This window comes from Mirounga leonina, unplaced genomic scaffold (assembly GCF_011800145.1).
Source record: "Mirounga leonina isolate KUSES-001 unplaced genomic scaffold, KU_Mleo_1.0 Mir_170, whole genome shotgun sequence".
Taxonomy (NCBI): Eukaryota; Metazoa; Chordata; class Mammalia; order Carnivora; family Phocidae; genus Mirounga; species Mirounga leonina.
The window spans coordinates 8,420,945-8,481,892 of record NW_023270433.1 but is presented as its reverse complement, the minus strand read 5'-3'; the positions used below and the strand labels follow the sequence as shown (position 1 = coordinate 8,481,892).

The 60,948-nt window shown below is 46.1% G+C and overlaps 2 protein-coding genes across 4 annotated transcripts in view; both read left to right on the top strand.

Annotated features, from left to right (window-relative positions):
• Positions 1 to 6,327: 6,327 nt before the first annotated feature.
• Positions 6,328 to 30,937, top strand: ZBTB34 (zinc finger and BTB domain containing 34). 3 transcript variants are annotated; one of them, XM_035015777.1, is made up of 3 exons: positions 6,347 to 6,396; positions 9,314 to 9,431; positions 24,376 to 30,937. In XM_035015777.1, exon 3 carries the CDS (start codon positions 24,386 to 24,388, stop codon positions 25,898 to 25,900), a length of 1,515 nt encoding a protein of 504 aa, XP_034871668.1. In that variant the 5' UTR covers positions 6,347 to 6,396; positions 9,314 to 9,431; positions 24,376 to 24,385; the 3' UTR covers positions 25,901 to 30,937. The 3 variants fall into 3 exon arrangements, with proteins under 3 accessions (XP_034871670.1, XP_034871668.1, XP_034871669.1); XM_035015778.1 differs by lacking the exon at positions 6,347 to 6,396 and adding an exon at positions 9,028 to 9,201; XM_035015779.1 differs by lacking the exon at positions 9,314 to 9,431 and having other exon boundaries at positions 6,328 to 6,396.
• Positions 30,938 to 48,326: 17,389 nt separating this feature from the next.
• The window catches only part of RALGPS1 (Ral GEF with PH domain and SH3 binding motif 1), a 273,380-nt gene continuing 260,758 nt past the window's right edge, over positions 48,327 to 60,948 (top strand). The window contains exon 1 of the mRNA XM_035015774.1: positions 48,327 to 48,511. The gene's annotated coding sequence lies outside the window, so the exon portion shown is untranslated. The remainder of the gene's footprint in view (positions 48,512 to 60,948) is intronic.

The following is a 60,948-nucleotide window of genomic DNA, read 5'->3' as shown; positions in this document are numbered from 1 at the left end:
TAGAGTCTGATTATCCTTGCCCAGGGTTCATGGTTCTTTACCATGGGACCAATCTTGGAAATATGAGGAAAGAAGCACTGAATCTGAAGACAAAGTCAGCCCAGTTCAGGGGATGAACAGGGATGGACAGAGCTGAGACCAGCGGACAGAAGAAACATAGGAGCTAGTGAGGAGCAGATCCCGGAGGAGCCCAGCAAAAGAGGACTGATCAGAGCAGGGCAGGTACACGGGGTTCAAGCAAGCCCCAGCTCAGTATCAGCAGAGAGGAAGAAGATTAAGTTCAGGAAGGCAGGTGAGGGTGCCACGCAGGATGCTGCCCACCCTGCACCTGGGAGCACCCTTTTGTTTGATATAGAGGATGAGAACTTCAAACTAGTACCAAACTCTCTCACTGGGTGATGTATGGTCTTCTCCCCTTTTCCCTTCCCTATTCGTTTCTTCCGTAGCCCTTCTCTCCATCTAACATGCTATACATTTTGTTGGTTTATGCCTCTCTTTCCCTGGCCGTTCCTGAGAGGTAAGGATTGCTTCCCCCTGTCCACTGCTATATCCCCAGCATCTAGGGCCATGTTTGGCACTCAGCACTCAATAAGTATTTGTTGAATGAGTAAATATGCAACAGTGATATCATGCCAGTGTCCCTCAGGCATTGTGTGCCTCCACTGCCCAGCTGATCTGCTTCGAGCATGGTGATCTTACCTCCCACTGATTCCTGGAGTTGCACAAGCAAGGCCAGGATGCATGGGGGCTCTGGGAGGCAGGATCAAAAACCAGATGCTGAGCACCTTGCTCATGCTCAGCAAAAGCCAAAAAAGCAAAGGTCGGGGTGGCAGTTAACGAATGTCTACATTGGCCAATCCTCATCATACCTCATTAAAGTTGATTAAAAGAAAAAGAAAGATGGACTGTCCTCCCTCCACAATGCCTGGGACCATCCCACAGACCCACAGTCTGGGGACTCTGTTCCCAAAGGGCTCTCCTTCATTCTGATTCTATTGTAAGGAGAAAAGGACAAAGGACTGGCAGAAGGGAAAAAGAGAGCGAGAGATGAAAGAGACACCCCCTCTCCAGATCCTCATATTTGAAATCGTTAGTGAGGCCTTCAAACAATCAGATGCCATGACTTTTATTTTTAAATAGCTCTCAACTCAGGAAAGCACTGAAGTCATGTCTAAGGTCAATGGAACTATTTGCTCTAGGGAAATTTACTTAGGGAGAAAAGGTCCGCCTCCCTCGGTATATTTTAAAGAGTCTTGGTCATCAAAGTCATCCCGCAAAGCCCTCTGACTTCTGAGCGACGGCAAGCAATGTTTCTAGTCTCGTGTTTGATGGACAGGATGTTGGCTTTACATTAAACACAGGTGATGGCGTGAATATTCTTCACGTGCGGTTTTCTCCTTTCATTGAAATCTAAGGCGTGCCCAGCGGGTTTGTGCCCGGTTTCTAACACTGAGAGCACAAAGTCACCTTTTAAACCAGGCTAGATCTTTGCAGATGTCTCCACTTTACTGACTTTAGTCAGACATGTGCCTGTGAGTTACAACAGGGCTGTGTCTTGAGAGACATAGCTCTCAAGAATGCTGATTCTGAGATATACTCTGGATTTGTTGATTTGCGTTTGGAACAACAACAACAACAAAAACACAACCCAATTAAATATACTCATTGATTGTAAGATGTCTTCTGATTCCAAGAATGTTTAAATGTGAACAAGAACGCATCCTTGATTAAAAGAGGAGATTCGGTAATATTAGGTCCCATTTTCAGAGAAATAAGAAAAAGCAAAAAGTCAAAAGATTAAGTGATTCACCCAAAGCAACTCTAAAGACTCCCCCATTCTTGGGGCATTTGGCTGGCTCAGTCAGTAGAGCACACGACTCTTGAGCTCAGGTCGTGAGTTCAAGCTCCACCTTGGCTCTAGAGCTTACTTTAAAAAAAAAAGACTCCCGCATTCTCTTAACCAGAATCCAGCACTGCCTACCATAGCATGTATGAGTGTGAGTATGAAACTTTGCAGTTAATGGCTTTGATGATAAGTGGGAGGCAAATGCTCTGGGCCAAAGGTGGTCCTGTATGTATTTGTGTACCCTCTCTTGAGTACCCTCTCTTTTGACCAGGTAGGTGTGTCCTCCACAAGAAGCAGGGCACGGAGAGGACCCATGCAGATTTCCCGAAAACTCTGTTTTTCAAATGAGAATTCCCTACAAATGTGGAAGGTCTTTCTCACCTACCTTCACCATGGGTCAAGGGAAGCTGCAAAATAGAGGCTGGTTAGGACCAAGGACTATTTACACAGATGGGAAGACTTGGTTGTAAGGTGTGTTGCAGGTAAAAGGGGAGGAGAAAGAGGGGTTCAGTCTTCATTCGTTCATTCATTCATTCATTCATTCATTCTTTGTCTCACTCAGCAAATATTTGTTACTGCTCATTCAGGTTCTCCGCAGGATGCAGAGGAAATGGGTCAGTTAAATAGTCCCTGTCCTCAAGGAACATAGACTTAGAAATCAAAACAGGTAACCAGTCATTATCTATTAATGCAGCAGATACCTATGGAGTACCAAGAACTAGAGAAACAGCAGGGAAGAAGTCAGACAAGGTCTCACCCTCATGGAGTTTATAGGCTAGTGGTGGGGGACACAGATATTAAGCTCATAATTGTACAGATAATTAATTAATTACCATTGTGGTTACTACAAAGGAGAAGTACAGAGTGCCAGCAGAGTCGGTTAAAGGCGCAGTGTTGGAAAATCAGCAGGAAACTGAGAGGGCAGGAAGAAAAGACAGTGAGGAAGGACTCCAGAGGGAGCACCTGTGCCCAGTGGGTGTCAGCAGGGCTCAGGTCCAAAGGAAGGCAGGCCCACTCGGCAGCGGGACAGCTGAGACAGGAGAGCAGACAGCAAGCCATCTCTCCAGGAAGTAAGAAAAGGCCTCATGGAAATGGGCAGGGGCTCTCGCAGCCAGACTTTCTCCCTCGCTTTCTTTTTTTTTTTTTTTTAAAGATTTTATTTACTTTTATTTGAGACAGAGAGCACGAGAGGGAGGAGGGTCAGAGGGAGAAGCAGACTCCCTGCCGAGCAGGGAGCCCGATGCGGGACTCGATCCCGGGACTCCAGGATCATGACCTGAGCCGAAGGCAGTCGCTTAACCAACTGAGCCACCCAGGCGCCCCATCTCCCTCGCTTTCTTGTTGATCAAGAATAATTCTTGAGTGTGCCATGCTGGAAGCATTGTATTGTTATCTTATTTACCCGTGGAGGTAGGTACTATCACCCAGTACGCAGATGCAGAGGCCAGCGCTCAGCGAGATGAGTGCCTTGCCCTGGATCAGATCATGGAGCTCCGTGGCTGAGCAGGAACGGAGACCCGGATCTGCCTCACTGCTTAGCCACAGCACTCTACTGCCCAGTCTTGGCGGTGGGAAGTGACACTACATTTCACACCTCACCGTCCAATCACCACTGAACAGATGAAGAAGAGAGGCTCAGAGGCGTGAACCAACTACCTGGTCCCTGTTACACAGGCAAGGGGGATGAGAGGGGTCTCCAAGGAAGAGGGCTCTTCCTGGCCCAGTGGAACACTGACGCTACCCTGCAGAGGTGGTCAGGTGGAAGGAACCCTGACCGTCTGGGATGTTCTAGAAGTCAGTGGACATCGTGGGACTATTTGGAGAGACAGACGCCCCCTGCTGGCCCAGAACTAGTAGGTAGTGAGGCAGGTGGAAGGGGCATACACCCACATCCTGGTGAGGGGAGTGGTTATGAGGAAACCCCCAATACTTCATACAATCTTTGTGTTTAAGGGATACTCAGACTCTTGTGTGTCCTGTAAAGACCCTAACAGGTGCCAACACAGATTTTGCCGAACTCTGGGGATTTTATGTTTTATTTATTAATTTTGTTTTTAAAGATTTTATTATTAAGTAATCTCTACACCCAGTATGGGGCTCAAACTCAGAATCCCGAAAGCTCCACTGACTGAGCCAGCCAGGCACCTCCAAACTCTGGGGATTTTTAAGTGGGCCAGAGCCACATAGCATAGCCTGACTTCTGGCAGAAAGGGTCTCCTTGTGGGAACCGGAAGAGGGAGAGGCTGGGATCAGATAACCTGGCTATCAGTGCTCAGGAATCTGAAACAGGTGAGAACTGCAGATTCAGTGCCATCTGTCCTAGGAAGGGAGAGGAAGAAAGACAGGGAAGGGAATTCACTTACAAGCACTTCACACACTATTTCCACTGACACGTGACGTGGAGGGCAGGCAGGGAGATGTGTTTTAGCCACGTGCCTCAGAAGAGAAGGAGGAACACAGATATCAGCCAACACCAGCTGTCACTGTCACAAATGCTGACTCCCATAATGGCAAAACCACTCCTTGACTGGATTGAAGGTTAAGCCCAGACTTTGATGAGATGTGAATTTGACCATTTCATAAACACTGCTGGCAAGGCTGGATAACTGTGGAATAAATTAAAATGAGGCCCATACATCACCCTCTAGCCTCTTTTTGATTTCAAATGGGCTAAAAAATCACTTTGAAAATGCTACCAAGATTATGGGAAAACAAACACATACACTCCAATTGTGGAGAAGCGACGATTTTCTAACTACAACAAATTAGTAAAGATTATGACACATAATCAGCCAAATGACAAAAATAAAAGCAGGAGACTGGAAAAACATATGAGTTTAGTGGCCCAAGTAGGTGGGCAAATAAAAATATATCTGTGAGGGAAATACCCAGTGTCCAATGGCCAGTAACTTTGAGACACGTGACAACAAGGTGAAACACTTAGGAACATGTTAGTCTTTATAGTCCTTAATGCCATGCAAATACTGTATTACAGCCAAGAAGACCCTAACTCTTACCAACAAATTTAGCAACAATCAGTTAAAATGATAGGCCCACAGCTGCTCTGAAGGGAAACAGGAACTCACTCATGTGGGCTTGTGAGTCAGCCCAGTGGTCCCGAGGAAACCTGGAGTGACAAGAAGATGCATTCCTGTGCCCTTGAGTTCACTGATCTCACTCTTGGGGACAGATCTCAAGGAAGCAGCTCAAGAGGAAGAGTAATTAGAGAGTGACACTGCCCAGATGCCTGCAGTTAGAAACTGGTTACCTAAAATTCTGTGTTTGGAATATTCTATTGCCATAAGAAGTTCCTGTCTGGAGTCAGAGAGATCCCAGGTCTGCCATTCAGCTGTGTGACTTTAGATATGTCACTTAACCTCTCTGAGCCTCAGTTCCCTCCTGGATAAAACGGAGATAACTGATGGCTACCCCCTGGGGTTGCGTATTAAAGGGGGTCAGGTCTATAAAGTGTCTGCACAGTGCCCCTGCACAGACTGTTTAACAAAGGGTAGCTGTTGTTATTGGAAGATGACTATTTGATAGAACCCAGAGAAAGAGTTCCTGATTGCAAAGGATGAAGTAGCATCAGGAAGTATCAGCTTTGTATCTTGAAGAAGAGCGGGTATCTTGACTCCTGGTTTATTTTTATTACAAATTCAGAAAAGAGTAAATGAACCTCTGCCACTACTGTGGAGGAATCCGCCAAAATGCAAAGGGGGTAAACCTCTTCAAAGGGGGTTAAATTCGCCTAAAGCCGAGAGGAAAATGCTGGCCAAGCTCACACTTGCAGCCGAGTATCAACACTGGGGTGTCTCCAAGGATCTGGAAATGCACATTTTTTGAGGCCTGCTCTGCGACAGGGGTTTTATAACCGCAAGTTCGGAATTTTCATCTCCCGCTTTAGGGGGGGGAGGTAATCTTCCCAAGGTCATACGTTAAGTGACGCGATATGGCAGGTCCCCAGGCCCGTGCTTGTCACCACTGCACCTTACTGCCTTCAGCTGTCCCGCCGGGCGCGGTTCGGGTGAGGGGTAGGCGCCCGAAGGGCTGTGGGATCGAGGGTCTCGGAAGGGGAGGGCTGGGCCAGCGGTGGTCGCAGGCTCCCAGGGGGTGGCGGGTCGAGGGTCCTGGCCTACCCGTGCCTCTCCGGGAGACCCGCGGCGCGCCCCGCTGCGGAGCCCTCCTCCCGCCAGCAGGGGGCGCCGAGGAGAAGGCGGGCGGAAGGCCGTGGGGCGCAAAGCCGCCGCCGCTCCCTCCCGCAGTCGGGACCAGGGCCGCCGCTCGCCCACGCGTCCGCCACGAGGCTCCTAGACGCGGCCGAGGCGGGATCTGGGACCCCGAGGCCCGGCGAGAGGTTCATCCCGCAGCGCCACCGCCCCCGTCCGCGCCTGCCCGGAAGCGCTGGCGCCGAGGGGGCGGGGCCGGGAAGCGCTTCCGGGGGCGGGGGGCGCGGGCTGGGGCGGCAGCCGGAGCGGCGGGGACGGGCCTGGCGCCGGCGGCGGCGGAGGGGGCGCCGCGAGCGGGCGATGTGAGCGCGGCGCTCTCGGCAGGTGAGGTGCGCCGGCTGGGGGCGGCGGGCGGCGGGCGAGGAGCCGGCGGAGCGGGCGGGGCCGGGGGCAGCCCTCGGCTGCTGTCCGGCTCCCTCTGGGCGCGGCGGGGCGGGCGCCTCCGCGCCTGGTCAGTCCGGCGGGCCGGCGGGTGGGCGGGCGGCGCGGGCTGCAGCCGAGGCCGGGCGGGGTCGGGAGGCCCGGCACCTGCTCTGGCCAGGCGCTCGCCCCGGAGGGGCCAACAGTGTTCGGCCCCGGAGTCCGGACGCCGCTGGCGGGGCCGAGGGTCGCGCGCGGCCAGCTGCCCCGGGCTCCCCAGCCTCCACCCCGGGCGTCTCGGGATCCCATGCTTCCGGGCGCCTTGCCCCCAGGGGCGCTCCCCCTTTGTACGGGGAGGCCGGATGGTTGAGTGCCCTGGAGAGCCTGGCCGGGCCGCGGGGTCGGCGCTGCCGGTGGCTGCAACGGACCCCCTGCCCCACGCCACCGCCTTTCTCCAGGTAAACAGGCGGCGGCGCGTCCTGCTTGGCTCTAGACGTCTCCATGGTCACTCTCGCCCTCAGTCGGTCCTGCCATTACGGAGGGCCGGGCTGGGGTTAGCCTCGGGGTGTAAACAGTGTCGTTCTAGCCTGGGCGGCTGTGCTTTAGGGCGGCACTAGTCTGGGAGTTGTCTTGAGGCTTTCAGCAAGCCTCTACCATGCTGGGCCTCAGTTTCCCCATCTGATCAGTGAGGGTTTTAGATTAGCTCTCTAATAACAAACTATAGATTAGCTCTCTAAAGACCCTTGTGGGTCTGCCAGTCTGTATGTGTCTGAAATTGGAAGGGCTGTCCCTGGGTCAAGACACTGGGCAGTTTCACTGAAGACTTTTTGCAAATGTGGACTTTTTAGCCACTTAATACACTTGGTTTCAGACAGGCTTTAAAATGATTCCCAGAAGTGTTTCTAAACCTTACCTTAATCATATTTCATCCCTTGTTTTTGCCCCTAGTAGTAGTCAATCACATCCCGCTGAGTTTTTGCATGCAAAATGTTTTTGTTGTTTATATTTGCCCATTTTCTCTTTGTTCCTTAGTCCAGGCCCTCTTTGCTTCACATCTGGATTATTGCAACAGCTTCTTAGTTGGTCTGTGACTTCAGAAGTCCCCCACTTCCCCCCTCCTTCCTTTATGCTAATGCCAAACTTAATATAGGAAGTCAAAAAAAGAGTTGAGTGCTTGCTTGATTATTAAATGTCAAGATGCTGTTCCATGTGGTGGGGGAAAGTACTGGAAGACCCATAGCCTCCAAGCAGCTTTACACTGGGTGCTGAGGCTTTACCTGTGAAAAGGTAACTGAGTGATGAGACAGGGCTGTGTGCTGTAGAATTAAGAAGAAGGAGAGATGGAGGTCATTGGAGGCTGAGTGGTCAGGGAAGGCTTAGCGAGGAGGCAGGATTTGAGCTGGCTGTTAAAGGATGAGTAGGATTCAGATAGGAAAAGAGAAATCAGGCCCAGTGATCCAATGGAGTTGGGGAATAGACCAGTCTCCTTGTAGGGAAGTGTTCATATAGGAAAGGGAATAGGAAGAAAGATTGGTTGGGCCTTGTTCCTGAAAGAACTTGAACACTAGGCCAAAGTTAAAACTATTCTAAGGGCAGTGGTGAGCGGCAGGAGACTAGGGGTGGTTTGTGATAATTTGCAGGAGGGGAAAGGAGAGGCTTGGGGCCAGGAGATCAGCTAACAGGCCATGGCACTGAGTAGTGTCCTCTTGTCTGCCCCATTGTGTCCAGCCATTGCCCACCCTATTTTTTTAAGACTGTCCTTGGTTTGGCCCCTCCCCACCTACCTGAACCTATTCCCTGCTGCTCCTTCTCCCGTCTGTCCTCAGCAGAAGCAAGTTTATGACTGCCTCTAGGGCTTTGCTCCTGTTCTTCCCCCTTCTGAAGTGCTGGCCTCCTTTTTCTTCTCTATGTAAATTCTCCATTTCACTTCCTTCAAGCCCCTGCTGAAGATATACTTCCTCCAGAGGGTGTTCCCTGACTGCCCTACCCCCATGCCTTTGTGGCACTCACAATCTAAAGCTCAGGATTCAGCATTTGTTCCTTGGTTATTGAACTTGTTCTTGTCCCAGCTGGAGTGGGAGCTTTTTGAGGGCATTGTGTCTTAATACTTCTTGTGGAGCCCTGGTGGTATCTAATACGGTAGCCGGACTTTTATAAGAGATACTCAAATACTTCCTGATTCTTGTTGGTAAACAACTTAAAAAAATTTTTTTTTATTTCCCTCCTTTTTAAAGGGGAATCTGTTATTAGTTACCAGCTTTCTCTGTTATATATCACTTATGTCTAATGCCATTCAAAGTGGATGTTTTCCGCTTTCATTCTTAGAGTACACAGAGCATAAGACGAATCTTTGAAAGATTAAAAAGTTTACTTTTGATTATGGGAAAGAAAAAAAAAGTCATGTAATTCTTCTGTTGGAGACTGTGGGGAAAGAATCTCAGCTTTGGAATCAGATAGGCCTGGGTTTGAATCCCAGCAAGGCTACTTACTAGCCTGTGAACTTGGGCAAATTGTGTAATGTCTCTGAGCCTGTCTTCTCATCTATAGTGTGGGGATAATAAAATCCATCTCATAGGGTTGCTAAGAGTTAAAAAAAAAAAAAAAATATATATATATATATATGAAGGAGGTAGCAGAGTTTGTAGCTCCTATTAACTGCTCAGTACATTTTCATCATCATCATCAGGTATACATTTATCAAGGTGGAGAAATGAGTTGTGGATTTCTACATGTCTCTGGATCCTTTCAGTTGAAGCACTTGTTGAAAATGTCAGTATCCTGAATCTAGAATGTTTTCTTCCCATTCATTTTCATGTTACTTTAGTTGAAATTCTGCTTCATGTTTTTTCAAACTTAATTGTGTCCATTTAATGTTTTATAGCTGACTGCTGAATTTAGCTTAGTGAAGGTCATCAACTGAATGCAGTTTTAATATCTAATGGTTATTTTCTGGTTGATATTGATGGCACGGAAAACCTCACGGAAGAAAGCAATTCAAGGTGAGCTTTTCTAATCCTTCTGTCCTAAGAGGGGGGACTTGTGTTTCCCAGGCCCAGTGTCCCTGGAAATGCCAGCAGTAAGCAGATGAGATGCCACTTATTGACATTTTTGAGTTCTTGGCCTTAAGAAAGCTTACTCATTCCTTTACCTGAAACCTACCTTTCTCAGTTGGGATGAATTCATGAAACATCTATTTACCTGCTTCATAGACAGAGGTAAAGAGATGTTTTTGGACAGAAAGGACATCATGCAGAAAAATGGCTGCAAACTACTCAAAGTACAACACAGTGTAAACCCTTAATTATCATTGTGTTGGTGTAATGATACATCCTTAAATGAGAATTCTCTTCCCAAAGATCAGTAAGAGTCTGGCACCAGTAAAAACCCTGCATCTCACCAGTGTGCCTGAATTAAAGTCTTACCGGAGATAAGAAATCCCACTCGGGGTATTGACAAATCCAGGTTCAAATCCTGGGCAGTGACCTTGGTTTGGGAAAGGTTCTTCGTTTCCGTGAGTTTGTTTCCTCATCTGTAGAATGGGGATAGTTGCGCTGTCTGTGTCAGAGTGTTGTCATGAAGTTTCAGTGAATAGGTGAAGAGCTTCCTTAGCATATGGTACACAGTAGGAGTATAACTATTAGTCGTTCACATTGCAGGTGAGGTTAAAGAGGCCATCCCTACCCATCAGGACAGCTCAGAAGAAGCTTCTGATGTTCTGCATTGACTGAAAGACAAACCCCACTGTCAAACCAAACCATACTCTCAGAATTAGTGTAACTGAGCAGACTTGGAGAATGTTAACGCCTTGGTAGGAAATCTTAACAGTTTGGATAAAAATGTTCTTTCAGGCTCACATGAATTAATGCAGTAAGAACTCTAGACTTGTTTTCTTTTAAATTAGGATGAGTGCTTCATGAATATCCATCACGGAATGCCATTTTATTTATTTTTTTCGTGCATTGGGTTTCAGCAGCACCAGAATGTTTTATGCAGCCCTGGTGTTATTCGGCTGCTGCTTTCTAAAGGATTAGATTGTAATTCATGACAGCTCAAGTTTAGTTTTGATCTAGACCCAGGCAGAAATACCTAGAAAAGTTATTTTTATATAGTTGTTACTGCTGTTACCATGCCTGCTGTCCCTAGTGCTTCCATCTGTGGTCTTTTTCATGACTTTTTGTATGGAATGGAAATTAGAGATTTGAGGTCTTCCGTGCCTGATAGAGGAAGCCGAGGTTGAGTTGTGGCTCTGGTGTCCGCAAGTGACTGAGTCCGGCAGGTGCAGATCTGGGTTTGGAATCGTGAGCATCTTGATTGAGAATAATGGGTACCGCTGGTGCCTTAAACCACTACCAGATTTGTAACCTTGCTTTCTTAAAAGTGTCACTGGATATTTTTAAATGAAGCGGAGCAAATTAGAGTGTTTATGGGTTACATGGGGATGAGCCACGTTGCTAGATTTTGGCCGCTGGAAGGGATGGTCTTGGGTCTTCAGCAGGAAGAATTGAGAGCTGGGGGTGTAGCGATGGTGGCAGCCGGGGATTTTGAGCCCCCAGCTTGGTTCGGGTTGAGTCAGCTGACGTGTGCCAAGAGCCCCTCTCTCTGCCAGACACAGTGCTGGGCTCTGGGCGCACGGTCCCTGCCCTCAGCCCATGGCTGAGAGTGTGTGCTCAGCAGCACGTTGCCAGTTGCTTGGATGTTATGCTTGTGCTTTTGTTCCAGTTGTTGTTACGGGGAAACACTTCCAGGGTTTTCCCCAAGAATGTTGTAGAGGGGACTGCAAAGCCCATGTGGGTGTTTGCCCAGATGGCATTTAAGTGTCCCCTCTCTCATCTTCAGGCTCTCTTCAGAATGGGTTAGCAGCGCGGGAAGTTATCACTAGTCTACATTCTGGTTTTCATTGTTCGGTTCCCTTACAGCTTTAAAAGAAGGCCCGATGCAGAACCTTATTAATGACATGTTGTGTTGAGGAGAGGGCTAAGTGTGGGTGTTACCTTGTTCTTGTGACCATGTTCGAGCACCTCTCATAGAAGCAAAGAGCAAAACTTTTCTGCTCTCAGCTAAACTTCTTTCTGTTTCCTCTCTCATCTTACCAGATCAGTTTTCAGTACAATTTTTGGTTACTTCCAAATCAGCATCTGATGTTTCCGTACAGCTCCCCCCGCCCCGCCCGCCTGCCCCTTCCCACTACCTGTCAGACAGCTCTACACAGATACCCAGTGGGCAACCCAGACTCCTCTTGTCTGAGACTGAACTCACTTGCCTCCTAGAATGGATAGCATCCTGCAGTCTCCCAAGTCCTGTTGAGTCCTCCTTTGGACTCGTATTCAAGTTGGCAGCTGCCAGTATTGAGTTAGGGTTTTCTAATCTTGTGTTCAAGGCCCTCCACGTCCCGACGGTGGTTCTCCTCTTTGCCCTGTCACCCCTGGAACCTGGGCCCCAGCCACTACTCCAGACACCTTTCACTCCTTTATTCCCTGCGCCTGCCATCCCTTCTGTTTGAAGTGTTCTTTCTGTTCCATTTGAAATGCAAAGCCCTGTTCACATATTACTAACACCAGGAAGCTTTCCTTTGTTCTATTTTGATTTTTTTAAGAAAGTCTTTTTGGTCAAAAGTAATCAGTCTTGTCATTGCTCCTCATAGTTCTTTGTTTCTGCCTCTATAATTGTCTGCTTGATACACTAATTATCCACTTGCAGCTTATCTTTCTCTAGATTCTTTGGTTTACAAAATTATATATTTTTAGGTAGACTCTTACACATGTCTTAAAAAAACTTTTGGTGAGAATAATACAGCTATGTGATAAAACATTCAAAGTATAAAATGAAGCCTGTTTCCCTTCCCTCTCCCCAGTCCTTAATCCTCATTCCCAAAGTCACTGTCATTAATAGTTTCATGTGATTCTTTCCAGAGTGGATACAGCACTGTATATTTATTCTTTTAAGAAAAGTACAAGAAAAGAATCCCACATATGCATACATAATTGTTCTTTATCATGCTGGTTTGGGCTAAGTAATAGAATGCTTTTTATATTGAAGCATACTGATCTCTCTATCCGTATTAATGGCTGTGTAGTGTTTCACTGTTGATTTTTTGTTTCTGTTGTTGTTGTTTTGAGCCAGTCTCCTCTTGATGGATTTTGAAGTTCTCCTTCTCTCTCTTTTTTTTGTTATAGCAAATAAAAATGCTTAGTGGGCATCCTTGTTACATATATCCTAACATACTTTTGTAAGGACTGTATATTTGTAGGATCGATTCTTAGCAGTTAATGGTGGACCAAATGGTGAATGCCTTCTGCATTTAATCGATCTGACCAGGTTATCCCTTAGGATTACAGTTGCCAATTCTTTTTAAATATGTGCAAATCTGATGGGTCACAACTGGTATCTCATTTTTTCTTTCTCTAGTTCACATGTGTTTAGTCATGAAGAAAGCTAAACATCTTTTCATGTGTTTTTGGTTATTTGTCTTTTCTTTTTCTGTGAAATGTTAATTCCTTTGCACCTTCTTCCATAGGATTTTCTGTGTCATCCCAGTCTGATTGGTTTATAATATAAGTTAAGGAATTTGGAACGTAGCCCATTGTCAAATGCGCATGTATTTCTCCTCAATATGTCATTCACTTTTGGGTTTTGCAAAGGGTATTTTTTTGTCCTATTTGTCAGATGTATTGGTCTCTGCCTTTGTGGCTTCTGGGATTTCTGTCATGCTTGGAAAGACCTTTATGTCATTATTATAAATAAATTCATCCATGCTTTTTTTCAGCTAATTTTGGTGAAAGTCAAGTCTTAAAAAATATTGTCATAAGAACATACTCGCATTAAATGGAAAATAATAGGACCCTCTTTCCCTTCCCTGGTGCTAAGAAATCGGTAAACAGGCAACACCTTTGAAGACTCATGTTGCTTCCCTTAACTGTGTTTTCTTTCCTTTGAGCATCTAGCATTGTCATGTGGGAGGGCAGTCATTACCTGTTCAACCTTTTGCTCAAACTCAGTGGGAGGAGCAGGGTGAAAGGAAGAGCAGAGTATTGATTAACTGGTATATCTCTTCGCCCCTGTCAGGATCAGTCCTGTCTGCTAGACTGTGGCTTTGCTGTCTTTGCGAAGTAGCTTTTTTATTCTAAAGCTCCTTCAGGTAAAATGCATTTGTTCTCAGTGAGCTTTGGAACCCAGATTAGGGGTAAGATTCCCGTGTTGGATTTCAGAACGGGGTCTTGTCCTGACGCATGGGTGTGGTGAGATGTTCTGTAGCTTTTTTGGGTGGGATCTTGTGGAGATTTCAAGCAGCTTTACTAACTAAGCCTCGTTGTCATGTGCTCTTGCATCGGATCTTAGTTTTCTTTTCAGAGCACACATGCATGTTTATCTCTAGGACCCCTCTCCTGATCTCAGGTCTGTGGGAGGAGCATCCCAGGCTGACCTGTACACAGGTCATCCACTGTGGCTCTCCCCTGTGGCTTGTGGCCACAGTGCCTCGCTGTGGAAACGTCCTCCCTTCTCTGGTTGCCCAGTGGCCTTCACTTCCCAGCGTGCATCCGTTTTCTTCCCGAACCTGCTCCTTCTGCACTCCTCATGGTTCTGGCCTACCCCTGGCCTGCTGCTGGCCTTGCTGCTGGCCTTGGTGCGTGGTCAGTCCTGGATGGCCCCTCCCAGTCTGCTCTGGCTTTTTGAACACCAGTCTCAACGCTGCTTAGAATTCTGTTGAACTTGGGCTGAACCTGTGTCTTGGCAGCATCTGCTCTGTGACTTCCACCTTTAAACACCAAAAGGACCAGTTACTTGAGCCTCAGGCCAGTGGTTTCTAATTAATTGAGGCTGTAGCATGAAGATGGCTGTTTATTTAAAGGGGGTAAGGGTGCCTGGGTGGCCCAGTCGGTTAAGTGTCTGCCTTCGGCTCAGGTCATGATCTTGGGGTCCTGGGATCGAGCCCCACTTCGGGTTCCCTGCTCTGTGGGGAGCCTGCTTCTCCCTCTCTCACTCTGCCTGCCACTCCCCCTGCTTTTGCATGCGCGCTGCCAGGTTAAGGGGCTCTGATGGGGAAAAGCTGTGCAGGTGGAAGGCATACTATTCCTCAGCTGCAGAGCCACCTGGGACCTCTCCCCACCCCCCAAAAGCCCTTCTCTTGGAGGTTTTGATCTAGGAAGAAGGTGCTGTAGTAAATTCCTAGAGCTGAAATTGTTCAGTCACTGGGGACATGCATTTGTAATTTTGATGGCTATTAATAAAACACCCCCTGCTCACCCTTCTCCATCCCCTTCCTCCTCACAGAAGCGGTAGGAGCCCTTGGCAGCATTAGGGGGACGTTTACCACTTGTCCCTGTCCCTTTCCCTGGCCACCACACTAGGACAGGAATGTATCCTAGGGCAAGCTTTCTTCTCATCCTGCCTTTTCCTCAGCTCTTCCTGACTTCTGCTGGTCCTGCTGTTCCCCGACGGTAAATTAGACAAGGATCAGGAGTTACTGTGTAGGAAGTGTAGATGGGCAGACTTTGCAACAGTCCTGGGAAAGTTAGCCTCTTGGGAGTCTCCGTTTCCTCATTTCTAAAATAGGGGTAAAAGTACCTCCCTCGGGGGAGGGCAAGAGGATTCAGGGAAGTAATGCCTATAAGTCCTTTATGACATGCCTCGCCTGTATCAAGCATTCAGTCGGTGTTGGTCATTGATGATGATGATGATGGGCTTTCCCAAGGAAGGGAGAAGGCTGAAGGGTGTGGGAGGTGGCAGTGACCTCCTTTTATAGTTGTTGAGGCTTGTGTGGGGGTGGCTGGCCACAGGAAGGGGATGAAGGAGACCAGTGTCAGGACTGCTCCCGTCAGATGTGGTCCTTCCCAGTGTGGGCAGAGTCTCACCAGATGACCTTGGCAGACACTGTGTGTGGGGTGAAAGCTGCTTCCAGGGGTTGAAAGTATTCTCCCATTAAAGACATTAGCAGAGCAGGAAGTGTGTGTGTCCATTGGTTGAGTGAGCAGAAGAGGACTATGAACAGGTTGAGGAGCTGACAACTAGCAGCCCCCTGCAACTAAGTCCTTACCACGTGTGCTTTTTTTAAAGAGGTATTTCACCTTCTTATCCAGAGTGTAGTCTTTACAAACAAACAAGCGGAAAAAGTGTTGTTAAAATAAGTATTAATGAAAGAAAAAAGTATTAATGGTATCGAAGAAAAACGTCTAGCTGATATATGCTTGTTTTTTAAATTCGAAAATAACAATGGAAATGTCTAGTTTGGGGATGGCTTCTTGCTTAATATAATGTGACAGACCTGTGATTAATCTGCTGAGTTAAAGAATACTGATTCTGATGTATTTAGTGAGAGGAATAATTAAATTCGTTAGTCTTCTGAAGCAGCTGCAAACTTAGTCGAGATGAAAAACTAATATATAAATCACTTCTCTGCATTATCAAAAATGATTTTCATTCCCACATCTGAGTTGGGAGGAATCTGTGGTAAGCCTATATCAAACTGCAAGACTGGGAGCCTTATTTGTCTTTGAATTCCCTTTGTTTGTGCATGCAGAAGATTGAAATTGAATATTTCCTATACATGTAGAAAAATAATTTAAATTCCCAGCCAGTATGCCATTTAGTGATTGCAATTAAATGTAATATTTGCAGTATATAAGACAAAAGGCTAATTTCCTTAATTTGCAAAGAGCTCTAACAATTCAATAAAAAATGCAAATACAGGCAAAGGATATGAACAGACAGTTCCAAGACAAGTTTAGACAAATTGCCGTTAAACATGAGAAAAGATGATCAGCCTCACTTATAATTAAATGAAAGCATTTCAAAACCATGAGATGCTACTTAAACTGATCAGTCTGGCAAAAGTGAAAAGGTGTAATGCTCATTATGGGCAGTTATGGGGGGACAGGGACTTCATGTGCTATTGGTGAGGATAGCTGCCACTGCCTTTGGGCCACAGTTGGTATCAGTAGAAATGAGCCCATGATCCCAGCAAAGTCTTCTGCTTGGAAGAAAAAGCATGGCTATTTAAATTTTTTTCCTGTTTAGGGTATTAACTGGGGCCTGGTTAAGTACATTGTAACACAGCCTTCCGTGGAGTACTCTGAAGTTGGAAAAGATAATGAGGTAGATGAGTTTGTGCTGATGTGGGAAGATTTGAAGGTGTATTAAATACATTACCAAAAAAACCAGAATATAGAACAATTTATGCTGATACGTATTTATAATTTTCTCTGAAAGAACACTGAAAACTTATCAGTGATTACCTTTGGGAAGAGGAACTGGGGAAGAGCTTTGCTATTCATTTTATATCTTCTGTACTAGGATTTGAAGTTTGTGTGCATATATTTTATTTTAAAGATAGAACTAATGAAACGTTGACCTAAGTTAAGTGTAGGCCCACTGACATTCTGTGCAGGGGAGGAATCAAGATCTACAAGAAACCAGTGAGGAGCCCATGTTGGGAAACTGCTGATCTAGAGGAGTGGGTGATCATATGTGAACTTGATTGTCTCTTGAAGAGGTTCTGACTTACTTTACCCCCGGACCATTAGACCTGACAAATCAGGTTGTTGGGTGTAGAACTTGTGATTCATTATGCCTTTTGCTCCTTTAAGCTTGGTAACGTGCCTAGGGCTGAAGTTACCTGCAGATTCCCTCTGTGTTAGACTTTTAGAAGCCTCTTACTCTGGAGTGTTGCTTGTTAGCAGCTCTAGGCAGAGGGCTTTGAATCTCATTGTCACAGCCAGAAGGAGGTGTTAATGTAAAGGAGAGGAAAGTGAAGCACTTCCTTTCTCATTTGCAGAAAACTGGAATCCCTCTCTTAGGTGTTAATCATGGTCTTTGGTTTTTCTCTCCAGTGATTTTCTTTCACGTGTAGTTCTCTGCTTTTCTTCTGAGAAGATAAAAAGCCACGCAGAGAAGGAGGAGGCCTCACCAGGAAGCTAGATTCAGTTGTAGACTATTTCAGAAATGCTTCCTTGTTTGCTCTTTTCTGCTGGTTTTTGCCCAGGACTGTGCATCTTTCAAAAGCCTAAGCCCACCTTCCTTTTGCCCCTTAATTCCCAGAGTCACTGTTTACACACCCTTGTGTCATGCCAGGCAGTATCTGTGTTTCTAGAAGGCAGTCTGGTGTAGTTAGGGCCACAACCTCCCGAGTCAGACTAAGTTCGTCTTTTAACTGTGGGGCAGTTTGGCAGTATCTGAACTGCTTTTCCACAGTTCCTTCATCTATAAAATAGGAACAATCATAGTATTTCCTTCACAGAGTTGATAAAAGGGTCAAATGAATATATATAAGGTGTTTAGCACGAGGTAAGTACTCATTATATGTCAGCTTTTATACACATTCAGTGCATGAATTTCCCTCATTTAATCATGACTGCGATTGTGTTGGGCAGTAGTTCTTCTGAGACCTTTTCTAGGTAGGAAATCAAAGTTAACTGACTTGTCTAAGATCATATGGCTGTTTAAATGTTCATTGTTATTATTTTTATCAGAAAGTGGCAGAGCTAGGATTCATAGCCAAGTCTACCTTCAAAGCCACCATCCTGTCCCCTAAAAAAAAAGTCTCTTATAGCTAACCGTGTTGCTATGGGCCTAGCAGCCATTGTGCTGAGTGCTTCCTACCTTTTTTTTTTTTTTTTTTAAAGATTTACTTATTTATTTCTTTGAGGGAGAGAGTGAGCATGCATGCGCGCATGTTTGAGCACAGGGGGAAGGACAGAGGGAGAGGGAGAGGGTCCTAAGCAGACTCCATGTTGAGCCTGAGGTGGGGCTGTGATCTCACAACCCGAAACCAAGAGTCCGGCTTAACCGACTGTGCCCCCCAGGCACCCCAGTGCTTCCTACTTCTGCATACTTGTATTCCTCATAACAAGCCACGGGGGCAAGGACTGTTATTCCCATTTTCAAGATAAGAAAACTGAGACTTGGGGCGCCTGGGTGGCTCAGTTGGTTAAGCGACTGCCTTCAGCTCAGGTCATGATCCTGGAGTCCCTGGATCGAATCCCGCATCGGGCCCCCTGCTTGGCAGGGAGTCTGCTTCTCCCTCTGACCCTCCCCCCTCTCATGTGCTTGCTCTCTCTCATTCTCTCTCTCTCAAATAAATAAATAAATAAATCTTTAAAAAAAGAAAACTGAGACTTGGAAAGTTTATGAAGTACCTCACCCACGTTTTACAAGTGGAAAGCAGGTATCATTTGAACCCAGATCTGACTCCAAATTCATGACAATTTTTATATGATCTTTTCCTATCTTTTAAAAACTGGATGAGGGGACACCTGGGTGGCTCAGTTGGTTAAGCAGCTGACTTCAGCTCAAGTCATGATCTCAGGGTCCTGGGATTTCAAGTCCCACTGTGGGCTCCTTGCTCTGTGGGGAGTCTTGTTTCTCCCTCTCCTTTTCATGTTCTCTCTCTCTCTTTAATAAATAAAATCTTAAAAAATAAAATAAAAACTGGATGAGGTATCCTAAATTTTTTTTAAATGTTATTTTTTTTTTTTAAGATTTTATTTATTTGACAGAGAGAGACACAGCGAGAGAGGGAACACAAGCAGGGGGAGTGGGAGAGGGAGAAGCAGGCTTCCCGCCGAGCAGGGAGCCCGATGCGGGGCTCGATCCCAGGACCCTGGGATCATGAGCTGAGCCGAAGGCAGATGCCCAACGACTGAGCCACCCAGGCGCTCCTAAATGTTACTTATTTTTAATGATATATTCAGATAGTTTAGAAATATGTCTAAAAAGATTCATTGAAAGCTAATAGGGCTTCCAGCTACCCTGGAGGCAGTAGAGGTTATCTGTTTTTGTGCATCATTCCAGAAATAGTCTGCGCATATCCATGACGTGTATATATTGACACAGCAGTGTGTGTGTGTGTTTCACGGTGCTTTATACAAACACCTATATACCCTTCTGCACCTCACCCTTTTCCTTCAGCAATATACCATGGTGATTATTTCATCAGTATGAAAAGAGCTTCCTTGTTTGTTTTTTCTGGTTGTACAGTAGTCTTAAATATGGATGTCCCGCAAGTTATTAACCACGCTCCTCTTGATGGGCATGTAGTCTACTCCGAATCTTTTGTCGTTTCGTCCAGTGCTGTAGTAAATTCCTAGGGCTAAACTTCCTCGGTCATGGAGCATGTGCATTTGTAATTTCAATGGACATCACTAAAATGCCCTCCAAAGTATTGGCTCATTTTACACCCCACCAGCAGCGTCTGTCAAATTATCATCGGCAGGGATTTTAAGACATTTTTTGTTTTACTTTTTTTTGTCATTCCCAAGTAATAAATGTTCACTGTTAGAAGTACAGAAAATACAGGAAAGTACGAAGAAGAAAGTAAAAACATTTTTAATCTTACATAATGTAACCATTCTGTATATATCTCAGTATTATTTGTATGTATATTTAATATCTGTATATACATACATAATTTTAGAAATATCCTACTTTTGTTGTTACCTGATTTTTTTAAACAGCCTTACTGAGGTATAGCTTACATATCATAGAATTTGGTCATCTTAAGTGTACAGTTCAATGATCTTTAGTAAATTTATGACATTATACAGCTATTACCATAACCCACTTTTAGACCATTTCCCTCACCCATAAAGATCCCTTGTGCTCATCTGTAGTTGATTTGTTACCTGATTTTTTGCCATGTTATTACATATTCATTCAGCAAATATTTACTGAGTGTCTACTCTGTGCCAGGCAGTAATCTGGATGATAGTTTATAAAACAGATAAAAATCCTTGCCCTCTTGGGGCTTGCATTTTATAGAGCTAACTTTGTATTCTTCCTTAACATCAGTTTAAATAATGACATAGTATTCAGTATATGGGTGTGCTATGCTTTAATAATTTCCAAGAAGGTGGACATTTCGGTTGTTTTCATTGTTTTGCTGTTGTAATTGAATATACTTAGGGATAAATTCTTGAGCCTGTATCCGTGATAGAGAAGAGTGCAGTCAAGAGAAATGCCTGTCGTGAGGCTCTTGTCATACTTGCGTACCAGGAATACAGGAGAGCGCCGCAGTCCCTATAGCGCTACCAGCTGGGTTTAAATCTTGCCAATTTGAGAAAGAATTGTGTCTCATGTTAATTTTTATTTGTTTGTTTATTGATGTTGTTAAGCACTTTATCTGTGTTTCAAGACTATTTTAATTTCTTTTTTTGAAGCATCTGTTCATAGTCTTTTGCCCATTTTTCAATTGTTAAATTTGCTTTTATTGATTTATAAGAGTTTTATACTTCACCATATGTGTCGTATTTTTCATAATTTGTCTTGTTCATTTGTTTTTGGTCAAAAGCCATTTTTTAGATGTGTAAAAGGTCTTCTGTAGTTAAATCTCTGTTTTTCCCTCTGGTATCTGTCTTTGTGTGCTTAGTAAGACCTTCTCTAGAAGTTTTTTTGGGGGGTATGTGGTGGAGAAGGGCTCTAACTTTATATATTCGTATTATCCAAGCAGCCTCTCTTTCAAAAATTCTTACTTTTTCACTGATTGGAAATGGCCCACAGGGCCCATCTGGTCTGACTTCCACCTACCTTGACAGCCTCATGAGGCCTCTGTCCTTCCCCTTGCTCCTTCCCCCAGCTGTACCACAATTCTCTAACACCTCTTTCCTTCCTGCTCAGGCTCTCCTCTCTTTGTGTCATTCCTTTTGTCTGCAGCACCTCCCCACTCCCCATTACAAAAGATCTCATAGCCCTTGTCATAGTTTATAACAAGAGAATTTGAGCTCACCTGGACCCCTTGTGCCTGGTGCGGGGAAGAAGACAGTATATACTCACAGTGAATGAATTCTAGCGTGATCATACATTTTGACATCTGTATGTTTGGCTGTTTTTTTGTGGTGTTTTTTTTTTTCTAAAATGTCTTCAGTATTTATTCTTCTAGATCTACACTGTCCACAGTGTGGTAGCCACTGGCCACATGTGGCTGTTGAACACTTAAGTGTGGTTACTTCAAATTGAGATGTGCTGTAAGTGTAAAAGACACATCAGATTCCAAGAGTTAGTATGAAAAAAAATGTGAAAGGTCCCATTAACTTTCTAATAACCTAGTTATTATAATGAGTTATTAGAGTACTTAACTAGGTTAAGTAAAAATGTATAAAATTTTAATATTTTTATTGTTAATGGAACTGCTAGAAAACACTACACAGGTGGCTGGCATTATATTTCTGTTGGACAGCAGTGTTCTAAGATGAATTTTAAAATCATTTTGTGAAGTCACTAAGGAAGTACTTCATTGGACTGCATTATAGTCATAAATTAATTTTGGGGGAAAGTGTCTATAGCATGGAATCTTTCTGAAGCGTGATATGTATCTTCATTTATACATGTTTTTGTCCTTATTAAAGTGTTACAGTTTTCTTCTTGTAGATCCTATTTTTTGTTTCTCACCTAGGTATTTTATAGTTTCTGTTACTATTGTTGGTTGTGACTTGTCATTATCTTACCTAACTGGTTTTTTATGTAGAATAATTTTTGAAACGCTTCATTTGCTAGTTCCTGCTTCTAAACAGATTTGTTCCAGTGATTCCCTTGTGTTTTCTGTGTAAATAGTCCTGTCTGCCTTGAATAGTAATTTTACCTCTTCTTTTTTAATGGCTCTGTGCCTTAATTTTCTCTTGTCTGTGGCTTTGGCTAGAACTTCCAGAACAATGTTAAGTAAGAGAAGTGATGGGCAGACAACCTTGTGTCCTCCTAGGGACTAACGGGAATGCCTCTACGAAAGTGTTTACTGGAGTGTGCACCAGGGAACACTAATTCTTGGGAATATTTACATGTGTACCTTGAGAGAAGAGTTACACGCTTAAATGAGTGTGCAAACTGCTGAGTTAAATAGAATTCTTGTCTGCAGGTGGGTTATTATGCTAATATATTGTATAATCCCTAGGAGGTAGGGATATTGAGTCTAGCGCATGGGCTTGTGTGCTACTAAATACATTTTGGGAAATGCAGATATGATGTTTCCTTTCTAAGGATGATGTTGCCATTGGCTTTGCAGTAGGTACTGTTTATTACATTAGGAAAATATTCTCTTCCTATTTTTTCCTTACTTTGAAAAGGCATTTAACTTTCTAAAATCCACTTTTGGCATAGTTTTGATTTGGCCATATGGTTTTTCTCCTTTGACTTACTGATGTGGCAGATTATATTTATACACTTCCTAACATGTAGCCATCCTTACATTTGGTCACAATATATTATTCTTTTAATAGGTTATGTTTCCGAGTATTTCCTTGAGGACTTTAAAATCTCTTTACTTAGGTAAAGTTGACAGTCGTCGTCTTTATCCTATTCACCATCTTCTGGTATCAGATTTATGCCATATAAATTGAGATGCTTTAATTCTTTTTTTTTTTTGAGATGCCTTAAATGTTTCAGCATGCATCTAAAACAGTGTGAACGGCCTGAAGATCATTTATGCTTTGGCACTTCTGTTTCTTTTTATTTAATTCTGCCAATTTATGTTATTCTAAAAATATGTCCGTTCCGTACAGATTTCAAATTGATTTCAATCATAAATCTAGGATAAATAAGGGCACAGTATTCCTCCTTAACTGAAATGTTTTAACTCAGATTCTGACATGATAAAAAAAATTCTGGTGTGATCTAGTCACACTAACTGGTTGATCCTTTCCTGCGGGCGTCAGATTTAATTGCACATTGTTGTGTCTTATCATTTTAAATTTTCTCTGCAATTATATGCTGTTCTGTATTCATTACTTTTTTGCTTTCTTTGGGTCTAATTGGTTGTTTTCTGACCTCTTTGATTTCATTTATTTTTCTTCTTTGTTGTTTAATGATAAAAACTTTTAAGGCACTGACTTTCCCTGTTAAAATTTATGGTTTCAAAATCCTCAACATTTCATTTTGAAAAATTTCAAATATACAGAAAAGGTGGATTTTACAGAAAACACCTGTATACACCCACCATCTACGCTCTACACATTCCTGTGTTTGCTTTATCACCTATATATCCATCTCTTTTTGGGGATGCATTCTCAAGTAAGATGAAGACCTACTTAAACTTTACTCCTGAATCTTTCTTGCTGCAGATTTGATGTGAGTTTTCTTTTTTTCTAAAGAGTTTTATTCCTTTTTGATTTCCTCTTTGATTCAGTGCTTGTTCAGAAGGTGCTTAAATTTCTATTGGTTGAATTTTAACCACTAAAATATAATTATTAGATCTGATTTTGTTGTGTTTTGGTTAGAGAGTGCAGCCTAGGCTGTATCCACTTCCATGGTTATGAGCGATTTGGTGCCTTGGGTTCTTGTGAAGGGCAGCCAACCTGTCCAAGGTGTGTGCGCGCGCTGTGAGCACTGGTGGACAGTGATATGCTTGTGATATGTCCATCACTCTTGGTGCTTGTCCTGTCCAAAGCTCTTCACTGAAAGGGTCAGTTGCCAACCCCAAAGGATATAAAGGCGTGCAAAACTGAAGGGGAAAAAAACGCACATCAAGACAACTCAGATTCTAAGCTAAAAAGGGTTGAGCTCCGTTCCGTGTATCCCGTGTGCTGTCTGCTTGAAAAACACCCATTGGAAACATACTAATAAGGCAGAACATTTTTTAGACGAGTTGGCATATTTTTTACAAAGTATTCCAAATCCTCGGAAGTAGGTGAAACAGGGAAATATTTTTCCTAAAAGGATACCAAATTCTCAATCAGCTGAGAAGGCCCTGCTATCTATAACATGTTATAATTTTGACGAAGATGCACGTTAGGCAGCTGGGGCGCTAGGCTGATTGATCTTTAGGTTATCTGACTTGAGGTGAATTGACCAAGACCAGTGGGAGACTGAAAATAAGCAAGAGGAAGAATGCCCAGGTCGACCCTCGGAGGCCCAGCAGCTGCAGTGGTGGTGGTGATGGTGGTGGTGTGATTTTTGCAAGCTTGTGTTTATGCCACTTGTACTGAGTGAGGAGTCACTGGTGAATTGTGAAACTCTCTCTTTCTGCAGATTGCGCTTCATGTCAGTAGAAATGGACAGCAGCAGTTTTATTCAGTTTGATGTGCCCGAGTACAGCAGCACTGTTCTGAGCCAGCTAAACGAACTCCGCCTGCAGGGGAAACTATGTGACATCATTGTCCACATTCAGGGTCAGCCATTCCGAGCCCACAAAGCCGTCCTCGCTGCCAGCTCCCCCTATTTCCGGGACCATTCAGCATTAAGTACCATGAGTGGCTTGTCAATATCCGTGATTAAAAATCCCAATGTGTTTGAACAGTTGCTGTCATTTTGTTACACTGGAAGAATGTCCTTGCAGCTGAAGGATGTTGTCAGCTTTCTGACCGCCGCCAGCTTTCTTCAGATGCAGTGCGTCATTGACAAGTGCACGCAGATCCTGGAGAGCATCCATTCAAAAATCAGCGTTGGAGATGTTGACTCCGTGACTGTCGGCGCTGAGGAGACAACCGAGAGTCGTAATGGAGTTAAGGACAGCAGCTTCTTTGCCAACCCGGTTGAGATCTCCCCTCCGTATTGCTCTCAGGTACGGCAGCCCACCACGAGCAGCGACCTTCGGATGGAGACAACGCCCAGCAAAGCTCTGCGCAGCCGCTTACAGGAGGAAGGGCACTCGGACCGAGGGAGCAGTGGGAGCGTTTCCGAGTACGAGATTCAGATAGAGGGGGACCATGAGCAAGGGGACCTGCTGGTGAGGGAGAGCCAGATCACCGAGGTGAAAGTGAAGATGGAGAAGTCGGACCGGCCCAGCTGTTCCGACAGCTCCTCGCTGGGGGACGACGGGTACCACACGGAGATGGTGGACGGGGAGCAAGTTGTGGCAGTGAACGTGGGGTCGTACGGCTCCGTGCTGCAGCATGCCTATTCCTATTCCCAAGCAGCCTCACAGCCAGCCAGCGTCTCCGAAGCTTTTGGAAGTTTGAGTAATTCCAGCCCGTCCAGATCCATGCTGAGCTGTTTTCGAGGAGGGCGCGCGCGCCAAAAGCGGGCTTTGTCCGTCCACCTGCACAGTGATCTGCAGGGCTTGGTGCAGGGTTCCGATAGCGAAGCGATGATGAATAACCCCGGGTACGAGAGCAGTCCCCGGGAGAGGAGTGCAAGAGGGCACTGGTACCCATACAATGAGAGGTTGATCTGTATTTACTGTGGGAAGTCCTTCAACCAGAAAGGAAGCCTTGACAGGCACATGCGGCTCCACATGGGCATCACCCCCTTTGTGTGCAAGTTCTGTGGGAAGAAGTACACGCGCAAGGACCAACTGGAGTACCACATCCGGGGCCACACCGATGACAAACCATTCCGCTGTGAGATCTGCGGCAAGTGCTTTCCATTCCAAGGTACCCTCAACCAGCACCTGCGGAAAAACCACCCCGGCGTCGCCGAAGTCAGGAGTCGCATCGAGTCCCCCGAGAGAACAGATGTGTACATGGAACAGAAACTAGAAAATGATGCATCGGCCTCAGAGATGGCCCTAGATTCCCGGATGGAAATTCACACAGTGTCTGATGCTCCTGATTAAGATGGTAACGAAGTGCACCCAAACAAAGCACATTAATCAATGCATATTTGTGATTTGCTTTGTTGTAATCTTTGGTTTTCCCAACCATCTGGAAATCTCTCGGTCTCTTGGCAGTTTTTCGGAGGTTTCTGGAAGGAACACTTCATTGTGTTTATCCTTTCCCCCTGCCCTCCCCCTCCCAAGGAGCTCAAAGCATGAAGGGCAACGTATCCAGGGAAAACACAGGCTGACAGTATTCCTCTTTGGCTGAACTCTTAATCCAAAATCTGCCAGTGATTTAGCTATGCCAACTGGTTGACCCTACATTCTCTGCCAAGAGGCATACTCTCTTCGTTGTGTGCACTCTGGCACTGGTGCATTTCCATGGAGAGAGACCAGGATGCCGTCAGCTGATACAAATGGGTAACCTTTTCTAATTTAAAATTACTTCTAGGGGGTAGTTAGACAATTTATATATATATATATAATAAAGCGATTATTATATATATAGTATATATACATTCTCAAATTTGATTTTATTCTGGTTGAGGTGAATGTACGAGGAATATATAATTTAATACAATGTGAACAGGGCTTTTGACTCTGTCTCGTCCCTACCTGATGTTAGGGTTTTGCCCCTTTATTTCCCTTACAAAAGAATGTTCATAGGTTTTCATATATAGTAATCATTGTGTCCAAAAGCAAGCAAAGCAAATCACAGTGTTCATAGCTCTGCTTCATAACAAGTACATAAACCAAATGCCATAAAATGTATTCAACTCTAGTTGGAAACCGTTTGGAATTTTTGTTCGTTGTCCAGTAGGTACGCTGGATGACCCGTGGTGCTGACCTTTTTACATATTGTAGTGTTATATTAGCCAACCCCAAAGGAGCAGTGGTTTTCAATGTTTTTACTGGCTTACGAATCTACCTTCATTCCGTACTGTAGAAACATACATACCAGGTAACTAAATCGAATCACTCTACCATGAGTTAGTACTCGCACTAAAGGAAAGGGATTTGTAGTTCTGTCTACAAAATTCTCCAAGCAGTGTTGTGGGTTTTTTTGGTTTTTTGTTTTTGGTTTTTTTCCCTCTCTCTCTCTCTCTCTCTCTCTTTTCAAACAGCTAGTTCAGGTGCACAGCAACTTTTCTACATGCAGTTCCCAGGGAAACTGCAGAACTTGGAATTTGTACTTTTTGTAAAGATATACTCTATGGGAATTGCAAGCAATATCTCTATCTTAGTATTGTGTGTGCTCACGAGAGCAGTGGCTCCCCCACTCTCAGTGTTTCCTGCTTGAAGAAACCAACAGTCCAAAAGCCCTCTACGATACTCTGTGTGTCACCAAATCTGTGTGTGTCACCATTTTTTTGGTCACGTGGTGCTATTTCTATGTTCTGTATCTTTTAGGTCAGTATAGTTGTAGAAAATGTGAAGTCTAACGGTCATAGTGAATTACAGGTTTTTTTTCCCCTCTCTTGAGTTTGTAGCTTGCAGAGAGACCTCAAAATCATGCGCTGGCAAACACATTACTGTACGAGAACACGCCTGAGTCCTATTTGAGTAACGTTCTGTGAGCGCTTTAGGAGATGTCTTCAGTTCTGTGTTTTGTTTACCCGTGTGCTCGTAGTAAACCCAGCGGGCTTGCCGAGATTTCTTCGGGCCGTGAACTCCCCCGGAGGAGTCTCGTCAGCAGTCGGACGGCGCGTTTGTGCCGCAGGCCGCCCGCGGAATCTCTGCGCGAGAGCCTTGGCCCTGAGACTCGCAGCCCGTGTGTCTCCACGGGGGAACAGCACAAACCACCTAAAAGCAACACGGACACGGGAAAGACCAACCTCAGAGGCTAGGAGTTAAAGGAATGCAAAAATAGACGTTTGCTGGTTTTCCGTGCTTTTTTGGCTCTTAAAATACCAAGAGTGGCGGGGGTCCGGGGGGCGGGGTGTTCCGGGGAGGTTTTTGTTTCGTTTCGCTTTGTTATTTCGAGAAAAGAAAACCATCCGGGCCCTTGTGTGTGATGGCCCCCGGGGGTGGGAGCCGTGCGGTAGCATCTCGTTGGCACCCAGGATCTCTCTGTTCCCGTGTGAGCCGCTGCGCCACGCGTCAGTGTTACGACGGACAGATCACACTCTAATCCTGCTGCTCCCGAGGAGCAGCTTTTGCTAAATCGGGTATACGGTATGCCTTTTCCTGTCAAACTGCCTAAGTAAGGGGTGCGTTCTCTCCCTGAAGCACTTGCTCAACTCCTGTCAAAGCCGCGTGCCTCAAGGGGAGGCTGGACCCCAAGTGTTTACCCACTTAAATATGTTCTGGGGTTTCAGGTAAATGTTTGTGATTTTTTTTTTTTCTTCCTTACATGAGTAAGCTTGGTTTTGGTTTTTCTTTTCAAGAATTAAATGCAAAAAATTTGTGTGGTGATACAAATTAAGTTTGTGACAAGAAATGCCCAAATCAAGGACATGAGAGGTCAGGCTCAGGGAAGGAACCTCCTTTTCACTCAGGCTTGGGGCCTTCTGAGGGGTCTCCAGAGCATTCCGTGATAGGTGAGACAAGTCAGGAGGGGAGAGCACTTGGGGCAGGTACCTCGAATATCCTAGTTCTTGTCATTGTGTCCGTCTTAACCTTATTTACATGGAGTTCTTTGTATTTGTCAATTTGTTTAACTGGTTTGAGTTTACCAAAGAGTGACTTATCCAAAATTGTCTTTGACAAAACTATACATTGCTTTGATTGTACAGTTCAGGTTCAGACATTGTAATGGGACTGTTAAGGGGCAGAAAATTGATTGAGTTTCTCTCTAATAACCATGATTCCACATCTTGCAAGTTCCACTTGCCTCCCATTCATGTTGCTAACACTTTACCCTTTCCACTGCTAGCAGTGTTAAGAATGAATTCTCAAGCCATAACCCAGTACTGTAAGGTTCCACAGGGCTTCGAGGAGGCAGAGCGGAGGCCAGCGCAGAGCTGGGCAGCCTCTCTGAGCGAGCACGCCGTCGTGCTTCTCAGTGTGCGTGGCGGGTGGAAGGTTAACTCCATTCAGATCGGGCAGCAGCAATTAATTGTGCCTTGTCACATGAGGACGTGCCAGGAGGATGAACATGGCCACAGAACAGAAACATTCTCTCCCCGAAGGTCCCTTCACGTCTCCGCAGACGAAGTTCGCTGTGTAACTCCTGAGAGCAACTCTTTTTGGAAAGCAAAGTCCCGATTTCTGTACAGTTTTAGGTTAGATGTTTCATTTATAACAAATGCAAAAGTCAATTAAGATAGAAGTGATATGTGAAGAAATCTTTTACAGCAAAACATATCCTGAATTCATATAGGTCTGTTCATAATTGAGTCTCTTCTCGAGCTACCTTTCCCAATACGTAGACAATGTGAAGACAGTGACGGCGTCCTTTCTAGGTGTTTCACCTGTTACTACAAACTGTGAAAACAAAGGATTTTATACTTTTACTAATGTTTGTGGTTTTAAACAGTTGTTTTCATTCTAATCAGTTCTCTCCCCTCTAATTTCTACTAAAGCTGTAAATACATTTAGAAATTATATTTGTAAATACAGCATATGAAGACAAGTTAATTTTTTGGTCAGTGGAAAGCCTCCCAATTGGCTCTGCCTTGGCAGTTTTGGTTTTTTGTTCGTGTGTGTGTGTGTGTGTGCGCACGCGTGTGTGTGTTTTAACAGCAGAAAGGATACTGTCGGTTCACTGTTAAGCAGAATATACTGTAGAACTAAATTGATAATTTTCCAGCTTCCAGAGCATGAGTAGATGTCTTTTCTCATGATAGCAGTTATAACCAAGTCTTTGTTTTTCCCTTAGCCCAGACCATAGGCCTGCATATCTTTGTGTGTGGTTTTTGTTTTTACTTTTATTTTTCCAGCCTAGACTCTAGGAAGAACTTGCAGGAACACAAAACAAGGGCTGGGGGAGGGGGAGGGGGTGGGAATCATCTACGTGAATGAGCTTTACTTTAAAGAAATCAATGTATTTTATTTTAACAACTTTTTCTATTAGTTACTGTGATTTTTGTTGTTGTCTTTGTTATTGTTAAATTCTGTAATGGTTTCCTGTGAAGCCTCCACTGAAAGGGACTCAAATATGCAACACCTAAACTATTTTCCAAGGGCACACGCCCCTTGAATGGTGCTTCTAGACTGGTCAGGGTTATTTATTAAATTTTATATATGAAAGTATTGGGGAATTATGTAAATTCTTTATATGAAACTATCTAGTTCATAAATCATAGATTTCATATTACTCAGTGCAACTGAACTGAACGTTCAGAAGAGTCATTCACATTGTTCCAAATTTGTAATGGTTGTCGCACGTCACATACGTCTTCTTCAGTAAGTGCCAGAGTGTTTCCACTGTTTCTGCCCGGTGCTCGACTTCTCGGCCCGGAAGAGGACCTTGTTTTCCCTGGTTCCCCTCTGGGCCTGGCACACAGGGCTCCTGTAGTTCTTGGTCAAGTCCTGGAGCGAGCCCTGCCGCAGACGCAGTAACCAGACCTCTTGCTGCCCCTCAGTGACAAGTATGCTGTGAATTCAACCTTTGGACTTGCTGCCCAAGCCTTTGGTTGCTGCCCTGACTATAGTAAGAGGTAAACTTACCTGGTTTCTTTGAGAATGACCATTTTCCTAATGTGAAAACCATCTCTCTCACCACTTTTATTAGTAGGGCTAACATTTTTTTCCGTTATAAATGGTTGAGCAATTTGAATGACTTAACACAGTGTCATTATCTTGCAATATAAACTGGTAACCTCACAAGCCCACACTTCATCACCATATGAAGTAAATGAAGCTAGCTAAGCGGATGCTGTATCAACTAGTAACTTGCCATTAAGGATTATTTTATAGCATGAATTTAAGACTATTTATTCAAATGATATTTTACTCTTGTATTCATTTTGTTTTAGATTTGTGACATGAATATTTCAGTGCTGCTTAATTTTGTTCTGAATTCTTGTTTCTTGCTTGTAAATGGCTTTTTTATGGTATAAAGTCAATGGAAATTGCTGTTTGTAAATAAAAATGCTGCTAGAGCAAATGGGCTGCGGCCTCCCTCTGTGTTTGCCTCTCCAGCCTCCGTGAGCCCCACTGGCTCTACGAACGTCTGCCGTGTCATAATTTCTGTAACCGCTGTTTTTGAGAGGGGAGGATTTCATAAGAAGCTCTTATGCCACCCTAGTGCTGGGAAGACGACAAAGGAGCAGGTGTATTTCTATATACCTCCCTCGGGTGTGGCGAAGACCGATTGTCAGGGGCCCCCCATGTGCGCACAGTCTCCCCTAGAAAGAATCGCCGGTGACCCCTGTCCCCACTTGCCTGCAGAAGCTCCCCCTTGGCTCCCTTGAATGTGCCGTGTTTACTCCCGCCGCGGAGCGTGGCGCTGTACGCGTCGTGTCCGCCGTCTCCAGCTTTCTTCTCCCCGTTAGCCGGTTGACTCGACTTCAGATTTCAGCCTCCCTCAGTCAGGGAGCCCCTGCCTACAGCAGCAGCCCTTCTAGATCGAGCCCCTTCACCGGGCACGGATCGAGCAGCGTGCCTTCTGCCCTTCAGAGCAAGTATTTCAGCTGGTAATTGTATATTGATGAGTGAGATTGTTCAGCTAATGTTTCTCCCTCTAGCCTGTAAGCTTCGTGACAACAGGGATCCAGGACTGTCTCCCTCACCTGTGTATCCTTAGCACAGGACCCGGCACCGCACCAGTAGGGATCGAACGAATGAGCAAATGCGTGTATTCTGGGAGGTTTGAGCGCGGCAGCGTGGCTGGGAAACAGGCAGGGATTAAACTTGGCTCCTAGTCTGCTGGAGCTGCCTGGGTCCTTGCTCCTTACTGGAAAACGGGGCCTCCCTTCTCAGGAGGGCTCCTCTTCAGTCCAGTGGGCAGGGAGTTGGCCCCTCGTGTAAAAGCTCCGTGTAGGGACCAGCTTCAGGTGCTACCTGGGGACGGGGGGACTCGTGAGCCACTCAAGGGCGCGTTGGAGAAAGTGCATCAACTTCAAGTCTGGAGGTCTGGTTCTAGCCGGCCTGTGCCTGACCGTGATCTTAAGCAGGTCCCTCACCCTCTTTAGTCCCAGTTTATCTATAAAATGATGGAGTTGGGACTCTCAAGGCTCAGATAATTTGTGAAGCAATGGCTTCCCATAGGCTTTCTCCTTAAGGCTGGAAAGGCAGCCGAAGGTCAAGAGTCAGGGGCGTTCCTCTCTGGTAGGGGTAGAGGAACATCCCGAGGGGGTGAGGTCCTGGAAATGGGAGCACCACGTGAAGCAGATACACTGAGTTGGAGCCGGGGCTGTGTAGACCTCAGTTGAGCTGCTTTGCTGACAAAGGCCACGGGCAGTAGCGGACTCTTTTCATTCGCCCTGAAGGCACGATCTGTCTTCACTTTGGTTTCTTCCCATTACAAGTCACACAACTGGCTAAGCCCTCCTGGCTTCGGGGATGTTTATAATGTCCTTTATAATGTCAAAGGACAACCACCAATCCGTAATTGCTTGCTGGTTTTCATCCCTGTTCCCTAGGCCATTTCCTTGAAAGCCCCTCAGGGCTGAGTGACTTTTATGTTTAACATCTTGTGATGTTTTCCTTGTTTTTCACAACAGACCTGGCTTGCACACCTTTTGTCAGCAAAACTTTTCAGAACACGAATAGCAGAAAGAGGCCACCTGGAAGGAAACATGGCAGAACCTCATCAGCTTGGGGTCCTGCCGTGGAGCCCTCACTGGGTGACTGCTGTGGGCTGCTTGGCAGGAGGTTTATAATAAAGCCTGTTGACCTAGCTGTCAGCGGTCAAGAACGTACTGTTACTCTAAAGGGGTTAAGGGGGAGGTTTGTCTATGCTAACACTGGATTATAATGCGGTCACCCGCAGGGCAACCTGCTTGGGTCTGCGGGGGCAGAGCTGCGTCCCTTTCCGGTCCAACTCTGAGACAGCAAATAGGTTCCCTGCCCCTCATCTTTTTTTTTTTTTTTTAAGATTTTATTTATCCACTTGACAGAAACACAGCGAGAGAGGGAACACAAGCAGGGGGAGTGGGAGAGGGAGAAGCAGGCCCCCCACGGAGCAGGGAGCCCGATGCGGGGCTCGATCCCAGGACCCTGGGATCATGACCTGAGCCGAAGGCAGATGCTTAACGACTGAGCCACCCAGACGTCCCCCTGCCCCTCATCTTTGAAAGAGGTTGCTTACTAGGGCTTCTTTTGTTCCTGCATCTGGCCTAATGGAGCTTAGATCTGAACAGTCTGGCTGAGCCTCTACGGGGATAGCGTCATTCCCATTTGGGGTGATGAGCTAGGTGTTGCTTGTCCCCCCACCCCCGCCCCAGCTCTGCAACAAGCCCACCTCAAGTTTTGCTGCAAAGGCAGTGAGATCCTGGCACTCAAAAGTTCTTCAGCCCTTTTTGCCCCAGCCTTGGCACTCTGATCAGCCCTTGATCACTCTTCTCTGTGTCCCAACGGAAGATTTGCCGCCGTTGTCCTTCCCCGGGCTCCCTGGGGCCCCACCAGGGGCTGTGTATGGCCCAAGCCTCTGAGCTAGAATGGATCCTGCCAATTTGCTGGTACCGCCTTCAGGTGCCATGTACTTTGAAATGTGCGAATCAGAGAGTAACTCTTTTGGAATTCGGCCCCTTTCCCCAGAGTGCTCAACTTGGAAGGGGAAGACCCTTACACTCTCATAAAAGTGGGAAGCCACCTCCCAGGCTACCTGTTCCCCGCCCCCCAATGCCAGGATTCCTACGGTAAGTAGCCCGTGTAAGTAATCTCCAGTGTCTACTTGCTTGTGGAAACTGGCTACTTCCCAAGAGACTCTGCATGTTTAACAGCTTTCCATGATAACGTCCTTTTCCTGAGCCTAAAATGCGCCTCTCTGACCCTTGGCCCTCCTTCCATGCCCCAGGACCCACACATGCTTTAAATATTCGGTGAGAGCATGACGGTCTCCCTCCAGCCCTCTCTGGGCTTCTCTAGGCTACATGTGTCTCCAGGCTACTTTCTCCAGAATCTAGGCCACGGGGACATTCTAACCCTTTCTGTCTGCCCACCTTCCTTCTCTTCGGGGCTTTAACAAATACTATTATGAGATACGTTTCCGACAGCAGTCTGTTGGAACCGAGGTGGCGGAATCTCTAAGTTGGAAGAACACTTCTTGGGCCAACGTATTACTTGTGACTTATTCTAACCGCCTGTTGTCTGCCAGTCATTCTGTTCATTGCCTGTCTGGGTCCCTGGAGCTGGTTTCAGTTGTTTTTCGTGGGTTTTGTCGTTACCTTCCCCCTCCAAAGCTTCACTCTTTCCACTTCTCCAAGTACTAACGTGAGAATCAGAAGCTACCCTCAGTTGGGGAGATCGGGGCTCTGAGCATGTTGTTGTTGCGTCTGAATTTCCTCCAAAGCTTCCGAGACGTTCCCTCTGAGAGCTTCCTCACCCAGTGACCGCCGATTCTCACCCTGCTCTCAGGGGTGCTCCGGCTTCCCTGACCTCACGGGCCACTGGCACTAACCCACTGAGCAGAGGGATTCCCGCTCTGTGTGCATTGTCTTTGCAGAGGGAAGGTGGTGGGGTCATCTGCTGGCTTCTTCCCACTTCGTCTTTGCCCTTTCAACACAATTGCCCCCCCCTCCCCCCATGCTCCGGCCTCGCTCACCCCCTTCTCGCCTGCGGGCCCCTGGCCAGGCTGGTGGTGAAATGGGAAGGCCAGTAGGTGTTCAATCACTAAACTACTGGTTGTCTCCTTTCCCTCCACTGCATGGTCCCCCGCTCCCCAGGGTGGGCCTGCAGGGATCTCCTGCCACCAGGCTCTGTTGAAAGGCCCCACTTCCGACTGCAATCCGGGGGGTGACCAGCCGCAGGGCCTGTGAGGCCTGGAGACATGCACCCTGAAGGTAAACCCAGCACCTCTCTGCCTACAATTTTACCTGTGGAAATGTTTCCCTTTATAAAGTGGCAGATACTATCTGGATATGATGGTCTAGGCTCAGATGGAAGGAATTGGGTGTTATCCTTCTTGGGGCCTGTGTGGACAACTGAGGCTTACAGCCTCACTGACTCCCCCTGAAGAGCCAGTGACAGGGCCTGGTGACCCTGAGCACTCTCTGAGGGCAGAGGACCCAGGGACAGCGTATTCTGCACCTGGGCTTTGTCCTGGGCACTAAGATGGCCAGGCTGTCAGGTTCTGAATGTCAGAACTCAGATGGCCTGAGCATGAGGGTTCCAGGACACCGCTCCCTCCTGCCATCTCTGGTAGAATTACATTATAATGAGCCTTTGCCAGCCCTGGTGCCCTGTGGAAAAGCACCCAAAGGCTACGAGTCCTCCGGTGGATATAAACTGCATTCATTTGGCTGGGACCAGTGGACACATCCTGCAGGTGGGGACCTCAGCCTTAGGGCTAAAATTGCCTGACATTAGTTTTGAGGTCCCTTAAGAATCTATATCCTGCTGGAGGGAGAAGGGACCAGGAGAGACCCAGTCTGAGGGAGGAGGCCCAGATAAGGGAAGAGGAGACGAGCAGAAACAAGATTCAGGAAAATTAAATAGTTAATTACAGAAAAATAAAAACCATGAAGAAACTAGTTTTTTCAAAAAGGAGGTGAGGGGCAACTGGGTGGCTCAGTTCGTTAAGCGTCTGACTCTTGATCTCAGCTCAGGTCTCCCATCTCAGGGTTGTGAGTCAAGCCCCGCCTTGGGCTTCATGCTGGGCATGAAGCCTACTTTAAAATAAAGGGTGGGTGAGGGGGTGATGACTTACTTGCTTTTGCAGTGGGGAGGATCTTTTTAAGGATAAGACCAAAAAGAAATAATCCTAAGGGAAAAAATAGATTTGACTATATATGATGTAAAACGTGTTTACTAAAAACAAAACAACAACAAAGCCACTATGAGTTTAGAAAAAACCTTTGCAATATTTAGAGCAAGAGCTTTTAAAATTAATTTAAAAAGGATGAGGCATCCAGTTTTAAAAAGGGAAAGGACCTAAAGAATCAATCCACAGAAAAATGTATACTCAAGGCTAATAAGTTCACAATAAAAATGTTTTACCTCGGGGCGCCTGGGTGGCTCAGTCGTTCAGCGTCTGCCTTCGGCTCAGGTCATGATCCCAGGTCCTGGAATCGAGCCCCGCATCGGGCTCCCTGCTCTGTGGGAAGCCTGCTTCTCCCTCTCCCACTCCCCCTGCTTGTGTTCCCTCTCTAGCTGTCTCTCTCTCTCTGTCAAATAAATAAAATCTTTAAAAAAAAAATGTTTTACCTCTATAGAAAGCAATCAAAACAATAATGAGAGACCATTTTCCTACTTATTCAGGGGCGATACCCAGCATTGATGAGGGTGCAGGAAATGAGACATCTATACCCTGGCGTTGGAAATATAAGTCGGTGTAACATCTCTGGAAGGTAGATTGGTACCATGTTTCAAAATTTTTAAATGTACATTCCTTTTTTTTTTTTTTTTAAGATTTCATTTATTTGAGAGATACACAGAGATAGTGACAAGTGGGGAAGAGAGGGAGAAGCAGGTTCCCTGCTGAGCAGGGAGCCCAACATGGGGCTTGATCCCAGGACCCTGGGATCATGACCTGAGCCGAAGGCAGAGGCTTAACCAGTTGAGCCACCCAGGTGCTCCTGTATGTTCCTTTTGGTTTTTTGTTTGTTTTTAAAGATTTTATTTATTTATTTGACAGAGAGAGACACAGCAAGAGAGGGAACACAAGCAGGGAGAGTGGGAGAGGGAGAAGCAGGCTTCCCACCGAGCAGGGAGCCCTATGCAGGGCTTGATCCCAGGACCCGGGGATCATGACCTGAGCCGAAGGCAGATGCTTAACGACTGAGCCACCCAGGCGCCCCTGTATGTTCCTTTTGATACAGCAATAATACTTTTCTTTTTTTAAGAGAGTGAGGGGGAGGAGCAGAGGGAGAGGGAGAAAGAGAATCTTAAGCAGGTTCCACGCTCAGCATGGAGCCCAATGAGGGTGCTACCTAGGCACCCCCCAGCAATACTACTTTTAAGAATTTAACATAAAAAGATAGTCTAACAAATACCAATCCAAAAAGATGTATACATTTATTCATTCCTATGCTGACTGTAATATTAAAAAGTTGGAAGCCACCATAATGTTTACGAGTAAATCTGATGCATTCTTACAATGCTGTAGTAGTGAATCATTTAAAATGGTGATATAAATGTGTAAATAAACCTTTGTGTCTGGGGCGCCTGGGTGGCTTAATCGTTAAGCATCTGCCTTTGGCTCAGGTCATGATCCCCGGGTCCTGGGATCGAGCCCCGCATCGGGCTCCCTGCTCCGCGGGAAGCCTGCTTCTCCCTCTCCCACTCCCCCTGCTTGTGTTCCCTCTCTCGCTGTCTCTCTCTCTGTCAAATAAATAAATAAAATCTTAAAAAAACACCCAACCTTTATGTCATGGAGAAATATCCATGACATATTGCTGAGTGTGGAAAAACAACTTACAGGAGAACATATGTTGTATGAGATATTTAGGTTAAAGTATATGCATGTACATACCACACATGACATTATATCATATAATAATTTATACATAATGGCCTCTATGACACCTATGGATATCTATATTTATTGAGTGAAACCATGTATTTCATGAGATGAAACATACTAAATGCTTTGTCAATGCTAGCAGTTAGGAGATGAAGGTGGATAGGGTGGTTGAAGACAGATATTGAGATAAATTTTTTTTTTAAAGATTTTATTTATTTATTTGACAGAGAGAGAGACAGCGAGAGAGGGAACACAAGCAGGGGGAGTGGGAGAGGGAGAAGCAGGCCTCCTGACGAGCAGGGAGCCCGATGTGGGGCTCGATCCCAGGACCCTGAGATCATGACCTGAGCCGAAGGCAGACGCTTAACGACTGAGCCACCCAGGCGCCCCAAGATAAATTTTATTTCTTATTTAGAAATCCAGATTTTACCCTGTGTCCATGGGGAGGCAGTAGAATTCAATTCAGTGAATAGTTATAGGAGTGTCTACCATAGAAATGCCAAAGTTGAAAAGACTTTTTCATAGAGAATATTGCAGCAGAGATATTTTACTCTACAATCTCTCCTACTTCACCAAAAAAAGTTAATCCAGGGGCGCCTGGGTGGCTCAGTCGTTAAGTGTCTGCCTTCGGCTCAGGTCATGATCCCGGGGTCCTGGGATCGAGCCCCGCATCGGGCTCCCTGCTCGGCGGGGAGTCTGCTTCTCCCTCTCCCTCTGCCCCTCCCCCCAACTTGCACACACACACACACACACACTCTCTCTCTCTCAAATAAATAAAATCTTAAAAATAAAGTAATGTTTTGGGGTACCTGGGTGACTCAGTCGGTTGAGCATTGGACTCTTGGTTTTGGCTCAGGTCATGATCTCATGGGTTGTGAGATGGAGCTAGACACGGTGGGGCTGGCTCCACACTCAGTGGGTGTCTGCTTGAAGATTCTCTTCCTCTGCCCCTTCCCCCATTAGCACACGCATACTCTCTCTCTGACATAAATAAATCTTTTTAAAAAATGTTTTAATCTCTATTTCTTTTTTTTTTAAGATTTTATTTATTTGAGCCAGAGAGAATGAGAGAGAGAGAGAGCACATGAGAGGGGGGAGGGTCAGAGGGAGAAGCAGGCTCCCTGCCGAGCAGGGAGCCCGATGCGGGACTCGATCCCGGGACTCCAGGATCATGACCTGAGCCGAAGGCAGTCACTTAACCAACTGAACCACCCAGGCGCCCTAATCTCTATTTCTTAATACTAGAACATTGAGTCACCATGTGACTGAGCTGCCCAGATAAACTGAATGTTATCTGACCCACAAAACCATAAGGTTGGACTTGGGCACCCAGCAATCCATCATCAAGTAGAAATGGGATATGAGATTGGACTTAGGAATGTCCAGAAGTAAGTTGTATGAGTAGGTGACTCAAAATACTCTTAACACCTACTCCTACCATATTGCCTCCTCTACTTCAATCCAAACTTTGAGCCTCAATCTACATCCATGCCAACATCTACTGGAAACAGATTGCTGAAAATCACAGCCCCATTCAAGAGTGTCTTTGAAAAGACGGTGTAAAGGGAAATCTTCCCAGTGGCCAATGCATTTTGTTATCCATTTTGTGCAGGCTGAGAGATGACCAGAAGTGCAGCTCTACACAGATTCATGGGCAGTGGCTAATGGTTTGGCTAGATGGTCAAGGATCTGGAAATAAAAGGACTGACCCAGATGCTCACAGAGGGCTTTGGAAGAGTCATGTGGATAGACCTCTCAGAATGTGCACAGAGCATGAAGATATTTGTACTGGTTATCTATTGCTATGTAACAAACCATCCCAAAACTTAGTGCCTTGAAACAATAACCAATTGATTTTCTCACAATTCTCTGGGTCAGCTTCATTGGGCTTCTTTGCTGAACTTTTAGGTTCTGATAACTTGGAATCTTTCCATGATATTGTGACTTATAAGAAATATATATTTGGGGCGCCTGGGTGGCTCAGTTGGTTAAGCGACTGCCTTCGGCTTAGGTCATGATCCTGGAGTCCCGGGATCGAGTCCCACATCGGGCTCCCTGCTTAGCGGGGAGTCTGCTTCTCCCTCTGACCCTCCCCCTTCTTGTGCTCTCTCTCTCAAATAAATAGAATCTTAAAAAAAAAAAAAAGAAATATATATTTGGTCATTCAGATGACCAAAATATGTTTTTCATATGTATTTGGTTTTCATCCGTGGTTCCTGGCTCACAGCTCCCAAGACTTGGAATTTCCTAAGCTATAAGAACAATGGGAGCATCTTTTGTTATAACATTTGGTCTCTTATCTTTAGTTCCTAAAAAAATGCTTCAGAGCCATAGGGTGAAATGGATGTTTTGTTATTCATAACAAGCCTCTTTCTTTTTTTTTTTTTTAAAGATTTTACTTATTTTATTTATTTGACAGAGAGAGCACAAGCAGAGGGAGAGAGAGGGAGAAGCAGGTTCCCTGCTGAGCAAGGAGCCCGATGTGGGACTCGATCCCAGGACCCTGGGATCATGACCTGGGCCGAAGGCAGCCGCTCAACCGACTGAGCCACCCAGGTGTCCCATAACAAGCCTCTTTCAACCACAACTGAGTTTATACTGATGAAATGACTTTGGGAAACCCCTTTAAAGATGAGAACTTTCAGTCCTACCCCCTATTTCAAGAGGGGAGAGAGGCTAGAGTTTGAATCAATCACCAGTGGCCGGTGATTTAATCAATTATACCTATGTAATGAAGCCTCCATAAAAAAACAAAACAAAACAAAACAAAAAACAAAAAAGAAGGATCAGAACACTTCACATGCCCCTGTATTGGATGCTAAATTTCACAAGGACAGAAGTTTATTTGTTCAGGACCTTGACCCATGTGACTCTTTATGGGGCTGTTGGTTTGTACTCTTTTTTAAGTTTTTAAAAGATTGTATTTATTTGAGTGAGAGAGCGAGAGAGAGAGCATGAGCAAGGGGGAGAGGGGGAGGGAGAAGCAGACTCCCCGCTGAGCAGGGAACCTGATGCGAAGCTTGATCCCAGGACCCTGGGATCAGGGCTTGAGCTGGAGGCAGATGCTTAACCAACTAAGCCACCCAGGCACCCCTTGATTTGTATTCTTTATTATCCTTTGTAATAAACCAGCAATCTAGTGAGTAAACTTGTTTCTTGAGTCCTGTGAGCCACTCTAGCAAATTAATTAACTCAAGGAGGGGCTTGTGGGAACCTCTGATATCCTGCCTGTGGGTCAGAAGCACAGGTAACTCCCCGGACCTGTGATCGGTGGCTGAAGTAGGGAGCAGTCTTGTGGCACTGAGCTCTTAGCCTGTGGGATCTGATGTGATCTCTGGGTAGCTGGTGTCAGAATGGAGTTGAATTGTAGGACACCCAGCTGGTGTCAGAGAATGTCTTGTTGGTGTGGGGACCCTCCCCTCCCACCCCCACACACTATAACTGGTGATCAGAACCTCTACTTCCCTCTGTCTCTTCAGCCCTAGGAACAGGAGCTGCTTCATTCCATCATTACATGTTTCCTTTAACCACATGTGAAATGATATTCTTTGAGGAGAGACTAATTAATGAAAGATGTATGTTGTAAAACTTAGGGCAACTGTTAATTAATATTCCTCTGAAGCATTTAAATGATTGAACATCCTGTGCTGGATTGTCTGTCAGCAGCTTCATACCGTTCCCCTTCTGGGCTCACCCATGTATGAAGGGTCTGCACACTTAGGAGAACTACAATTCCCAGCATTCCCTGCCAGAAGGGTTACTAGCTAGATTCTCATCCTATCAATGAGAAGTATAGTTAACTCTGGTTATTTGCAGTAGTGATGCCCCATAGAGTCACTGTGAGCACTAGGTTAGTGAATACTAAACCATTGCTCCTAGGGGGAAATACAGAGGTAGGTTCCTGCAAGTCAACGTTCACAACGTTTTGTCAGCCAACCAACATTTAACCTTATTTTATGTGTATTTCTGTTTATAGACACCTTACTTAATATATACAGTTGCCCCCAATAACACGGGAGTTAGGGCTGTTGATCCCTGTGCTGTGGAAAATCCACATGTAGCTTTTGACTCTCCAAAAACTTAACTACTAATAGCCTACTGTTGACCTTACCAACAACACAGTCGATAAACACATATTTTGTAGGTTATATGTATTGCATACTGTATTCTTACAATAAAGTAAGCTAGAGAAAAGAAAATGTTATTAAGAAAATCATAAAGAAGTGCGCCTGGGTGGCTCAGTTGGTTAAGCGACTGCCTTCGGCTCAGGTCATGATCCTGGAGTCCCTGGATCGAGTCCCGCATCGGGCTCCCTGCTCTGCAGGGAGTCTGCTCCTCCCTCTGACCCTCCCCCCTCTCATGTGCTCTCTCTCTCATTCTCTCTCAAATAAATAAATAAAATCTTTAAAAAAAAAAAAAAGAAAATATATCTATAGTGGGACTATATCATTTTTAAAAATCCATGTATAAGTGGACTTGTGCAGGGCAAACGCATGTTGTACAAGGATCAACTGTATTGTTGATTTGTTAACATTGAACTCATGAGCAACGGCCCTATAACTTGAACCTGAACTGTTTATCTAACACATGCACTTTCTCCCTTCAAGCCCATCACAGCCTTCCTGTGCTTGGGAATACTCTACAGCACTTCATCATTATACCCAGAGATAATTTTAAACAGTGAAATCACCCAAAGAAGCACAAAAATGAAAAACATGGTGCTAGATAGGCTGCAAAAAGGACACCTGTATACAGTGTGAGGGCTGCACATGAAGGTAGCATGTTACCTTGTTTTGCTTCTGCTGGGAATGTGCACATCAGGCAACTCAAATTTTTTACTTGTCTTTGGGTGACCTGGGATGTGCTACAAGTGTTTATATTTGGATTACAAATAAATGTTAGCAATGCGCTAATTTGCAAATATGGAATCCGTTAATAGTGAGGGTAATGGTATGTCTGTTTCAGCATGCCCTCTTCTACCATCTACTAGGGCATCCAGTGCTTCCATGTCACTGACAATTGACCATTGTTTTTTCCAGGCTTTCTGTGAGCCACTCCAGTAGCTGGGGTCCTTGCTAGCATGTTAAAGAAAGTGTCTTAAGAACATGTTCCCAAGTCAATGAATTATTTTTTAAATTATTTATTTGAGAGAGAGAGAGCTCGTGCAAGAGCGGGGGCGGGGAGGGGCAGAGGGAGAGAATCTTCAAGTAGACTCCCCGCTGAGCATGGAGTCAGATGCAGGGTTCAATCTCACAACCCGACTTGTGAGATCATGACATGATCTGAAACCAAGAGTCAGATGTTTAACTGACTGAGCCACCCAGGTGCCCCTTGAGTCAATGAATTCTTGCTTGTCTAGTCTTGCATTCCAGCTTCCTTGATCAAGCACCCACAAAATCCAACCCCAGAGGTACTCCCCTGGCTTCCCTCAACACGTGCTGGCTAATTCTTGCATTCTTCAGGTATATTGTCTATTTTTTACCTTATCAGGCATGGTGCATTCCCCAGCCAGATTATGCTGGGATTTAGCCCTAGTTATCAGCCTGGCAGGCTGGAGAGGAGGCGGCGGGGCACCTGTTGTCTCTGGGGAAGGGCTTCTGTAGCACCTGATAGCAGTACGGTGGTGGCTACAGTTCTTACTAAGGAAGGGTGTTCTAGCTTGGCAAGCTCAGAGGGCCCTGGGGTGCACGTTGCAGAGGCAATATCCTCAGGAACGTACATCGAGATATTCCTGTCCCACGTTTTAGGATCCTAAGTTTTCCCCACTGGGGCCCTGACCTTCATCCAACAGACTCACCTTGGCTGAGTGAGCCAAGAACTCCAAACATCTCTGGAACTCTAGACTCTAACAATTCGATCTTCAGCCTGCCACTCAAAGTGTCTGTCCTTCCACCAACACAGATGATGAGGACCTCTTTGTAAGCTGCCTCCAGAGTTCCCTGGCTCTCAACCTTAGCCATTAACTGCCTCTTGACAACACTCAGTCTCTCATTATCCTTCTGTAATGCAACTTCGCTATAACCAACTAACTTCCTCTGTTTCTGTAGGTATTGTTCTCCCCATATATTTTATTTAAAAACTTTTTAAAAGTAAACTCTACACCCAGTGTGGGGCTTGAACTCACGACCCTGAGATCAAGAGTCGCATGCTCTACTGACTGAGCCAGCCAGGTGCCCCTCTCCCCATATATTTTAAAATGCTGGCATCACAACACCCACCACAGTATTCTCCTCCGCAGAGATATCTTCCCAGGTCACCAAGAGTGAAATCTTTAGCATTTGAGCGATCATCTTGTTCCAAGGACTTTCTGTGTTTCATTAGAAGGGCATCCTCTGCCTCCTAGGCAGTGGGCAAGCCAGTCCTAAACCTGTATCTTACCACCTACTTTTCCTGACCACTCCTGGTACTGTTTGTGTCAGTCCAGATTCACTGAGAAGTAGATGCTATACAGGATTCAACATATGGTGATTTTGTTAGGGGAATGGGCAACGGAGCGAGGAAGGTTGAGAGAGCTGTGAGACTATGATGCAAATTTGACCCTAAGTGAAGGAGAGAGGGAGGGAAGTGTGTGGAAGCATCCCGTACACGATGCAGTCTAAAGGAGTTTCAGCAAGGCTGTTGAGGAGTCCTTGAACCAAAGATGATCACCAGAGGAGTCCCACTGCCACCCTGGGGCAGGCCTGCATTAGAACCCCTGCTGTGGCCCATCATTGGGTGCAGCCCATATGTACTGAGTGCAGCCCATATGTAGTGTTGCCTTAGAGCAAATGTTTTTGGGTTTCATAATGCAGCAGCTGGGCCCTTGGTCAGATAAGCTCCCAATGACTGGAGGTCTGCAAGGAGCATTCTCATGGCCACTAGAGGATTAACTCACCTTTCTTGAGGAGAATGCTACAGGGTAGGTACTCTAAATATTACCTTCTCATACATGAGAAACCTTGTCTAAGGCCACATAGCTGGGCTATGTGATGGGCTAAGCCATCAGTATTTTCTAGAACTGACTGAATTGAAAACTTTATTCTCAACCCCTCTTCTTCCAGTTTCCCCTCTACTGCCCATGTTGATGGCTGCTTCCTCTTTGGGACATCTCACCATTGCCACTGCTATCTGTACTCCAATGATGGTGCTGTTTTCTAGACCCTCTCCTTTGCCTCCTGATGCCCCCAAAGACACAAGCCCCCAGGATCTGGAGGCGTGCTGCGTTCTGGAATCCTCACTGTACCTGGGCACTGTTGGCTTCTGCACAGAAGCTGCCTCTCTTGGGCACCAGGACAGGATGGGTTGTGCGTCTGTATTAGTTATATGTTCCTGCGTAACAATTTTATCACAAATGTAACAGCTTAAAACAACTCACATTTATTCTCTCAAAGTTTCTGTGGGTCAGGAATCTGGCTCAGCTTAGCTGGGCGCTCTGCATCAGGGTCTTACAAGGCTGTAATCAAGGTGTTGGCCAGGACTACAGTCTCACCCAAGGCTTGACAAGGGAAGGGTGTGCTGAGCTCATGATTGTTGGCCTCATTTAGTTCCTTGCAGGTTGCTGGACTGAAGGCCCCAGTTTCTTGCTGGCTGTTGGCTGGAGGCTGCTCTCAGTTCTTTGCTGAGTGGTTTTCTTTATAGAGCAACTTACAACATGGCAGTTTGTGTCTTTAAGGGCAGCAGGAGAGAGTCTCCTAGCAAGATGTGTTATAATCTTATGTAACACAATCATATACATCCTAAAACCTTTGCCTTATTCCACTGGTTAGAAGCAAGTCAGATCCTGCTACACTCAGGGAAGGGGATCACATAGGCCAAGCACATCAGGAGGTGCAGGTTGTAGAGGCCACCCTAGAGTCTGTATATCACAGCTTCCCTGTTGACTACCATCTCTAATGAAAACAGCTCCTTGAACTGTCCTGAAGCTTAACTCTCCATGAAGTACAAGTCTACACAGAGGCAGCTGGCCCAGGGGATTGCCCCTTGGTAACTTCTCCAACCCTCCTTTTCTCCTGTGGTTCAAAGATTCCTTTCCCTCATTGAGAGTGACTCAAACACATGAGATGCTGAGAGCACCCCACCAGTGTATCACACATTGATGGTAGACAATCCAAACTCTAGTGGATGCAGCTGAGATCCTCTCCATATCCTGTTACATGGTGTTTGAGCATGGGAGTGACATGATTGATCACTTTATGATAACTTTTAATTTTTTTATTTTTATTTTTAAAGATTTATTTATTTTTAGAGAGAGAGAGTGGGGGGGGGGCAGAGGAAGAAGGAGAGAGAGAGAATCTCAAACAGACTCCCAGCTGATTGTGGAGCCCGATGTGGGGCTCAATCCCATGACCCTGAGATTATGACCTGAGCTGAAACCAAGAGTTGGATGCTCAACCAACTAAGCCACCCAGGCACCCCTATGATAACTTTTTAAAACAGCTTTATTAAGATGTAATCCATACACTATATAATTCATCCATTAAAAGTGAACAATACAATAGCTTTTGGTATATTCACAGAGTTGTGCAACCATCCCCACAATCAATTTTAGAACATTTTCATCATCTTAAAAAGAAACTCCACATGCCTTAGCCATTACCCCCATTCTTCCTTCCCCCCAGCCCTAGACAACCACTAATCTCTCTGTCTCTATAGATTTGCCTATTCTGGAACATTTCACATAAATGGAATCATATGTGATCTGGCTTCTTTCCCTCAGCATATTGTCATGGTTCACCCATGTTGTAGCATGTATCATTACTTCATTTCTTTTTATATTCCATTGTACGGATATGCCTCATCTTATTTATCCATTCATGATTTGATGGACATTACGTTATTTCCACTTCTTGGATATTATGAATAATGCTGTTATGAACATTTATGTATGGATGTATGTTTTCATTTGGGTATATATCTGACAGTGGAATTGCTGGGTCATACGGTAACTCCAAATTTAACCTTTTAAAGTACTGCCAGGCTATTTTCCAAAGTGGCTGCACCACTTTACACTCTTACCAGCAGTGTATGAGGGTTCCAATTTCTCCACCTCCTCACCAGCTCTTATTATTGTCCATCTTATTTGTTTTAGCCATCCTAATGGATGTGAAGTGGCATCTCATTGGAGTTTTGATTTGCATTTCCCTGATGGCAGATGATAGTGAGCAACTTTTCGACATGCTCATTAGCCATTTGTATATCTTCTTTGGAGAACTATCTCTTCAGATCCTTTTCTCATTTTAAAATTGGGTTTACAATAACTTTTTGACATATTACAAAAGAATATGTTCACCGAAGAAAACTTAGAAGCTATGTACAAGCATAGTAAAAATAATAAATGCCATTTAGCAAGCATATATTGCAAACACTGTCCTAAACTCCTTCCATGCTTGCCCTATACCACAGAGGTAGAAATAACAATAGCTAATGTTTACTGAGCTCCTCTTAGGTACCAGGCTCTCTTCCACATAGCATCTCATTTAATCCTCCCAATGGCCTTTCCGATTTTCACCACACTCAGTTTTCAACAAAGAAACTGAGTCACAGAGACATTAAGTAATTTGCCTACCTGCACACAGCTAGCTGGTGGCAGAACCAGAGTTTGGACTCAAGCAGTCTGTCTCTCCAGCTTTTGCACTCAACCACAACCCTGTGCATTTCTGAATCCAGAGGCTTTGAGCAGAACCATTGTAGTACATTGGTTTTTTTTTTTTTTTTGCTCTCCTGAAGTAAAATAAAGTATCTCCTTTGATGATTATTATTTTCTTAATGCAAAATGGCAGAAATTTCCCTCAGAGACCCCTGAAGGTTTAGAAATTGTTTAATTTCCACTGACTTTTCTTTCTTTCTTTCTTTTTTTAAAGATTTTATTTATTTATTTGAGAGAGAGAGAATGAGAGACAGAGAGCATGAGAGGGAGGAGGGTCAGAGGGAGAACCAGGCTCCCTGCCAAGCAGGGAGCCCGATGCGGGACTCGATCCCCGGACTCCAGGATCATGACCTGAGCCGAAGGCAGTCGTTTAACCAACTGAGACACCCAGGCGTCCCGACTTTTCTTTCTTTTTGATTGTTTCTTTTTTTTTTCCCCTCCATAAGCTTTGGGAAACAGGAACCAAGTCCTTCCATACTCTGATGTTAATTCCAAACTGGAAATTGCCAAAATGATGTTCTCCATGTCTACCTGCCCAAGAATCAATCAGAGTAAGGGAGGATGTAGAGGCTCCCTACGGTGCTTCTGGACTTCCAGGGTTTCACAGATCTGGCTTCGACCGTTTGCAACTTCTTACCTCTGTGACTGTAATCAAATAACTTAAGCTCCCTGCCTACCTCATCGTGCCTGGCGGAGTAAAGGATGTGGGAGCAGGGAGACAAGAGACAGGCTCATTTCCCCGCTTTGCACTTGTGTGGTTTTGGCAAGTCCCTTCACCTCGTGGGGCCTAATTTTGCCCAGCTGTAAAGTAAATGGGTAGGACCCCAGGCGCTCTGAGGTGTCTTCTGGCTCTGACGTTCTGTGTTCTGTGCCTACTTCTGCGTTGTAAAGAATGAACATTAAGGTGATGTCTCTCACAAAACCACTTTTTGTTCAAAACGGTGACTCCTAGGTAGGGATTTCAAGGGGAAATTGTACGAGGCCTGGAAGGATGTACGGGGAATAAGATGCACTGCTATTTCTAGGAAGGAGGTGGGCGTGGCGGGCTCTGAGAGGGGTGTGCGGACCGCGCAGCATCCTCACAGGCTGAGAGGGCGTCCGCAGGTTAGAGCGGAGGCCGAGGCCAGCGAGGACCGAACTGCAGCGGCTGCGCACTGGCGCGCCCAGCCGGCCGATTTGCGTGTCTCCGCCTCTGCGACGAGCTGGTTGGGTGGACTGGTCTGGCGCCGCGCGCGGATTGGCTGCGCGGCCCGCCGCTCAGGCCCAGGAGCGGACGGTTCCTACTGCGGCTGGGCACCGGCTCCGCTCCCGCGTCGGCCCGCGCTCCAGCTGCGCCCGGCCCGGCCCCGGCCCGGCTCGGCCCGGCCCCGGCCTCCGAGCGAAGGCGCCGCTGCCGCCTGGGCCGCTCCCAGGGCCATGAGGAGGCGGCGGCAGCCACTGCGGCCCGCGTCAAGGTGACCGGCCGGGACTGCGGCGGCAGCGGCGAGAGCGGGCGGTGAGAAGAGCGGCCCGCGGAGCGGGGCGGGGCGGGGCGGGGCGGGGCTCTGAGGGCCGGGCCGCAGGGAGCTGCAGGTGCGGGGGGCGGGACCCGGAGGGGCCGCTTGGCCGGGAGGGGCCTCGGAGCAGGAGGCGGGGCCGGGGGGCAGGGGTGGTGTCGGGCGGGTTCGGGGCGGGGGGGGGCGGGGCGGGGGGGGGGTCTTAGGTGGGTTGGTCCGGTGAGGGGTTGGTAGGAAGGGCAGCGGGTGTGGGGGTGGAGGTGGGGACAGGCCTCAGGTGTGTGGGGGCGGGGCTGGTGGAGGCAGTTGGGCGGGGCAGAGGGGGGGGCCGCAGGTGTGGGGGCGGGGCCAGGTGGGACCACGATTTGGCAGTGGGAGGGGGCTGCGAGGTGAGGCCGGAGCTGCTGGAGATCCCGGGCCCGAGGAAACCACAGGTGCAAAGGGCGGAGCCAGGGAGCCCTGCAGGGGCGGGGGGCGGGGCCCCTAGTGGTTGCAGGTCCGGAAGCGGTGCCCCAGGTGAGGAGCGGGCGGAGGGCGAGTGGTCCCTGGAGAAGGGAGTGCAGCCCTCTCCGTTGTCCAGGGGGGCTTGGGGTGGGCCCAGGAGCTTTGAGCTCTCTGAAGACTCTGGAGGCTTCGAGGGTTGCTGCTGGGCCGGAGGGGCCGGCCAGGCCTGCCTGTGCCTCTCCTGAGGCTGACTTGGGTCTCTGTCGCCCGGTTATTAGGCTGGCGGTTTCTCCTATGCCACACTGTGCCTTAAGTGGGGCGCGTCGTTTTTCGTGTCTCTGGGGCTTTCCCTGTTGCTGTTGCTGGGGGCCTGCCTCGGTTGGGGTTGGCGTTTGGCATTCATTGGATGATTAGAAATGTGGTTGAGAAATGTTGCTTGCTGGAAGAGTAGTTAGTGTGAAGCTTGAAGGGTCCTGGTACCAGATGCTGCTGCCGATCTTAGTAATGGCAGTTCCCAAAAGACTGACATGGCAGCCTGGTGACGGGGAAGAACAGAAATGAGGGTTCAGAAGCTTTTGCCTCTGTGTAACCCCTGGAGAGTCTTTCACTTCTCCGAGCTCTGTGTCTTCCTTCGCAAAACGAGCATCTGAGCATGGAGCATCGTGCTACCTGCCTTGTGTGCCTCCCAGGGGCTTTGTGAGGACAGGATGGAAAAATGCTTACTGAGCAAATCGTGGGGTAAAGTTATGAGTCTCCTTCCTCTTTGCCGATGGGAAGGTTGGATTCAGGGATTGGGGGCTTAAAGGGGAAGTTGGATTCAGGGTATTTCTAATTAGCAGACCTTTTTCTTATTTGAGTTTGGGATGAGGTTTGTGGCAGAGTCCCCAAAAGACAGTCTCGGATCTGACTTGGATCATGACCTCTGAGGGAGATGTGGCAGGGAGCAATGGCAGGTGGAAAGTGAGGAACATTTAATTGTTTGCTGACCTTTAGACCCCAACCCCATTGAGGACTCTGAGCTGGATCATGAGGCTTAGGCTTGAGCCCTATGGAATTCTCCCTCTCCATCCAAGTAGGAACTCTGATTTTACCACATTCCAGAAAGAATACCCTAAAAAGAGGGAAATGTGAGAATTCATTAGCTTCCTACAGGAGCAGAGAGAAGAAATCAAGCTGAGAGGACTCTCTCCTATCCAGAAGATGTCCTGTACCCATGTGTGTGACCTTTTGGCACACAGTATCTCTCTTCACTAGCAGTTTGACCATTCCAAACTGTCATTTCTCCTACCTGCATTTCATGGACAGAGAGAAGGCAGGAGGAAGCTTCTCTTACACTGGTCTGCATTTTTCTTTACTTTAGAAGCTATGAAACTTTTGGAGGTGAACCACCATGGTGCTGGCCCCTCTCACTACCACTCAGCTGGTGTGGCAGTGACCCAGTGGCATCATGGGATCTCAGGGATGGGTCCTTACTAGGGCCTGTGTTTATATGGCAGGCACGCAGAGGGCCTAGAAGCAACATGTGTGATGTCCCTTTCTGTCCTAGCAGAAACTGTGTAAATGGTTCTCAGAGATTGCTGCCCTCTGGGTTACCATCTGTGGGTTAAAAGGAAAACCCAAACTTGGTGGTGCACAAAAGTTAGAACATGCATTGAATAATGAGGGGATTGGCTTTTTGATTGTTATTATTGGAGTGACAACACCCAGGGTTGAGAGAGAAACTTCATTAATGGAAAATGTTAAAACCGAGGCTTTCTGTGATATGGCCCCAGTTTACCTTTTTTTTTTTAAAGATTTATTATTTATTTATTTATTTTAGAGAGAGAGAATGCGAGTGGGGGGAGGGGCAGAGGGAGAGAGAGAATCTCAAGCAGACTCCACGCTGAGCACGGAGCCTGAGATGGGGCTCAATCTCAGGACCCTGAGATCATGGCCTGAGCTGAAATCAAGAGTCAGACACTTAACCGACTGAGCCACCCGGGTGTGGCCCCCCCTCCCCCAGTCTACCTTTTTAAATTGATTTTCCTGTTCAGTATGGAGGGTGAAGGCTCTGGCTTGGAAGTCAGACAGGTCTGTGTTGGAAGCCTTATGCGCTAGTTTCTCAGCTTCTCAGAGCTTTGTTTTCCTTATTTGTGAAACAAGGATAATCATGCCCACCTTGAGAAGTTATGAAGAATAAATGACACAGGATATGTGAAAGCACCTGATATATCAGGCACTCAGCGTTAGGGTCCCTTTCTCCCCTCCCTGCCTGCTCATCTTTCAACACAACAGAACAGCATGAAGCATGTAGGGAGAGCAGGACTGGTAATTCTGAGGCCTTCACTTCTTATGTAACCTTGAACAAATCCCTTCCCCAGATCTCCATTTTCTAGGTTGAATGAGGGTGGTTTTAGACTGTGAACATCAAGGGTGGTCCTTGCTCTGGCATTCTTTCATTAGCATGCTGTCCCTATTTTCCTGAAAGGCAGGAAGGAAGAAAATAATGACCTGTTTAGTTCTTTTAAAAAAAAAAAAATCTGTCTAGCACTTTGCGTCGCACACAGTAGGTGCTCATTAAATACTTGTTGAAGGAACAGATGAAGGAGTTTAGGAAGAAGGTGTAGCAAATTGTTCCTGCTGCTTATATGTATGTTGTATCTCTGTCTTCAAAATTCTGTTGATTTAGTTGCAAAAACATATTGCAACATTAGTGAACTTGGTGAACCTCAGCGTGGAAGACAAAAACTGTTTCACCGTCCTGATTTACCACAGATTAAGTTCATCCAGTTTTTGTTCATAAGCTTTTTCCTGTTGCAGTTATATGTATGTGAGCATTTGGGAGCAGCCTGGCAAAAAGTGGCATCTTTAAATGGTGTTTTTAATCTTATTTTTTTAAGAAGTTAAAAAAAAAATCACACATGGATTCTCTTTTTAAAGGCAAGTAATTCAGAGGGGAACAAATTGTAAAAAGGGTGTTTCTTGCCTCAAGCTGCCAGTCCTTCTCCCTGGGGGCAACCACTATTACCATTTTCTTGTTTATTATATATTCTTTCTCTTACACAAAGAATAGTGTCTGTACATACTCTTTCTCCTTCGTCTATTCACTTGATCTGTTTTGGAAATTGTTTCAACATTGGAAAATGTTCCAATTGGTACATACAGTTCCTTATTAATAAATGTTTTTGACTGATGTTGTAAGAAGTTTTGTCCATGCCTCTCCCCTCTCCCCCACCCCCCTCACCATGATGTTTACTCAGTAATGGTTAGCCGTCATTGTTGAGAAGAGTAGTAAGGGACATCCCTTGTTCTTTTCTGGGAAACAAATGGCTTTGGCCCCATTGAACAATAGATTACAGGCAATCCACATATCTGGATGCAAGGCAGACAACAAAAAGAAAGGAAAAGGGATTTTTTTACTAGTAATTGAAAACTGATTTTCCATTCAGCCCTTGATTCAAAGTTTGGCTGTTACTTACTGGCTGTATGACTTGGGATGATCTGCCTAATCTTTCTGAATTTCACTTTCCTTATCTGTAAAATGGATGATGTTAATAAAATCTGCCTTTTGGGGGTTTTGTGTGGAGGAAATGAGATCATGCATACCAAGTACTTGCGGCGATACCAGGTTGTAGTGGATGCTCAGGAAGAGGTAGGTATCTGCCATGTTATTAATAACCTGACGGAAACTTGTTTATTCTTTGTCAGCAGGTATTTGCTGGGCAGTTGAGGGTGAGCCATCGACAATGCCCAAAGTCCTTGCCCTTGAGATGCCCACATAGTGTGCAGGAAGACAGGCACACAAGCCACTGGCTGTAGAACAGTACGGTGGGCCCGATGTTGGGGTGGTGCAGTATGGGGGTCATGGAGGCAGGAAACAATGACTTCTCCTTGGGTGATTTGGGATTGGCTTCCCAGCTCAAGTAGCCCTTCCTTTGTGAAACCTGCTCTGTTCTTTTAGGCACAAGTGACCACTCCTGTTTGTGTTCCCTTGACTTTCATTGTGTGCCTGCCTTGATCAGAGTATGCATTGTGTTATGGCATGCATTACTTTATGTCTGTGGCTCCTCCCTGCACAGGGGAACTCTCCTACTTTCTTTGCTGCTAAGACTTCAGGGTAGGTTCTTTTTGGCCATTGTGATGGACCTCCACTCCATCATAGCTACCGAATGTTGGCAAGCTCTTATTGATAAGCCATCAGGTCTCTGGAGAAACCCAGTCTCTGGGCTCTATTCCTTCACTTTCCAAGTATTTGAGTGCTGACTCTGAGACAGACTTGTGTTGTGCCATATACTAGCTATAGGCTTTGGGTATGGTTGGTCATACTTGTCCAAAAAGTCTTGGAGATGGGAGAGGAAAGAAATATTTCTCCAGATGCTCCAGGACAAGAGGGGGAAGCAGAAAAAAGCACAACTCTAAACATGTACTGCTTATACTTGTTGAAGCCTACCTTGCCTTTCCTCAGAGTATGGCTGTTCATCCTTCCCTTGGAGTGGGGTTGTGGAGGAGCAGGCTCAAGGGAGCTGAGTAGGTGGTCTGTGGATTTTGACCAGGGGTAGTGGGCAGTTGGTTGGGTTGGGTTCTGTGAGGGGCATCCTTAGGGCCACTTTCTTAAAAGGAGAGGGGGTTTTACTTCCTTTCTGTGGGCATTCATTCGCCAGCCTTGCTGGGTTCCTGCTTTTGGCTAAACCCTTTGCTGGATGCTGGGCATATGGAGGTGGAGGAGTTCTGTCCCTGCCTTTGAGGAGCTCATGGTTGGTGGAAGAACCACATGCAAACAGAAGGTGACTGGAAGGCGATTGACTATGACAGAAGACCTTGAATGAAGTGGCCAAGCAGATTCATGCTCTGGAGCCAGGCAGACCTGGGTTCAAATTCTGGTTCTTCCATACACAAGGCCTTGGGCAAGTGTCTCCCTCTCTGTGAATCTTGGTTTACTGGTTTGTTACATGGGGCTTAGCAGTGTTGCCTAACTTAGGACTCTTGCTGAAGATTCAGTGAAATGGTGCAGTGGAATGTTTAGCATGGTGCCTGGCAGAAAACTGATTCTTACAGACTGCTCACATGTTATCCATGGTTCTTAGGGAGCACTGAGAAGCACCTCTTTGGCTGTTTTCTCTGGGTTCTATTGTAGTGGTAATGGTGCTAGTGGGATGGTGAAGGTGAGGGCCACGGTGTCTGAGAAACCAGCTCTGAAGTCAAAGTGCTCAAGGAGTCCTAGGGACACCCCTCATAGGCCCTGTTGACCCTAGGCTAAGGGTTTGTCCCCACGTGTTTCCTCCCCCTTTTTTACATGAGCTCTTCTCGAAGGTAGTTTCCCACCCAGCACCATTGTCAGCACCTTTTTTTCTTTGGATCACCTGCACTGATCAATTCCATGACTTTTCCCCAAGGGGAGGCACAAGCCAGGCTTATTTCATGTGCACTTACGGAGGAGAGCAGAGTCCATGAAGACCCAGAATGGCAAATCATCCCACAGTTTTTCTGCAGAGCTTTAGTTCTTTATGTTCTTTACAGGAGATTTATCTCCTGACACCAGAGTGACAGGGCAGAGCTTAAAGACTCTGGAGTTAGGCCAGTGTGGGTCTGGGTCCTGACTCTACCATTCACAACCCTGATGGCTTTGGGCAAGTGACCACTCCTCTGTTTCCTCATCGATACAGGAAGTGTGATGGTACTTACCTCCATGATTCCTGAAAGGCTTCAAGGAGATGATGCGGAATGGGTCTTAGCATGGGGTTCACACACCGTGAACACCCAGTTATTGTGAGCTAGAATGATCTTCTCTTCAGCCATTGTTAGAGGGCTTGTAAGATGCTTTGGGGGGAATATTAATTTATTGCCTATGGAAGTGATGTGAGTTATTGCACAAGGAATATGGTAAAACTCAGGTGTCCTTGGTGGCAGGGGCCAGTAGGAGCACCCAGGGTGGCAGGCAGAACTCAGCCTTTGTTGGGACTGCAGATGCAATCCTTGATGCCCACAAAAGCAGTTGGCTCTTGGTGAAGAGGATGTAGTCACCCTGAGGGTGGGCCCTGTCTCCAGCTGGTCCTGGAAATGAAGGCTGCTTTCCGGAGTTCTTTCTGTCCCTTGCTTGTTTTGTGATTCCATGTAAATAGAGGGTCTTTAATATGAACTAATACAACATTATACTTCTCCTCTTTAGGATTTAAATGTTTTTATTATAAGGTTTTATTTGAAGGTTAAGACAATTACTTGAGTAATCAGAAGGAATTTATATGTTTGGCCTCAGTCAGTGTTTTGTTTGAAAATCATCTTATTAGAGATGAAAGAAAGATTAATGAATGTAATTAAATTTATGTTTATTGAATGCAGTAATTCTCTCTCTTGTATAAGCTTGATAACTAGGTCAAGAGAAATCTGTGCTTTTGATACATTTCTGAGTAATTAAATATTTATGGAAAACAACTTAATAAATTCAGGAGAATATGCTGTGTCTCTTTTTGTGGCACTAAAGTTTGTTTGTGGAATTAGTGACTTTCACTGTTTTGAGATATTTCTTATTTTGTGTCCCTTCTGTAGCTGTGTTTTGTTTTGTCTTTCCTCTATGTACCATATCTCTAACACTTTCGGGCCACTAGCATTTATAGATCGTTCCCCCACGGCTCCCACAGCACCCTGCTGTAGAATGTAATAACACTGTGTGACTAATGATGACTTACTGGTGACCTGCGGGGGCCTCCCCCACCCCCTGATTTTGTAGAGGAAGAGCCTGCATTTAGCCCAAGGCTAGTACAAGGTAGACAGAATGTTCTGAGTATGTCACTCCTTCTGCTTAAAACCCTTCAGTGGCTTCTGATTTCTCTTAGAAGAAAGACCAAATCATTAGCATGGCCTGCGGGGTGTAACAATATGCTCTGTGGTGTGGTGGTTGGTGATTTTTTTTTTTTTTAAAGATTTTATTTACTTATTTGACACAGAGAGACACAGCGAGAGAGGGAGAAGAAGGCTTCCCGCTGAGCAGGGAGCCTGATGTGGGGCTTGATCCCAGGACCCTGGGATCATGACCTGAGCCGAAGGCAGATGCTTAACGACTGAGCCACCCAGGTGCCCCGGTGATGTCTTTGTCCTGTAGTGCAATGTTAATGCAGTCCCATCAGATCAGATTGTGGACTGGGGCTGTTTTGCTTGCCATCGGGTCCCTAGTGCCTGGCATAGCATCTGGCATGTAGTAGGTGCCCCATAAATGTTTGTTGAATGAACAAATGAAGTAAATGGTGAGTGTCCAGTAACTGATTTGAATCAGGAAATAGGAAGGTTGTTGTATCTGAGGTCCCTTCATTATAAGATATCTCAACATTTTACAAAGTCTCTTGACACCTGTTTTTTCAGCCTCATATTGATCGTTGCAGGGCAGTCTGAGGTGCAGAGGAGATGGAAGCTCAGGGAGGTTAAACAGATGCCCAGGATGTAGCTATGGGAGAAGCTGAGGGCCCCTCGAGGGTCTCTTCTCACACCCCGTCTGCTTCAAGGTGTGGTTCTGACTTTGGATGAGCCACAGGGGAGATGAGGAGATAGGGATTCCTTGGAAGAGGTACTTGTTATAGTTCCTCTTGGTTTTAGTTATTTTAAGTTCCTGCTAATTGAACTTAAGGAGTTCGATTTGGAGTGATGGGTTTAAGGTGCGGTTTCATTCTAGGAATAAGGGAACCCTGATCTTACTTGTAGGTGGCTAAAGTACAGTAATTACTGACGCATGTGCTGATTGGTTGACACCTAAGATTAGAATTTGTTCTTGTTGGGGAAGCTTTTTGGTAAGATTAGAAGTTATTTGATGACTGATGCATTCTTTTGCTCTTTTCAAAAGATGCCGGTTGCTCTAGTTAGCTTATTTCTATCTCTGCATATCCCCACTGCAGGGCTCTTTTGCAGTGAGCACTGTTGTGGCCTTTGTACTCGTCAAACGCGGGGTCCGTCTGTCCTGTAAGTTAGAGGGCATTGAGGCCACTCTTCCCACCTTGCAGCTGAGGGCGGGGACTTTGCCAGGGTTTCGTAGTCAGGTGTCCTGATTCCCCACCCAGCAAAACCTGTGGACTTTAGCACATCCATTTGCACCTTGCACTTTCTCAACAACTGCCTGCAGGTCATACAACATGCACATAGACCATGTCCATGAAGAAGCATTTATCTCTGATGAAAACCTCTGCATCAAAGTCCTTTGTTGAATCAACAGCGTGAGTGCGTGGGAAGAGGAACTGAGGCCCGACTTAGTGTACAGCTCTGGGATCCGGTGGTGGCGGCTGGCTGAGAAAAGGCAGTGCCTCTGTGGTCTGTTGGCAATACGTGTATTGATCTTAGGGAGCTTCCTCATGATCTTAGGGGGCTTCTTAAGGGCTGAGAGATTCTTGGAACCTAGTTTTATCAAATAGCCAGTATCCTTGTGGAACAGAGAGAGCAGTGTGGTATTATAGAAAAATCACCGGATATGAAGCTGGAATGCCAGGTGTGTCAGTTTGCTGTGACACCTGCTTTCCAAGTAAACAGGAATATCCCTGGTGGGTGTGCATCCTTTCTTCAGTAGGAAAACCCCAGTTTTATCTTCTTTTTTTTTTATTAAGTAATTTCTGTGCTCAGTGTGGGGCTCAGACTCTCAACCCCAAGATCAAGAGTTGCATGCTCTACAGACTGAGCCTGCCAGGTGCCCCATGGAAAGCCTCAGTTTTAAAATCTGAGATTGCTTTTCATGGGTTGAGTCAGAGTAAAGAGAGCTGGATGATAGGGAAGTACTGTAGCAGTAATGAAAGGCAGCCATATTCCTTGTTCCTGCCTGTCTTCCAGTTCGTCTGTTTGTCCGTCCATCCATCCATCCATCTATCCATCCATCCATCCATCCATCATCCATCCAGTTCTGTTCAGGGCCTACTGAGTTTGGGGCCACAGTACAGGAAAAAGATGAGTCTGGTCCTTGCTATCTTTTAGCTCATAGTCTAGTAGCAGAATTAAGTATAAAAATGAGTACAAAAGCAATAACAAACAAGTATAGAAAACATTAATTACAGCATTGGCGATGGCTACAGAAAAGGAGTAGAGGGGTGCCTAGAGGCTGTAAATAGGGCAGATTTATTGGCTGGGAGGCCCAGAGTGGCTTCCCAGAGGAAAGACTGGTTGGACTTGACCAGGTGAAGAGGTGGCAGCTGCATGGTCACAGTCCCTGTTGGGGCAAGGGCATGGTGGTGGATTCAAGATGTAACAGAGAGCCATTGTGGCTGGAGCACCGAGTGTGAGGGAGGTGCCATAGTGTTCACACCCTGGTGGTTGGTGGTCACAGTGCTGTTTTCTTGACCTGTGCAGGCGTTCCCTGACACAGTCTCTACTTGCTGACTCTTCTTTTTCAGAACTCCCATCTATCACCCAAAGCGTCCATTACTGAAGCAATACCTGCCATGGTTTCCAAGATAGCAGGTGGCTTTATTTTTATTGCTTTAAAGATTGGTTGCTTCCTTTGCTTCTTGATCTCATTAGTGGTTTTCACTCATGAAGTAAACATCCACTGGACATGTAACTGGGTTTGACACTGCAGGCTTTGCCCTCCGGAGCCCACATACCTGACAGAGAGGAGTGAATAAATGAAGGTGATGCTGTGTCGGGGTGGAAAGTAGTGGAAATGGAAGCTCGTGGGGTGGAATCAGACTTGCAGGATCTTAAAGAGAGAGTTTCAGTTTCCCAGGTGAAGAGGGACATGAGCAGAGGAAACAGACTATGGGGAGTAACAGAAGCATGAGAGAGCGGGCTGCGTCTTGGGAATGGTGAGCCCGTGTGGTGTTGCTGGAGCATGAGGCTCGTGAAGACAGAGGAGGAGCTTGCAGGAGACGAGATCAGAGAGGTGGTTTTGGGTCAGTACTCAGAGGGACTTGAAGGCAGTGTTTGAGAGTTCAGATGTTATCCTGTGGTCAGCGGAGAATCGTTCTGGAATTATAGGAGGGAAACACTACTAGTTATGATCCCGGTGTAGAGGATGGTTGGTGTGGGAGGAGACTGGTGTGTGGGAGATGCATGAGGGGACGTTGTCCCTGAACCTGGCCATGGGGATAGAGAGGCGGAGAAAGGTTCAAGAGAAACTGAGGCAGAGGCCTCCCTCCTTGCAGATTTAGCAGATGGGAGGGCATGGTCAGGGTTTATCACTTTAGTGATATGAGGGGCATGGCCAGTCACAGAGATAAGGAACAGGAAAGGGGTATTGAGTTGAGAAGTAGTAAATTCAGGTTTGACAACAGCCAAACTGAGTTTGGGGTGCCTGTGGGATAGCATTTGGCAACTGGCCTGCTAGTCTTGGGCTCAGAGAAAGGTCTGGGCCAGAGCAGTGGTTCTCAGTCTTTGGAGCATCAGAATCCCCTGGGGTATTTTAGGGGAGAGAGACTAGTCATCTGTATGTTGCAGTTTTTTTTTTTTTTAAAGATTTTATTTATTTATTTGAAAGAGAGAGAATGAGAGAGAGAGAGCACATGGAGGGGGGGAGGGTCAGAGGGAGAAGCAGACCCCCCACCGAGTAGGGAGCCCGATGTGGGACTCGATCCCGGGACTCCAGGATCATGACCTGAGCCGAAGGCAGTCGCTTAACCGACTGAGCCACCCAGGCGCCCTGTATGTTGCAGTTTTTACAGGTGGTTCTGATGCCCCACTGGTCTAGAGAGAGAGACTTGGGGTCATCCCTGTATAGCTGGCCCTGGAAGTGGTAGGAGAGGGATGGATTCCCCAGGAAGATTCTACATAGTGAGCAGAGGATGCTGAGTGCTGGGGAGCACCAGCATGAGGGGTAGAGCACAGTGGAAGAGTCAGAGAAGGAGCAAGAGAAGGGTCAGTGAGGAAGGAGTAACCTAGGAAGATGATGGTATGGAAATTGATGGTTGGGCCATCTGCTCCAGCTCTCTCTGCAGGACCTCTGCCCCTGCCCCCTGAAGCTGGGCGCTCCAGGGCCTCCCACTGACACTCTTATTTTCACTAATGTTGGAGCCAGTCTCACTTGAGAGAGGTCATTTTAGTTGCCTTTGCTTCCATGTGCAAAATAACGGAGGCTCTTGGCTGCAGCCAGGGTCTCAACCCTTCAGCTTCCCTGAGAACCTTCTCAAGCAGTCTCCTCATGCCTTATACTGGTGGTCTTTTGGTCTGAAATCTCTGGCTCCTGAAGCAGGAAAGTTGGGGCTCCATCCAACATTCTGAGGTTCAGGATGGGTCAGCAACCTCAGTGGGAAGGGTGTGTGTCTAGATCATAGAAAAGGGAGATATCAGAACTGTAGAAGTCCTGGGAAGATGATAAAACCATACAGACTGGACCGAGGTGGTGTGGAAGCCCTGTGACTGGGGTGTGCATCCTTGGTCCCCCGTATATCCTGAGCTTGGGTAGCAGGTCAGAGCCTGTTGTACAATCTCCAGAACTTATAGATGGGTCTCAGAGTTAGAGCACCCGAGATTTACCCAGACTGCTCATGGAGGGGAGTCCTGAATTGGCAAAAGTGGAAGTCCGTCCCCCTGGTAGTCCTGAATGCCTGACTGAGATCAGCTTACAGAACCTGGTGAAGAGCCTTTAATCTGAAAGAGCCAACAAGAATCTGATATATGATCCTACATGTGTCTTTATTACCCTGAACCCAAAGACCTGGAAGTGTGGAACAGTGGCAGAGACCTGGTTGGCACTGGCCCTGGTGCTGAAAACCACAGCTGAGGGGTGGTGAGAAAGGATCAGGGAGAGGAGAGTAGCTGTCCATAATATCAGGGTCCACAACCCTGGTATGAAAGCATTTGCCCCTCAGGAAAGGAAAAAGAAAAAGGATTAATGTTCATTGAGTTGAAAAACCTCAATGCTTAGCGAAGAGAAGGGAGCAGATGAGCAGATGGGAGTATGTGTACAGAACATAAAACGCCATTAAGCTCTTGTGGGATGGAACACAGAGAAATGATTCAGAATTTGGGGCCGACCGAGCTGGGTTCAAATCCTGTCTTTGCTCAAGAACACACTACCACAGCCAGTGAAGATACTCATGGATGGTGTGTTCTT

What these genes read in the sequence shown, in the direction of transcription:
- ZBTB34 (XM_035015779.1), top strand. Translation starts at nt 24,386, where the DNA reads ATGTCAGTAGAAATGGACAGCAGCAGTTTTATTCAGTTTGATGTGCCC.